Source organism: Ahaetulla prasina, chromosome 13, assembly GCF_028640845.1.
Source record: "Ahaetulla prasina isolate Xishuangbanna chromosome 13, ASM2864084v1, whole genome shotgun sequence".
Lineage (NCBI taxonomy): Eukaryota > Metazoa > Chordata > Lepidosauria > Squamata > Colubridae > Ahaetulla > Ahaetulla prasina.
The window spans coordinates 14,684,367-14,756,455 of NC_080551.1; the positions used below are offsets into that span (position 1 = coordinate 14,684,367).

Sequence of the window (72,089 nt, forward strand, 5' to 3'; positions counted from 1 at the left end):
CTAAATAAAAATAGATTAGCCAGAATATCAATTGGACGTCTAAGGGAAAGTGGAGCTTTGATCAGAATTGCATCATTTTTCATGGGATAAGAGTAGGATTTTACATTTTTTGCCAATGTCGCAGTGACAGGTTCACCCGCGAACATTAAATGAGAAAGCTTCCTATGACAGGTGCACATTTTTCAAGGAATGGATGTAGAAACAGCTGCTACGTTCCAGGTAATGAAACAATCGGGGGTGGGGGGGGAACTTGGAGAATATGCTTGCATTTGCAATAAGCGAGAAATGTTATGCTCCTTAAATTCAAAACACTGTGCCAACATACAACAACAATCACCCGCCCTCCATGGTATTGTACCATTCGGATTTAAAACCACAAAAATAGGGACGGGAGAGTCAAGAGAAAGGATTTGAAAGAAACATGCGCATTTATCCTCAAAACAGTAAGCCACCGTAATGGTAAATATATCAAATAAATATCTATTCTGGATTAGACTTCAGCTCATGAACAGGGCAAAAAGCACCGATCTGAATCGGCAAATGTTGTAAATTAATTGGAACACATTTTTCCACCAGATGAGAATGGAGTAACATCGTCAACAGGCAGCAAGCGTGAAACGCAACAGCTCCTCCCAGTAATGAACAACATGTGTGACCTTTATTGTGGGTATTCAATACCAGTCGCTCATCTGCCTCAGTGGTACCATTTGACAAAATGCTTTACCGAAATCAGCTTGCAGATTCTTTGACGTTTTCCCCCCGCCCTACAAAGTCCTTTTGATTGTGGAGGGTGGGGATTTCTTTCCAATTTCACTCACTGGAGTTTTATTTTTTTTATTTTTTTTATTTATTTGTTCGATTTTTATACTGCCCTTCTCCCGAAGGACTCAGGGCGGTGTACAGCCAAATAAAAACAACAATAAAATATCCAGTTAAAATATGAATTAAAAAACTTATTACACAATTGGTCTAAGACTTTAAAACATATAAAACTAAAAACCCATTAAAATTCATAATAGAAGTTTAAAAACCAAGAGGAATTTAAGCCAGCCCCGCGCGAATAAATAGATGTGTTTTCAATTCGCGGTGGAAGGTCCGAAGGTCAGATATTTGGCGTAAACCAGGGGGAAGTTCGTTCCAGAGGGTAGGAGCCCCCACAAAGAAGGACCTTCCCCTGGGGGCCGCCAGCCGACATTGTTTGGCGGATGGCACCCTGAGAAGTTCCTCTCTGTGTGAGCGTACGGGTTGGTGGGAGGCATGAGGTAACAGTAGGCGGTCCCGTAAGTACCCAGGCCCTAAACCATGGAGTTCTTGGAGTCGGTTTTCTACAAGTGTCCTTCTGCTGATCTTTTCCTCTTTTCATCCAATAATTTCTTTGAAACTGCAGAGGGACTGCTACATTCCTTAGAATGAAACTTTTTGATCCCACCATGTCCCTTCTGCATCAAAGCAATCCTGTCCCATTTCAAATGCAGAGGGAATTATTTCCATGACTTCTGCAGGTGAGCAGAGAGGTCAATCTGGCAAGAATATTGTCCATGGTTAGAGAAGTTCATGGTTTCTCTCGCCATGTACATGCATACTTCCGATACTAGACTGTGTTGTTTCTCTGTGTCATATAATATATGTGGGTATATCCATATGCATATTTATTTATTTATTTATTTATTTATTTATTTATTTATTTATTTATTTATTTATTTATTTATTTATATTGTCATGTTTATGTAGTCTATATTAGAGGGGGAGACCGAGTGGTGTGGTGGCCTAGAGGTGGAGCTCTTGTCTCACAATCCGGAGGCTGTGAATTCGATCCTAGGTATAGGTAGATATTTCTCTCTCAGGGCGCATGGAGAATATATGTGCTGAACAAAAGTCCACATTGGCGTCAGGAAGGGCATCTGGCCAGTAAACACTCCGCTAGCTCCATTCAGTTGCCCAGACTCCACCCAGTGGTAGTATTCAGCCAGTTCTAGCCTGTTCAGGCGAACCGGTAGCGGTGGCTGTGGGAGGCTCCGCCCACCAACCCGGACGTCTTCACGTCCCATTTTTGACGCTCTGCGCATGTGCATAGGTGGCACGTACATGCTCACATTTGTGAACTGGTAGCGAAGGTAAGTGAATACCTCCCCTGACTCCACCTCACAAAGGATTATGGGATTGTTAAATGATGATGATGATTAAAGGTGGAGACCCTTTGAGAGCTGTCTGCAATGAAATTTCATTTTAATGTATATCGATTAGTGTACATTCAAAGCAACAGTAACATTATTAGTCTAAATCTAAGTCTAAAGGCATTTTCATCCACCCAAATTACTTAAGTCACCAGGCTAGAATGTGGGAGATCGTGAGTTCAAGTCCCATCTTCTCTATGAAAGCCAGCTGGGTGACCTTGGGATAGTCACTCTCTCTCAGCCCAACCCTCCTGACAGGGTGGTTGCTATGGAGGAAAAAATAGGAGGAGGAAGGTGTGTTGGATATGTTCACTACCTTGAATTATTTGTAAAAAAATAATGAAGGCAGGAGACAAATAAATAATGAAGGCAGGAGACAAATAAATAAATAAAATGTAGAACAGTTATGCAAATTGCTCAGGGAAGGATATAAAAGAATTGGAAAGAAGATTAGATTCTGTTCCGTAAGAGAAATTGCAAGACTTTCCTATTTATATTTCATATTGGATGACTTTATTGGTAACAATAAATGCATAAGTAAGTAAGTCAGCCTTTCTAGAAATCTCCAGACTGCTTTGGTTAACCGTAACGAGGAAAGATTGTCTGTTGTTCTAGAATAAGCAAAACTCTGATGTAGGAAATACGATTTCCATTACTGACCACATTGTTGGATGTTTTTCAGAAGGCCACTTAGCTCATAACCTTACAATTTTCTTAAAATTTTTTTTAGCAGTTCTAAAAGCTACGCTGAGCAGAAAACGCTAGAATTAAAATTATTGTGTGTTGGAGGGAATCTTCTGATCCAATTACACTGAGATAACATTTCTTCCAGTCGGGAACACTCTGGGAATAGGGCTTGCTTGATCATGAGAAGTTCCTGGCTGTACTGCAAGGTAATATGGAGATTCAGCAAAATATAACGTTGCAAGTGTTTGACTTTTAGAATGTGAAATATTGACCTCTTTCAGTTTTCTGCTCTCCTTTACCCTGGGTATTAGAATGGTCTGTGCCACTGGTGAAATCTAAATTTTTTTCCTACTGGTTCTGTGGTCGTGGCTTGGTGGTCGTGGCTTGGTGCGGGAGTCATGTGACTGGGTGGGTGTGGCTATGTGATTGGGGTGGGAGTCAAAAGACAGACTAACAACAACTCACTAACAATGTCCTGCTGGAGCAGGGTTGAAGTAGATGACCTCCAGGTCCCTTCCAGCCCTGGATTATCCTCTGAAGCTGCGTCTAGTGCCAGGTTTGTAGTCCTTCCTTCCTCTCCTTTTTCCTCCCTCCCTTCCTTCCTTCCTTTCTCTCTCTCTCTCTCTCTCTCTCTCAAACAAACCAATCCCCCACTCACCCCCATTTTTTGCCTAGCAGGCTTCAGCTTTTTTACCTTTTAAAAAAATGCTTTTAGGTACATGAAGGGCATTGAGTCGTTCATACCTAGAGCAAGAGGCGGCATCAGATAGAAAACGCGATCAAGCAATAATGGCAGGACCTGATTCTGGAACACAACAAATAAGTTCTTATTGTTGGACCTTCCTTGTTGTATTGCTGCCTGTGAGTTGCAGAAGCAGATGCAGTTCAGTAAATCATGAAAAATGACTATATTTGCCTTAATATCAATCAATCCATGAGTATCAATCTAGGATTGAAAACTGTCCAAATTTCTGATGTGTATTATTAATTAAAGAGACCCTCTCAATCTATATTGCCCCAAAATAAATGCTTTTAAAAGTAAAAAAAAGGGGGGGGGCTCTGATGATTGCGTGGCTCAGCTGGGCATGGGGGGTGGGTGGGCAGGGATTTTTGCTACTGTTTCTCGGAACTGCCCACCACTATTGCTGCCGGATCAACTTCCTGGGAGGAGCGGGGTGGGCGGGGCCATCCAGGAGTGGGATATGGGGGTTCTCTGAACTGCACAGAATCTTAGCTAGAGGTTCTCCCGAACCCCTGCAAATCTCCCAGCAGCCTACCCGCACTTGGTTCCCAGGAGAAAGAATTTTATTTTGGATACAAATCCCCAGCTATCTCTACTCCCCCCCACTCCTTTTCCCACAGCTCCAACCAGCGTAGCTGTGGCAGCCCTGAAGAGGCTTCAAAATGGCTTCAGGGTTGAGAGTCTGCTTCGTTGCTGCTCTTCATACTTCGGAAGAATGGAGCGCTTGCAGAAAAAGTTAGATTTGTTCGTTTTGAAGCATGAGGAGTTCTAAGCTGTACTTTTCCACACCGGGCCACCCCAATGAAGCTATCGAAGTGCTGTCCCAGTGTTTGGAAGCCGTACGGGTCTGGATGGGGAGAAACAGGCTCAAGCTCAATCCTTCCAAGACAGAGTGGCTGTGGATGCCGGCATCCCGGTACAGTCAGCTGAGTCCTCGGCTGACTGTTGGGGGCGAGTCACTGGCCCCGATGGAGAGGGTGCGCAATTTGGGCGTTCTCCTGGATGAACGGCTGTCTTTTGAAGACCATTTGACGGCCGTCTCCAGGAGAGCTTTCCACCAGGTTCGCCTGGTGCGCCAGTTGCACCCCTTTCTAGACTGGGATGCCTTATGCACGGTCACTCACGCCCTCGTGACGTCTCGCCTGGATTACTGCAATGCTCTCTACATGGGGCTCCCCTTGAGGGGCATCCGGAGGCTTCAGTTAGTCCAGAATGCGGCTGCGCGGGTGATAGAGGGAGCCCCTCGTGGCTCCCGTGTGACACCTATCCTGCGCAGACTGCACTGGCTACCTGTGGCCTTCCAGGTGCGCTTCAAGGTGTTGGTGACAATCTTTAAAGCGCTCCATGGCATAGGGCCGGGCTATTTACGGGACCGCCTACTGCTACCAAATACCTCTCACCGACCCGTGCGCTCTCACAGAGAGGGACTCCTCAGGGTGCCGTCAGCTAGGCAGTGCCGTCTGGCGACACCCAGGGGAAGGGCCTTCTCTGTGGGGGCTCCCACCCTCTGGAACGAACTCCCTCCAGGACTTCGTCAACTTCCGGACCTCCGAACCTTTCGTCGCGAGCTTAAAACACACTTATTCATCTGCGCGGGACTGGATTAGATTTTAAAGTTACTGGTTTTAAGGGGTTTTTTACTATTTATACTGTTTTTAATAATTTGGCTATAGAATAAGTTTTTTAATCGTCGTTTTTAATCTGTATTTATATGTATTTTAACTGCCTGTGAACCGCCCTGAGTCCTTAGGGAGATAGGGCGGTATATAAATATGAAAAATAAATTAAATAAATAAATAAATAACTTGGGTCTGAAGCTTCCATTAAAATCAGTTGTGAGGAACCTGTACTGTAGTCTTCTCCAAATGAATTGCAATTTTATTATCTTTCCTGGAATCCAGTGACAAATTTCCCACTGCCATTTTGTTTATTGGAGTGCTACACTATCAAAGGCATTCATAGCTGAATCAGACACCAATTAAAAAAATAGACGCAGTAAAAAAAATATAATAATAACTGGCAAATATGGTCACATCCAGGCAGGCAGATAAACCAAACTGAGGAAACTGAGCTACTGAAAAGAGAAACTAAAGGTATGCAGCCCAAGAGATGGTAAACAGGATGTAACGGAGATTGATGAGACAGAGTGTACAGAGTCAGTAGATAATGACCGTAGGAGCCGTTCCAGCAGTTATAACAGGAAAGGTACTAGTAGCTTGTGTAGCGATGAGAGCAGGAACCGAAGCTGGAGGCAAGGCCATAATGTATAGTGACCAGACGTCCCGCTTTTGGCGGGACAGTCCTGCTTTTTAATATTTTGTCCAATTCCAAAAAGTCCCGATTTTTGTTTTGTTTCACTCCCATTCTGAAAATGGGAAGCGGCAATTCAAGAGGAGGAGGCGGAGAAGGGGGAGTGGCGGAGAAGGGGGCGAGAGAGGGAGGAGAGACACCGCTTGACTTCACCCAAGAGGAAGAGAAGAGCAGAGAGGAGAGCCGAGGAGAGCCGAGCCTGCCTGGAAGAGCCGAGAGGAGAGCCGAGCCTGCCTGGAAGAGCGGAGAAGCAGCAGCCGCTCCTCCTCCTTCAGGCAGGTGGCAAGACTCAGCACGCATGCGCAGCCCCCTCCCCCGCCCCCCCATCATGTCCTGCTTTGCCATGGCTGAAATCTGGTCACTTTACCATAATGGAAACAGAGAGCATCGTGAATATGGTAAAACATTCAGCTGTTCAACTTTAAATGGGAGGAGTGTCAAGGTAATGATGATTTAAAGCTGACCATCCCTTTAAGACTAAGGATGAGTCGGCAGGGTTACTGCCCTTTAAGAAGCTGCCTATATAAGGGAGGCCATATTGTGACCTAGGCCCAAGTAGTTATTGCCAGACACAATCAGTCCTAAGCAAACATATTTTATTAGAACAGCTGAGAATTACTTCATTCTCAGCTTAGTCCAAATTGATTCCAAAACGAAGTCCTTCAGAAAAAGTCCTTCGGGCTTATCTCAAACCTTTGTGTTCTTTGGCACCCTGCCAAAGGCCTTTCTTGGCAAGTACCCCACGAAATTCAGAAACAAGAGATGCCGACTCATTCAACAGATGTAGCAACATTGCTTTCCTACAAAGAGCCCAAGAGCTGTTGCTGCTTTTTTAAGCCTTATGGGAGGGGCCAATCATCTCCTGGCCTTACTCCCGAGTTATCCTTTTTGCTTTAGCTGCTCTTGCCTTCTGGCAGCTCTTTGCATGCGTGCACTAGGAACAGGCTCCTCCTGTTCCTCTGCCTCTCTGCTGTCTGCCTCTGGAGGCTCCGGAATCCACGCATAGCTCCCAGATGGCTCTTGCCCCATCTCTGCCTCTGACACAGAGCCCTCATCTGAGCCTTCCCCTGACTCCAGGACTGACCCATTGTCCTCCCCAGCCTCCTCACTGTCCAACTTCACTGTATGTGTGTGTGTGTAGAGATAGATAGATAGATAGATAGATAGAGATAGATAGATAGATATAGATATAGATATAGATATAGATATAGATATAGATATAGATATAGATATAGATATAGATATAGATATAGATATAGATATAGATGTGACTTATAGATAAGTCATTGTTAGTAATGACAAAACCTCTGTGTCCTGTATTTTGTTCATGGGTGGTCTCAAAATAGTAGTCACGCTGGGTACACTCTGACATCTTCTTTGATACAGCGGACATTTTTATAACTAAAACCTAAAAAAGAAAATGTTTTTCATTTGCTGAGGAGAAATACCACCGTCCTCGGACTTGTTTCAATTCTGCTTTATCAAGGCTAATTGAGCTAAAGACATGACTTCTGCTGAAGTTTGAACAGTTGCCGACAAAATGTCAAATGTTCATAAGCAAAGCGTGAGGTAGGGAATTGGGTCAACTAAGTTGGAAATGCTTCCCTCATTACAGTTTGAAACGAGGGCATAAAATCAGCTTTTGCTCCTATGTGTGTCCATCTAGGCGCCTCCTCACACTAAATGTCCTTCTATCCCTTTCTCTACAAGGTGTTATTAAATTTTGTGAAGTTTCTTTTGCGCTTATGATTTTCATCTAAGCTTGTATAATGCATCCATTGTACTAGAGAACTTGTCAACTATCTGTCCATCTTGTTTAGACGTTGCAGGATTATTTAATCAATAGCAGCCACCAGTCAAGGGATTGTTCTGATTTTTTTTTTTAAAAAAATTACATTACAGGCAGGCCCACACATAATTCCTAAGCAGAGGTAGACAACTTTTCTTGACCCATGACTGCACTCTAAAAAGTAGAGACGACTTGAAGGCAAGAGTGAGGCCAAAATAAAAGCTATCTTTCATTTGAGTTATATTTACACTTCATAACAATTAAGTACATAGACCTAAAATGAGTATTCCCAATATATTTAATGCATTTCTGCTTGATATATGTGATAACACATTGATTCAACTATTGAGATGTTGGGCTTATTGGCTGGAAAGCCACAGCCCAGGTTCGAGACCCAAGTGCCATGCAATGGGTGAGCTCACCGTCCTCACCCCAGCTCCGCCAAACAAAGCAGTCTAAACCTCTAGCTAAGATTCTGTGAAGTTCAGAGAACCCCCAAGTCCCACTCCTGGCTGGCCCCACTCACCCCACCCCTCCCTTCTGGCCCATTTTGGATGCAGGTAAGTTCAGAGTGCGCGCAGAAGCTCGGGGACAGTGAACAACAGGCCTACCGGAAGTTTGGGAAGGCCAGAAACAGGCCCGTTACCGGCCTCCAGAGGGCCTCCAGAGCCTGGGGAGGCCGTTTTTGCCCACCCTGAGGCTCAAGAAAAGCCCCCGGAGTCCAGGGAGGGCAAAAACGCCTCCCCCCCCGCCATGGTGCAGGAGGTCAGCTAGCCCATGCCCACCATGGCCACACCTACCCAGCAATCAGGCAGAGAACCCATAGCTAAAATTTTTGAACAACCCCCCCCCCCCACCGAATTCAGCTCCTCCTTCCTGGGAATTCAGGCTCTATTCCACCACAGTTTCGCCATCTACCAAGGAGATTTGAAACAGGCGTACAGGAATAAATAAAAGAAGACTGAAGGAACGAAGGCATTGCAGCAGTAGTGGATTTCAAATTTGTTTTACTACCGGTTCTGTGGGCGTAGCTTGGTGGGCGTGGCATGGCTTGGTGGGTGTGGCAGGGGAAGGATACTGCAAAATCTCCATTCCCACCCCACTCCAGGGGAAGGATACTGCAAAATCCCCACGCCCTCCCAATCAGCTGGGACTCGGGAGGCAGAGCATAGATGGGGGCGGGGCCAGTCAGAGGTAGTATTTACCGGTTCTCCGAACTACTCAAAATTTCCACTACCAGTTCTCCAGAACTGGTCAGAACCTGCTGAAACCCACCTCTGCATTGCAGCCCTGGTTTTTTTCTCCCTGTATCCACAAGGCCAGTAATTAAAGCCAAGCAGCCCATATGCAGACTCAGGCATTTGCCGTTTGTCAAAAACAAAAAAACAAAAAAGCTTGTGAGCCAACCAAGGTTCTGCAGAACTGTTATGACTGATGAGCCTGTTGTAATTGAATTAGTTGAGAGGCATTGACCTTTCTGATGTATCACGCCCTGGAAAGCAAACAACAAACCCAAAATAATGTTTTTATGAATGTGTTGGGTAACATGGTCATCAATTGGCTCCTGATAAATAAGACAGAAGACATTTGCAAGAAACAAAGCAGAGCACAGAGGGGCACAGACTTTGGGGACCAAAAAGAAAATCAGCCACAGCCCATTTGATTTGGAAGAATGGATATTTTCTTTCTTTCTTTTTTTTTTTTTAAAATAGTTTTTATTAAGCTTTTGACTTTTAAAAACAGAATAAAGAAAAACACGACAAAGACAAAAACACATCATTAAAAAACCTAACAAACCTAACATTACATTATATATTACTTTACAGCTTTCTGTATCGGCATAAATATATACGTGCTAGTCGTTGCCGACTCTAGGCGGTGCTCATCTCCATTTCAAAGCCGAAGAGCCAGTGCTGTCCGAAGATGTCTCTGTGGTCATGTGGCCGGCATGACTCAACGCCAAAGGTGCACGGAGCGCTGTTACCTTCCCACCAAAGGTGGTCCCTATCTTTTCTACTTGCATTTTTACGTGCTTTCAAAATTGCTAGGTTGGCAGAAGCTGGGACAAGTAACGGGAGTTCACCCCGTTACACGTTATATGTTCTCTATTTTTGTTCAATTATTCATCTAAGTACTTATATTTACATTGTATCTATTCACACAACCATCACCGTCAGGCAGTGGTGGGATTCAAGTAATTTAACAACCGGTTCTCTGCCCTAATGATTTCTTCCAACAACCAGTTTGCCAAACTGCTCAGAAAATTAACAACTGGTTCTACCGAAGTGGTGCAAACTGGCTGAATCCCACCACTGCCGTCTGGGTAACAATATTCTGTAATTTACACTTCCTAATTTTAACCCAATTAATTTAACATTAATTAACCATTTAAGAATGGATATTTTCAGTTGTTTGTGTTTTTTTTAACAATGTAGTGGTGCTGGATTGGACCAAAAATCTAGTGTGTCTGTGCCTCTGATGATGTTCTACTGCTTGCTCGCCATCACAACATTTCAGTTTTTAAAAAACTACTTAAATTCTATTCACATGTGGTTGTTAGTTGCGAAGTCATGTCCGACCCATCGCGACCCTATGGACAACGTTCCTCCAGGCCTTCCTGTCCTCTACCATCCTCTGGAGTCCATTTAAGCTCACGCCGACTGCTTCAGTGACTCCATCCAGCCACCTCGTTCTCTGTCGTTCCCTTCTTCTTTTGCCCTCAATCTTTCCCAGAATTAGGCTTTTCTCCAGTGAGTCCTTCCTTCTCATTAGGTGGCCAAAGTATTTGAGTTTTGTCTTCAGGACCTGGCCTTCTAAAGAGCAGTCAGGGTTGATCTCCTCTAGGACTGACTCCATTCTCATAATGACACCATTTTTCTTTTTTACTTTTAAACATTTTAAAGATATTACCTAGTTGGGTAATGAAATTCCTGCCAGAAAACAACCAAGCTCAGAGAGCACTAGGCCAGAAATCCGGGATGGGCTGCTGGGAGTTCTCAGAGGTTCGGGAGAACCTCTAGCTAAGATTCTGGGCAGTTTGGAGAACCCCCAAATCTCACTCTTAGCTGGCCCTTCCCAGCCCACCCCAACCCTCCCAGGAGTCCCCACGTGGCCCATTTTGGATGCAGGTAAGTGCAGAGTGCGCGCAGAAGCTCGGGGACAGCGAACAACAGGCCTACCAGAAGTTTGGGAAGGCCAGAAACGGGCCCATTACCAGAGGGCCTCCAGAGTCTGGGGAGGCTGTTTTCACCCTCCAGGAGGCTCGAGGAAAGCCTCCAGAGGCCGGGGAGGGCAAAAATGCCCCCCCCATCGTGGTGCAAGAGGCCAACTAGGCCACGCCCACCATGGCCACACCCACCCAGCAACCGGGCAGAGAACCCCTTGCTAAAATTTTTGAAGATCACCCCTGCCAGAAATTATTCATCTATCTGGCAAGATTGTCATGAATGGGGTTGAATCTGCAGGAAAACAGGTCTCCGCTAAATATTGGAAGATTTATCTGAACTTTACAAGCTGTTTGATAGTAAACAACTATCAAAGCAGAAAGTAATTGCCAGGACTGTTATTATTACCAGATTTATGCACTGGGTCCAGGATTGGAATTCAATGTCTCCCAAGACTTTCCAAGTTTGAAAATTCTAGGATATTTCTTTTCCCCCCCCCAATATCTGAAAAAAGAATGTGCTTTCTTTCTGCATGCTAGGCTACTCTGCAGTCAAAAGGCAGAATCAAGTTAAATAAATGGATACACAATTTTTCCTTGCAGATCCTCACTTTTTTTATTTATTTTTATTTATTTTTATTTATTTATTTTATTTGTCACAACATTATATATAAGCATAAGCATTAAATAACTATACAATATATAAGCATATATATAACCATAAGTATGTAATAACTATATGAAATTGTATACAATCAAAGGGAACTTTAGGACAGGAACGGTCTTATGTACGCCCCTTACAGACCTCTTAGGAATGGGGTGAGGTCAATTGCAGATAGTCTTTTATTAAAGCTTTGTGGATTTTGGGAAGAGACAACAGAGTCTGGTAGTGCATTCCAGGCATTAACAACTCTGTTTCTGAAGTCATATTTTCTGCAATCAAGATTGGAGAATCATTTACTCCCTCACACAGTTTTTCTTTTTTTCTTTTTTTTCTTTTTGGCTTCTTGGCCTGAACTCAGTGATCAATGCAGCTCACTAAAGAAACTTGACAGTTCACGAGAAAGTAAGCGTCCAGAAATCAGCATTAATCATTTTTTTTCCATGATGGCCTGGCCATATGCTACATTACTTGAGGAATCAGTGAGCTTGCCTTCATTGGCTCAAGTAGCTTTCTTTGTGGGAAAGAAAGTGTACGTTTATTTATTTATTTATTTATTTATTTCGATTTTTATACCGCCCTTCTCCCGAAGGACTCAGAGCGGTGTACAGCCAAGTAAAAATTCACTATATACACATTAAAAGAGATTAAAAAGAACATATTATAATATGGCCGAAAATTTAAAACAATTTAAAACCTTACATCAATAGGTGCTGCCTCTGCAGGCAACATACAAATTATAATTAGAGGGAGATGTAATTAAAGCAAATGACAATGGTCTAGTTGTTATTGTTGTCTCCAATTTGGTTGCTTGGCAGCCAGGGGAAATCATTTCTGCTTTGTCATGAGCTTAGAAAAGAATTGCTGCGACATGCTGTAAGACTTGTATGCCCCTCTTCCTCTTAAGCCAATAGCCAGCTTTGCTGAATGGGATCCATTATCTGATCATTCTCTAGATCCCAAAGGTGCTTTCCCCACCCCCCCTAAAAGACAACTGGACTTTGTTTTTCCTTGAAGACGTTTCGCTTCTCATCCAAGAAGCTTCTTCAGCCCTGAGCTCCTCCCCACTATCCCGTCAGAGCTGAAGAAGCTTCTTGGATGAGAAGCGAAACGTTTTCAAAAGAAAAGAAAAAAAACCAAGAAAGTCTGGTTTGCCTCCTGAAAAAGCACCTTTGGGATGAGATGCAAGTAGTTGTTTTAGTTTAGCAAGATTTCCATCTATAGGTGTGGAACAATAAAGTCACTTGTCTGAAATAGATTTAAACTCAACGTTAACCGCTTTAATCTAGATTGCAGAAAATATGACTTCTGTAACAGAATCATCAGTGCTTGGAATACTTTACCTGACTCTGTGGTCTCTTCCCATAATCCCAAAAGCTTTAACCAAAAACTTTCTACTATTGACCTCACCCCATTCCTAAGAGGACCATAAGGGGCGTGCATAAGAGCACCAACGTGCCTACTGTTCCTGTCCTATTGTTTCTCTTTTTTTCTTCATATATATATATATATATATATATATTTGTTTTCTGAGGTTTTCACGGGTGTTTGTATGTAGGTCTTTGGTTGTTCGGGTTTATATATATATATATATATATATATATATATATATATATATATATATATATATATATATATATATATATATATACATACATACATACATACATACATACATACATACATACATACATATATATATATATATATATATATATATATATATATATATATGTAGGTCTTTGGTTATTCGGGTTTTCTCCTGCGTAAAATTGGAAGTGTCTTGGCGACGTTTCGACGAAGTCTCATTCGTCATCTTCAGGCTTCAGCGGGAGGTATCATCTCGTTTGTTCATGCTGTGTGGCCTACCAGTGGTGGCCTACCAGCCATTTGGAAACCCGCCCTTATTGACAAACGAGTCCCTAACACGAGGAATGACACCAGACCCACACTCACGAGGTCCACACAGGATGTCACCACCGCACATCCACCCAGAAAGCAGACCCAAACCCACACTGATCATGAAGCACGACCAAGGACCAGAAGCCAGACCGCAGCTGCAACATTAGCCATTTCAAACCCCTCCAATCCATACATGCAGCAGACTGACACCCACTATGAAGATGTAGCACCACCACAAAGCCAAACAACAGCTATGCAGCTCACCAGCTCAAATCCCCCTGCAACACAGACTAAATTGAGCACAACCAAGCCCCCACCCAAACAGGACACACCCCCATCCAATCAGAGCACAAAAAAACCTCCATCCAATCAGAGCACAGCCAAGCTCCCACCCAATCAGTTCAAACCCCCACTAGCAGTTAAAAGGAAGAAACAGCTGCGATCACACATTGCTCCCAGAAGCACGAAGCTGAAGCCTGAAGATGACGAATGAGACTTCGTCGAAACGTTGCCAAGACATTTCCAATTTTACACGGGAGAAAACCCGAACAACCAAAGACCTACATACAAACACCCATGAAAACCTCAGAAAACAAATATATATATATATATATAGTTTCAATTTCTATACCGCCCTTCTCCCAAAGGACTCAGGGCGGTTTACAGCCAAAGTAAAGACAGTTAGTAAAATTTTTAGGACCAGTTTAAAAGGAAAATTTAGAGTTGGTTGAAGAACTTAAAACCAATAAAACCCCTTATTAAAACCCCACTAGGCCAGTCCTGCATGGTGAAACAAAAATGTTTTCAGCTCGCGTCGAAAGGTCCAAAGATCAGGGAGTTGACGGATACCTGGTGGTAACTTGTTCCAGATGGTTGGTGCCCCCACAGAGAAGGCCCTCCCCCTGGGCGCCGCCAGCCGACATTGACTGGCCGACGGCACCCTGAGGAGAACCTCCCTATGGGAGCGCACTGGTCGATGGGAGGTCGCCGGTAGCAGCAGGTGGTATATATATATATATATGGGAAACATGGGCTCCTTTAATACTTGGAATAGGTTTAAAAGTAAGAAGTACAGTAGACAAGAATTCTAAGGTGATTCCAGGAAATGGCTATTTTCATAAATAATTTAGAAGGACTTTAGGTATTTAAGAGGTTTCAGATATTTCTTGTCGACCACCAAGCTTTTTAGAACTACTTAGCTCCATTACAGGGTAGGTTATTATTAAGAGAGAGAAAGAGAGAGAGAGATCACAAAGAGGGGAAGTTGAATTACGGTTGGATCTCTGGTATATTTGTGCATATATTAAATCAAATAGAATGTTTGTACATTTCTGTCAATAGTATTAGCCCCAGTCTCACAAATGGGCAGGAGAATGGCATGACATTATATCATGATTTTATCAAAGGCAGTTTGTAGACTGTATTTCTTGCTGTGATACATGTGCTGTTTAGATGGTATGGACCAGTGGTGGGATTCATTTTTTTTTACTACCGGTTCTGTGGGCGTAGCTTGATGGGCGTGGCATGGCTTGGTGGGCGTGGCTTGGTTTGATGGGCGTAACTTGGTGGGCATGGCAGGGGAAGGATAGTGTAAAATCTCCATTCCCTCCCTACTCCAGGGGAAGGTTACTGCAAAATCCCCATTTCCTCCTGAACAGCTGGGACTTGGGAGACAGAGAATAGATAGGGGCGGGGCCAGTCAGAATTTTTACTAACAGTTCTCCGAACTACTCAAAATTTCCACTACTGGTTCTCCAGAACCTGCTGAAACCAACCTCTGGTATGGACCTGTTCTGACTTCCCAAAATGCTGTGTACCAATACAGGGGTGAAATCCAAAACCTCTCCCTACCAGTTCTGTGGGCATGGCTTGGTGGGCATGACAGGGGAAGGATACTGCAAAATCTCCATTCCCACCCCACTCTGGGACCAGCCAGAGGTGGTATTTGCCAGTTCTCCAAACTACTCAAAATTTCCGCTACCGGTTCTCCAGAACCTGTTAGAACCTGCTGGATTTCACCCCGTACCAAAAGTACTGTGCTATATGGGTGAGTTTCTGTCAATTTCTTTTTTTTTTTTAGTGCCTTGTTTTTAATTCAGATTCAGTTCCTCAAACTTGAGAATATTTTTTATTTAAAAATGCACTAAAATACATGCACGTTGGGTGCCTATGTCTCCAAACCTATGAACGTTTGATTTGCAATTTGGCCTAATCTACATGCTCTTCACAATCTTTTTCTTTAAGAGTGCATTTGCATGCCTACTGAATAACTTAAGACTTCAATCTTGAAGTCTTCATTCTTGAAGAGGGGGGAAGAGGGAGAGGGGAGTGGGGGAGGTTCCTTTTAAATATAAGCTGCACGACATGTTTCTCCCACATTTACTTGGTGCAGGGATCATAGATAACCTGTCTGGACAAAGCTGTACCAGGGGCATCATTGGAAACTAATTCATATTCATACCAAGCTCATTCATATATATATATTGGTACTCTAGAGTGGAATTAGAATGGCTTTTTCCAGATGTGTTGGAACTGCAGAATTTCCAGTTAACTTTGGGAAAGTGTCTTGAGAACCTTCAAGCAATGGAAAAGCTTAACAGCAAATCAGATCACATAAGATCAGGGGTGAGCTTCAAAAATTTTAGCAAGGGGTTCTCTGCCTAGTTACTGGGTGGGCGTGGCCATGGTGGGTGTGGCCTAGTCAGTCTCCTGCACCACAGTGCGGGGGGGGGGGGGGCTTCCCTGGGCTCCGGAGGCTTTTCTCGAGCCTCTGGGAGGTCGAAAATGGCCTCACCAGGCTCCGGAGGCTCTCTCCCCAGCCTTCCCGAACTTCATGTAGGCCCGTTTTTCACTCTCCATGACCCTCCGTGCACGCCCTGCACTTACCTGAGTCCAAAACAGGCTGCACAGGGACTCCTGGGAGGGGCGAGCCGGGGTGGCCAGGGTAGGGCCAGCCAGGAGTGGGATTTGGGGGTTCTCCAAACTGTGCAGAATCTTAGCTAGAGGTTCTCCCGAACCCTTGCGAACCCCTAGCAGCCCATCCCTGCATAAGATACAGGGCACACAGATTCAATATTCATGGCTAGTATAATATAATATAAAAAAATAATACAATGTAGTATAATAGGGAACTGGAGGCTAAAACATATGAAGAATGGATGCAGGCATTGGGTAGGTCTAGTTTAATGACAGGAAGGACTGGGGGGTGATATGACAGCAGTGTTCCAATATTTGAGGGGCTGCCGCAAAGAAGAAGGAGTCAAGCTATTTTCCAAGACACCAGAAGGCAAGGCAAGAAGCAATGGGTGGAAACTAATCAAGGAGAGAAGCAACCTAGACCTAAGGAGAAATTTCCTAGCAGTGAGAACAATTAACCAGTGGAACTGCTTGCCTCCAGAGGTTGTGGGTGCTCCATCACTGGAGGCTTTGGAGAAGAGACTGGACAGCCTTTTGTCTGAAATGGTAAAGGACCATCTTGGGGGTTGGACTAGAGGACCTCCAAGGTCCCTCCCAACTTTGTTATTCTATTATCCCTCTTCTGGGCTGCACTAAGAAGCAAGCACAAAACCTGGGCTGAGAAAAGCACACGCAAACCACAAAGCACAACCCAACCTTCTCAGGAGACTGAGCTGGTTTCCTTCTTCCCCATGTTACCTGCTCCAGGAGAGGCTCTTGGCTCCCCCATTTATTCATAAATCAAGCTCAGAAGTCTCATTTGTTTCAGCCTGGCTCTGGCATCTTCTCTGATACCTTTCATTAATTTGGTATATTTTTTTCATCAGCGCATCTGTTAAGGATGGATTGATTTCTCCCAGGCAGCCTCGGTGCCAAAAAGCCTTTAGCTGAACAAGAATTTGTGCCTGTCATCAGTCATTTGCTGCTCGCCACCGCCAGCTCGCGGACCGCAGCGTTGTAGGCACCAGACTTGTGTACCCTGGCTGCGAGCGAGCAAGGAAAGAAGCAAATAAATTACTTAATTATATTGATATGCAAGAGGGGAAGTTTTTTTTTTCAAAAAAAAAAAAAAGAAATGGGCAGAGAACAAGAAGAGGAGCTGACTGAAGGATAAGATAACTGCATCCAATCTCCTTTACCTAGTCTTTTTATTGTTCAGTGAGTTTGCTCTGCTCGGTCTACCCTACCTTGATCGTTGCTTGGCAAAGAGGTGGCATAGAAGGGTCTAAGACAGGGGAAGTCAACCTTTTTATACCTGCCACCCACTTTTGTATCTCTGTTAGTAGTAAAATTTTCTAACCGCCCACCGGTTCTCACCAATACACAGTAATGTACCGTGTATCGTAGTCTGCGCATACCTCTCACGAATCGTGGATTGGGTTTGGGGGGACCCCGGCTACCAGCTCTGCTTGTCTGTTACAGCTGGGTGGTGTGGGGGGAGATGCGCGAGCTATTTATTTTTTTATTTATTTTTTTATTTTTGTCACAACAATATACACAAGCATCACACAAAATGATTATATAGTATATAAACATATATATGAGGAAATATAAGGAAGTATAAGCATATATATATATAAGAAAAAACAATAGGACAGGAACGGTAGGCATGTTTGTGCTCTTATGCACGCCCCTTACAGACCTCTTAGGAATGAGGTGAGGTCAATGGTAGATAGTTTTTGGTTGAAGCTTTGGGGATTTTGGGAAGAGACCACAGAGTCAGGTAGTGTATTCCAAGCATTAACAACTCTGTTACAGAACTCATATTTTCTGCAATCAAGATTGGAGCAGTTAACATCAAGCTTAAATCTATTGGTTGCTCTTGTATTATTGCAATTGAAGCTGAAGTAGTCTTTAACTGGAAGGACATTGCAATAGATGATGCTATAAGTTAAACTTAGGTTTTGTCGAAGGCAGCGGAGTTCTAAGTTTTCTAAACCTAGGATTTCAAGTCTGGTGGGGTAAGGTATTTTGTTGTTTTCAGAGGAGTGGAGAACCCTTCTTGTACAATATTTCTGGACACGTTCAATTGTACTGATGTCAGAAATGTGGTGTGGGTTCCAGACAGGCGAGCTGTATTCAAGAATTGGCCTAGCAAATATTTTATATGCTCTGGTTAGTAGTGTAGTGTTTTTGGAAAAGAAGCTATTCTGAGACGAGGCTCTTTTGTTTGTGGTCGCCATTTAGTTTCACTTATGTAATGTGAACTAAACTTACGTGCGGGCGATACCAATAGTATATTTTCAGAAATTTAAATTGTCACAGGGAATTTTATGAAAACCTAATGAAAATGTTTTTAAATAATGCTATGAAATTTTTTTTTAAAGTCAATTAAATTAAAAAAAAAGAAAGTGCTTCAGTATTGGACAAAACCTCTACTGCCCACCATGAAAGCTGGAACGCCCACTAGTGGGCGGTAGGGACCAGGTTGACTACCACTGGTCTAAGACTATTCGCCATGGTCACTCACCATGGCAAGCTCACCACAGCCAATTTGGCATGGACAACTCACCGCGGAAGAATTCACCACGACCAACTCACCCTGGGACAAAAGTTACGTAATATCGAAGAAATGGAGGAACCAAATCATTAAAGAATAAAAAAGGAGGGAGAGACAAAATGAAATAAAATGTGAATGACACAAATTATGATATTTTAAAATATTTTAAATAAAATTGTTGAATTGCCCAGCAGTGAATTGTCCCATAGGAAATTGGCCATGGCAGATTATCCTGCAGTGAGTTGGCCATGGCGAATTGGACGTGGTGGATTGTCCCCTCCTGGCATTAGAAATTCACAATAAATGTCAAGAACATGACCTGAGGCCCCAAATGGAAATCCTTTGTCAATAGTTTCTCTCTTCTGCTCCGTACAGTACCTCCCACATTTGTGAATTATGGTGCTATGTTGATCTAAATGTTGTGCTAAAGCATGGTTTGTTTGAATAAAGGTTGATTGCACCTGGATCACCCCTATTATCAAGCACATAAACAAAAGTTGCAGAACATCATGGACAAACATGCTTTGTTCAAACCTACCATGCCTTTGTAGGATATGCAAATTAGTGTGAACTGTGTCATCTCTGTTAGCAACAGCCAATAGTGTGGGGATCAGGCCCTAAACCAAGAATGGCACACAATGATTCTCCCAAACTGAGATCTCTATTGTTTCGCACCTATAGACAAAATCTTGCCAGATTGAGGGCTCTGCTAGGTGCATTTACAATATATTCTGTAAGCTATTAGGGAGGGGCTGCCCTCACCCTCATTCTCCCGCACATAATATCCAAACTGAGTTGCCTCTTAATTCCCCTGAAATACACCCACTCCCTCCTAAGAAACGACTTCCTCACTACATTCCATTACAGTGAGCCAGGGATGGTAAACGCATGTTGAAATCAGAATATTCTGAAGTTGCTCCTTCCTTTCTTAGCCACGAAAATCCACTGGCCAATTTGGAGCTAGTCCCTCAGACACATACATTCTGAGATAGCTTTCTGCAAAGTGGTTCACTCCAACTGCCATAATTTCCAGGTTACCTTCTCCTACAAATCCTCAAATCCTCCAGATAGTAGAGATAACAAGACTGGGTTCACAAGTCACACTAAATCAATACAATCCAACATGTCTGGATTTGCAAAACCCATTAAAATAAAAAAAACAAACAAACATACAAGGTGGCTTAACGTGTTCCATGAAAGAAGTTCAGCTTTTCACATCAGCTACCAACTTGTTGCCCTACTGGTTGGGGATTATGGGCAGGGTAACCCAGCAGATATAGTGGATGATGAGCTACTGGGGCAGTCTGTTCTTAACTGAAATTTCACTTTTGCCAGTTGATTTGGACGTGGTATCTCTCTGATGTACCAACGGAAGGTCTGTGCATCGTGGAAGAGATAGATCTTCTTTGAGGAAGACACATTGAAGCAATGCTTGTTTTGCATTCTGTGCTATATTTCCTGCCAGTTGGGAACTGGAAGAAGGGAGCTATTGGTTGCTCCAAAACCCACTGAAGAATGTAAATAAATTTATTTTATTTTATTTATTTATTTTATTTACTTATTTGTCAATAGAATAGAATAGAATTTTATTGGCCAAGTGTGATTGGACACACAAGGAATTTGTCTTGGTGCATATGCTCTCAGTGTACATAAAAGAAAAGATACCTTCATCAAGGTACAACATTTACAACACAATTGATGATCAATATATCAATATAAATCATAAGGATTGCCAGCAACAAGTTATAGTCATACAGTCATAAGTGGAAAGAGATTGGTGATGGGAACTATGAAACGATTAATAGTAGTGCAGATTCAGTAAATAGTCTGACAGTGTTGAGGGAATTATTTGTTTAGCAGAGTGATGGCCTTCGGGAAAAAACTGTTCTTGTGTCTAGTAGTTCAATCATATATAAGATAATAGGCAAAAGTATAAACTTAATTTGTATACATGAAAAGAGTAATAGAATAGAACAGAATTTTTTATTGGCCAAGTGTGATTGGACACACAAAGAATTTTTCTTTGGTGCATACGCTCTCAGTGTACATAAAAGAAAAGATACCTTCATCAAGGTGCAACACTTACAACACTTAATGATAGTCATAGGCTACAATTAACCAATCAGGAAACAATCAATTACAGTATAAATTGTAAAAAAAAAGCATAAAAAGAATAAGTAAAAAAGGAATATTAGGACAGGGATATTAGGCACGCAGGTGCACTTATGCACGCCCCTTACAGACCTCTTAGGAATGGGGTGAGGTCAACAGTAGACAGTTTAAGCTTAAAGTTTTGGGGGTTTGGGGAAGAAACTACAGAGTCAGCTAGTGCATTCCAGGCATTGACCACTCTGTTGCTGAAGTCATATTTTCTGCAATAAATACAATAGGGAGAATCACAGTGATACACTCTAGAATAGAATAGAATAGAATAGAATAGAATAGAATAGAATAGAATAGAATAGAATAGAATAGAATTGTTATTGGCCAAGTGTGATTGGACACACAAGGAATTTGTCTTGGTGCATATGCTCTCAGTGTACATAAAAGAAAAGATACGTTCATCAAGGTACAACATTTACAACACAATTGATGGTCAATATATCAATATAAATCATAAGGATTGCCAGCAACAAAGTTACAGTCATACAGTCATAAGCGGAAAGAGATTGGTGATGGAAACTATGAGAAGATTAATAGTAGTGCAGATTCAGTAAATAGTTTGACAGTGTTGATGGAATTATTTGTTTAGCAGAGTGATGGCCTTCGGGAAGAAACTGTCCTTGTGTCTAGTAGTTCTGGTGTGCAGTGCTCTATAGCGTCGTTTTGAGGGTAGGAGTTATGTCCTGGATGTGAGGGATCTGTAAATATTTTCACGGCCCTCTTCTTGATTCGTGCAGTATACAGGTCCTTAATGGAAGGCAGGTTGGTAGCAATTATTTTTTCTGCAGTTCTAATTATCCTCTGAAGTCTGTGTCTTTCTTGTTGGGTTGCAGAACCGAACCAGACAGTTATAGAGGTGCAAATGACAGACTCAATAATTCCTCTGTAGAACTGAATCAGCAGCTCCTTGGGCAGTTTGAGCTTTCTGAGTTGGCGCAGAAAGAACATTCTTTGTTGTCCTTTTTTAATGATGTTTTTGATGTTAGCTGTCCATTTTAGATCTCTACAGATAAGGCTTGCTCATCTGTCCATAATATGAATCTTAAGGCTGAGAAAAAAAAACTTGATCCACCTTTGGTCTCAAGATGGCGCCTCTAAAATCTTGATGAATTAATTTCTCAGCAAATCACGGCTGTTACAAGTTCATTGTGACATTGTGAATATTGAATGCTGCTGCCCCGTGTTATAAATAGAAAAAGGGTTGCATTAGCATTCATTTACTGCACGGGACGATATTAAAAACTGGAGGGTCAGTGCTGAAAAGAGAAGCCTTTTAATCAATTGTCAAATATAATTACAGTGCAGAGAACAACACAAAAGTTAGGATTTACAGTGAAAGGACACTATATCTAATCCTCTCCTTAAAACTGACAATTAATGTATTATTATTATTATTACCTGCGTATTGTTCATTATTATGAAAATATCTATCACGTACTTTGATAGTGTGCATCTTGCAAACATCTCAAGAAGAAGCTAGAACTTCCATATTTCTCTGGGTTTCACGGAGCGAGGCCCACTGGATTTTTGTGAAACAAAAGCAGATTTTGCTCATCTAGCCAGTCAGCCAAACACAATATAACTGGATCCAAGACTTGTGGAAGATTGCAAAATAAAATTCATGGTTTAATGCGCTCTAAATCCCTCGCACTATATGAAGTTCATTCAGTGGTGGGTTTCAAATTTTTTTACTACCGGTTCTGGCATGGTGGGCGTGGCATGGCATGGCTTGGTGGGCATGGCAGGGGAAGGATACTGCAAAATCCCCATTTCCTCCCAATCAGCTGGGACTTGGGAGGCAGAGAATAGATAGGGGTGGGTCCAGTCAGAATTTTTACTACCGGTTCTCCAAACTGCTCAAAATTTCCACTACCGGTTCTCCAGAACTGGTCAGAGCCTGCTGAAACCCACCTCTGAGTTCATTTGATTTGGATTTAATCCATTTTTTAAAAAATGATCTGGACATAAACTGTTTCAACTCTTACCCTCAAAACAACACTATAGAGCACTGCACACCAGAACAACTAGACACAAGGACAGTTTTTTCCCGAACGCCATCACTCTGCTAAACAAATAATTCCCTCAACACTGTCAAACTATTTACTGAATCTGCACTACTATTAATCTTCTCATAGTTCCCATCACCAATCTCTTTCCACTTATGACTGTATGACTGTAACTTGTTGCTGGTAATCCTTATGATTTATATTGATATTGATTGTTCCTGATTGCTTATTTGTACCCTATGATTATCATTAAGTGTTGTATCGTTAAGTGTTAATTTTGTACCCTATGACCATCATTTCTGTTGTAAATGTTGTACCTCGATGAAGGTATCTTTTCTTTTATGTACACTGAGAGCATATGCACCAAGACAAATTCCTTGTGCGTCCAGTCACACTTGGCCAATAAAAATAAAAAAATCTATTTTATTTAGTGCAACCTATGAGTCCAATCAAGGCGATTTGGGAATCGTGATTCATAGCTTGGCCTCTTGCACCTATCTGGCTAAAAGCGGTTTGTTTATGTCAGTCCTCCCTGATAAATAAGACAGGAAACATGTCTAGATGAACTAATCTACTTTATTGTATGGCTACATTAATCAAATCCTGCACATCTGAAGGTTAAAAACTTCCTGCCACCACTTTTGACATCTTTGTCCATGGAATAGCTTGCTTCCAGAAGTTTTGGGTGCTCCATCACTGGAAGTTTCTAAGAAAAAGTTGGACAGCCACTTGTCTGGAATGGTACAGGATCTCCATTTCAAGTCAGACTAGAATAGTTTAGAATAGAATAGAGCTGGAAGGGACCTTAGAGGTCATCTAGTCCAGCCCGCTGCTCAAGCAGGAGAATCTATACCATCTCAGACAAGTGACTGTCCAGTCTCTTCTTAAAAACCTCCAATGATGGAGCGCCTACATCTGGATGCAAGCTGTTCCACTGGTTAATTGTCCTCACTGTTAGGAAGTTTCTCCTTAATTCCAGGTTGCTTCTCTCTTTGATTAGTTTCCAACCATTATTTCTTCTTCTGCCCTCTGGGACTAGAAGACGGTTGTGGTCCGCCAGCAGCCTACAGAGCTGGCAGCAGAGTCTGACAGTGAGGAGGCTGGGGAGGACAATGGGTCAGTCCTGGAGTCAGGGGAAGGCCCGGATGAGGGCTCTGCATCAGAGGCAGAGATGGGGCCAGGGCAGTGGTTGCTACCGGTTCTCCCTGGTTCTTGCGAACTGGTAGTAAACATTTTGAGTAGTTCAGAGAACTGGTAGTAAAAATTCTGCCTGTCCCCGCCCCCAATCTATTGCTGCCTCCCGAGTCCCAGCTGATCGGCTAGAAGGAAAAGATCAGGACTCACTCGACAAAGAAGAGAAAAAAAACTCCAAGACACCGTTGCTTTAAATTGAAAAGCCAAGAAGCCTCCCAACTGATCGGCTAGAATGAAAAAATCAGGACTCACTTCTCAGCCAGGAGATCGTTTGGCAAAGAAGAACTGGAAAAAAAAGAAAGACGCCATCGCTTTAAATTGATGGAGCGGCTGGAAGGAGAAGGCTACTTGCAGAAGCAGCTCATTTCTGGGTCAGCTGAACACAAACTGGATAAGAGGAGGAATTCTTATATGGTTCAATGTTTTTGAAGTTTTGGGGTTTGTGCAACATGGGCTTTGCGTTTCTAAAAAGGTTTGAGCGATTTCCATTGTGAAATATCCTGTCTTGAATGAGTTTTCTGCCTGCTTGTAAATGGAGCTGAACTTCCGGCTTCCACTTTCTATGATCTCTAAGCACTGGTAGCTGTTTCCTGCTTAAAAAGTTTCCTTTATGCAACTGGCAGGAATGTGGAACTCCAGGCAGGTTCCTTGTTAGCAGCTTGATTTTTTCTTGCTTATGTGGGAGCATTTTCTTATGAGTAATATTTTATTTGGGAAATGAAGAAGGGGGAGTTTGATTCCTTCCCAGAAGAGATTAGTGGGGTGGGGAGGGAATGGGGATTTTGAAGTAACCTTCCCCTGGAGTGGGGAGGAAATTGGGATTTTAGGCTTGCTGTCAAATATCAGTCATAATACTAATGACTGTTTTGAACAATATGCAGGTTGTATCACATGAATGGCTATTTTATATGTGAAATTATGACTGAAACCTATATTGGTTCACAGTATCAGGACGTTTCTCCATAATTTTAGGTTGCTTCTGTCTTTGTTCAGTTTCCATCCATTGCTTCTTGTTTTGCCTTCTGGTGCTTTGGAAAACACATTGCCCCCACTTCTTTCTGGCAGCCCCTTAAAAGCCTGTTGCCTATCACACTCTTGGGCAAAGCATGTGAGCCATTTCCTCCTTTCAGTGGTCCATGAAAGTGCATCTATAGCAGAGGTCTCTAACCTTGGCCACTTTAAGACAGCAAAGCTGGCTGAGGAATTCTGGGAATTGGAGTCCTCAAGTCTTAAAGTGGCCAAGGTTGGAGACCCCTGATCTATAGTATGTAGATAATAAAGTTGAAAAAAGGTGAACAACATTTTTGCAGAACTATAGATACGTTGAGGCTGGGTGTGACAAGGAATGGCTGGGAGGGGAGGGGCCAGGCGAAGCACCCCTTGATGTGAGTGACATTGAGCTGGTCACACCTACCCTGTCACGTGACCATCAAGCCACACCCACTGTCACATGACCATCAAGCCATGCCCACAAAATAAGCCACGCCCACAGAACCAGTAGTAAAAAAATTTAGAACCCACCCCTGGGCCAGGGCCATCTGGGACCCATGTGTGGACTCCAGAGCCTCCAGAGGTGAACAGCAGAGAGGCAGAGGAACAGGAGGAGCCTGTTCCTAGTACACACATGTGAAGAGCTGCCAGAAGGCAAGAGCAGCTAAAGCAAAAAGGACGACTTAGGAGTAAGGCCAGGAGATGATTGGCCCCTCCCATAAGGCTTAAAAGAGCAGCAACGGCTCTTGGGTTCTTTGTAGGAAAGCAGCATTGCTACAATTGTTTCTTGTTGGCATCTCCTGTTTCTGAAAGTCATGGGGTTCTTGCCAAGAAAAGCCTTTGGCAGGGTGCCAAAGAAGAAAAAGGTTTGTGATAAAGCCAAAGGACTTTTTCTGAAGGACTTCGTTTTGGACTTAATTTGGACTAAGCTGAGAATGAAGTAAATCTCGGCTGTTCTAATAAAATACGTTTGTTTAGGACTGATTGCGTCTGTGGTATTATTAGCTAGTTTTAGAAAATACACTTTTCCCAAAAGGTTTCCACAATTTTGGCCACTACTGTACATCAGCTAATGAAATGCTCTCTACAAACAGTATGTATACAATCTATCTGGTTCAAACGGACCGGTACCGGCGGCTGTGGGAGGCTCCGCCCACCTGCCGGGATGTAATCACGTCCCATTTATCCACGTTTTTGACACAGGAAGGCCCTGTGCAGGCGCGGAAGGAGCACGCACACTCATAGTTGCGAACTAGTAGCGAAGGTAAGCGACTACCATCCCTTGGTGGAATATAAACACAGTGAAAAAATAGGTGTCAGAACACAGTTCTCTGTATACCTTCAGAAAAAGTCCTGCAGGGGAAGTTGAAGATAATTGGAGATGTTTAGCCCAGAGAAGAAAATACTGTAAATCCTTCAAATCCTTGAAGACTTGTCCCAGGAGACAAGACAAAATAGGAAGACTAAAGGAGAAGAGTTTTGTTTTTCCCTTCCTGTTTAAAAAAAAAAAAGCACAGCTAGGAAAGAAAGAATTTGTAAAGCTGCATAAAATGGACTGAGAATTTTCAAAGCAACATTACGTTAGTAGTGTTGGGATCTTACATGAACGTTGACTTAAAATCCATTATGAAAATCAATAGTCAGTAATTAACAAAAGCAGCCAGTATGATAAAAAAACAAAACAAAACATCAGGCAGAATAAATTAGAAGTTTCTGTGAGAAAGTCTAGCCTTACGATGACAAATCAAACAAATATTTGTCAGAATATTCATATTTTAAAGTCTATGTCAAAAGGAACCTGAGTTTAGATGTGGTTTAAATCAATGTGCAGGATTATAATCCATAAAATTTGTTTCCAAGTTATATTACAGTATCAGACATACCGATACTCAGTGGCTAAGATGCTCAGTAGCTAAGATGCTGAGCTTCTCGATCAAAAGGTCGGCAGTTCAGTGGTTCGAATCCCTACTGCCGGGAAATGGTGAGCTCCCGTTGCTTATCCCAGCTTCTGCCAACCTAGCAGTTTGAAAGCATGTAAAAAATGCAAGTAGAAAAACGGGGACCATTTTGGTGGGAATGTAACAGTGTTCCGTATGTTCATGCCAGCTACATGACCACGGAGACGTCTCTGGACAGCGCTGGCTCTTCGGCTTAGAAACGGAGATGAGCACCGCCCCCTAGAGTCGGGAATGACTAGCACGCATGTGCAGGGGAACCTTTACTTTATCAGACTGATGCGAGCTTATTGCTGATATGGATCCAAACTCTCATAGCACAGTCATTCTTCTCAAGAAAGAATGATGCGTAATTTCAGTAATCTTAACATGTTCTAGCAGCTGTTATCATATACCGGTCTGATTCAGTTTTGTTAAGATTTAATAAACAAGCTAAAAGAACTGGCAAGAAAGGAAAGCATATCTTTACATTTTATTCATCCTCTTTTAATGACCCCATAATCCCTTGTGGGTGGAGTCTGGGTAACTGAATGGAGCTGAGTGTTTACTGGCCGGATGCCCTTCCTGTTGTCAATGCAGAGTTTTTTTCAGCAGATATATTATCAGATTGTCCAGAGAGAGAAATATCTGCCTCTACCTAGGATCGAACTCACAGCCTCCTGATTGTGAGGCGAGAGCTCCACCGCTAAGCCACCGCACCACTCATTTACATTTTATTTTATTCTGTGATGAATAATCTTCCGGAATTGTTGAGCTTTATAACACTGCCATCCAGTGTGGATAATCCAACCTGATTATTGAATTCCCAACGATTTCTTGAATATGAATTATCTAGTTTGGCAAAACTAAGGATAACCTGTGAGATCTTTTACAAATGGAACTGCTTGGGTTCATGTGTGTGCTAACTGAGCATGTGCTTTGTTTGACTTTGACTAAACATGATGCCTGAACCAGTGGTGAAATCCAATTTTTTTTACTGCCGGTTCTGTGGGTGTGGCTTGGTGGGCGTGGTATGTTTGGTGGGCGTGGCAGGGGAAGGATACTGCAAAATCCCCATTCCCTCCCCACTCCTGGGGGAAGGATATTGCAAAATCTCCATTCCCACCCCACTCTGGGACCAGCTAGAGGTGGTATTGGCCGGTTCTCCGAACAAAATTTCCGCTACCGGTTCTTCAGAACCTGTCAGAACCTGCTGGATTTCACCCCTGGACTGAACCCAGAAACTGAATTGCCAATCATGAGCATGTTATATCAGCCCACACAATTGTGGCTTCATCAAGGAAGCATGGTTTGGCAAGGTGTATGAACCTAATCTGTGAACCCAGAGCCCTGGTGGAGCAGTGGTTAGAATGCAGTATTAGAGGCTAATTCTGCCCACAGTCTGGAGTTCGATTCCGACGGGCTCAAGGCTGACTCAGCCTTCCATCCTTTGGAGGTTAGTAAAATGAGATTTTTGGGGGCAATATACTGACTCTGTAAACCGCTTAGAGAGGGCTGTAAAGCACTACGAAGTGGTAAATAAGTCTAAGTCCTATTGCTATTGCAGGCTAACCCTGCCTACTGCCAGCAGTTCAATTCTGACCGGCTCAAGGTTGACTCAGCCTTCCATCCTTCTGACGGGAGTAAAATGAGGATCCAGATTGTTGGGGGCAATAGGCTGACTCTGTAAACCGCTTAGAGAGGGCTGGAAAGCATTGTGAAGCAGCATATAAATCTAAGTGCTATTGCTATCCATGAACTTATAAGTTGTCCTCAAGTTACAGTCACAACTGGGACCAGAATTTCCATTGCTAAGCAAGGCAGCCCAGTTTTACAATCTTTTATGCCACGGCTGTTAAGCGAATCACTGCACCTGTTCGTGGAATCATGTGGTTGTTAAGCAAAAGGTGATCATGTGATCCCAGATCCCACTGCAACTGTTGTGAATACATACCAGTTGCCAAGTGGCTGAATTTTGATCAAATGACCATGGGGCCTACAACGCTGATCATTAGTGCACAGATCAGTCTTAAGTCACATTTTTCAGTGCTGTTGTAACTTTGAACGGTCACTAAATGAATGGTTGCGATTTAAGGACTATCTGTACAGTATTTTTTAAAAAAAAACATGGTCTGTTATTTCTGCTTGCTTTTCTTCCTCATCTTTGAATCAGAATCTTTGAATCAGACTAGAGCTGGAAGGGACTTTCGAGGTCTTCTAGTCCAACCCCCTGCTCAAGCTCAAGTACAGACCCTAGACTGTCCATCTTCTGTCCCTTCCCATCTTCACGTATGGATCATGGTCTGGGGTGGGTTCTACTTATCTTTAGTACCGGTTTGCAATGGGGCCGCGTGTGTGCTTCTGCACATGCGCAGAAGCTTCCTGATGATGTCCTGGTTCAGTGGGCAGAGCCTCCCGCCAGTTTTACTACCAAACCGGGGGCCACCCACCACTGATTATGGTTTTCATGCAGGTAGAGCACCACTTTTTAATCTTCCTGCCTCCCACCCTCTCCCCACTTCTACAAAGAGCTAGAAGCATATACGAGATGGCTCAGAGGCTAAGGCGCTGAGCTTGTTGATTGAAAGGTCAGCAGTTCGAATCCCTAGTGTGGCATAATGGGGTGAGCTCCCGACCCAGCTTCTGCCAGCCTAGCAGTTCGAAAGCCCCTAGAAAAATAGGGACCACCTTTGTTGGGAAGGTAACAGCATTTTGTGCACATGACCACGGAGACATCTTCAGACAAGGGCCTCTGTGGCTCAGATTGCTAAAACAGTCTGTTATTAACACAGCTGCTTGCAATTACTGCAGGTTCTAGTCCCACCAGGCCCAAGGTTGACTCAGCCTTCCATCCTTTATTAAGGTAGGTAAAATGAGGACCCAGATTGTTGGGGGCAATATTTGTATATAAATATACAAATAGGATGAAGACTATTGCTAACATAGTGTAAGCCGCCCTGAGTCTTCGGAGAAGGGCAGGATATAAATGCAAATAAAAAAAGACAACGCTGGCTCTTCGGCTTTGAAACGGAGGGGAATAAATGTGCGAAGGAAACCTTTACCTTTACCTTAGAAGCATATATTTGGAGCATTTTTTTCCCCCACCTTCATAATATGGTCCGTTCAATCCTTACCGGAAGCCTACAAGAGAAGCTGCTGTTAAATGCAAATTCTCCCACCTTGGAGATTTGGAAGAGGGAGGGGTGTGTGTGCGTGTGTGTGTCTGAGAGAGAGAGGGAGAGAGAGGCAGGCGCCAAGATTAAAGGAAAGGCGTGAAATCAAGTCAAAACGAATTCTTCCTATCTGCGCTGGTTTAGGATTGAACAAGAATCCCTACCTTGTAGTTGGGAGGGGAGGAGAAAAAGAAGCACCGAAACGCTGGACTTCAATCCGTTAAAATTCATTCGCGGCGCTTCCCACTTGTGCGGCTTTAGGATCGCATCCCTACCCCCCAAGCAGGCTGTTTCTTAGCCTCTCCTTGCAAACTGGAGAAAAGCGGAAGCAAAGGAGGCGCCGAGAAGGGAGAATCCTTAAGACCCTCCAGAAGGAATCGGCCATTCTGCGGTTTCCCCCCTTGCTGGGTTTCTTTTAGGATCGAAAATATATAAAACCAGGCTCCCCATCCCGGTCGGCTTTGATCTTGCTCTTTCTCTCGCTCTCTCTCTCCCCTCCCCGACGCCAAGCTGGGCCAATGATGGACTAGCAGGCGCTTCGGAGGGGAGAGGGAGAGGGAGAGGGGAAGGGGGCCCTCGGCCGCGAGAACGCGCGCCGCCGCCGTGCGCGCGCTCCCCGGGAGCTTGGCGAATGTTTGCTTCCGAGCCTGGGCAGAGGAGCGTCCCCGGCTCACCCATCGCCTCGCCCGAGGACGGTCCGGAGCTGAGCTGCTGACGTCTTCGTAGCCCTCGCCTCCCCCCTCCCAGGGATGCTCCCGAAGGAAGGCGAGGGGCTGAGCGGTTGGATCGGCGCAAACCATCCCCAGCGACCTCCGCAGTGTGCTGGGTTGGCGGATTTGGGCATCCCGTTTGCATCTGGGTTTTTTCCCGGTGGCTTTTTTCTCCCGCCGTTTTTTTCTTCTTCCTCTTTTTCCTCTTCCTCTTCTTCTTCTTCCTCCTCCTCCTCCTCCTCCTCCTCCCTTTTTCTTGCAAATCAAATCTTGGCGCCATGGGGAAAAGGTACTGGGAGATCTTCTGCTTTCTCTTCTTCCTGCTGGCAAAGTCCCGGCTGCAGGATAAGGAGCGGCGGGAGAAGAGCCTGACGTGAGGGTCAAGAGGAAGCCGAAAGAAGCCCAAAAAAACGGGGCGGGGGGGATAAAAAAAAAACACACCAACCCCCTCCCAACAACAACAACCCACCGACCGCCAGATCTGCAGGCGCTCTTCGTTTCCTCCCTGCTCTTTTCAAAGGAAAGTTGGAGGTAAGAGAGGGACTGGGCGGGATGGGTTTAGGATCGGGGGGGGGGGGCGCGATCCGCGTTGGCTTCTCCACCAAAGGCCGTTTTGGGACTCTTATGTTCCTCTCCCGGACAATCTTAGAGAAGAAAGAGAAAAGAAAGCCAGCCCGGGGGGGGGGCGGTGGAAGAGTCCTCGTCTCTTCTAGGAAAACCCAAGTTAAGTAGTTGGGAGAATTTGGCCAGGTCGGTGGGGGATGCTGTGTGGGAAGGAAGCTGCCCAGGTTTGTCCTAGCAAAGTATGGATTCTGATGGTCGTGGGTTTTTGTTTTTTTTTAAATCCTCCAGCCTAGCTACTCTTTGGGTTTCCAAAGCGTAGTCAGATCTCTGGGCAACAGCATGGTGCAGGACAGTCGCCTGAGGAGCCAGCCTGATTTTATATGAATGAAACGGGAAGTGGAGGACCATAAGGCATAGCTGTAAATCATGGTGTGTGTGTGTTTGTATGTGTGTGTGTGAGAGAGAGAGAGAGGAAGAGAGGGAGGGAGGGAGAAGGAAGGGGAGTCAGTCCTATCTTGCCACCAGCCCCCTCCCCTGGATTTCTTACTGCCCAGTAGCACTGAATTTGGCTTCCACCTTTTTTCCCTTGTTTCCTTAAGGAGAGGGGAGGGAGGGGAGGGAGAGAGGGAGAGATTGACTGGATAGAACAAATTGATTGCAATGAAGAGAGGTTTGGGTCTGCTTGTACTCTCTAAGCCCCCATGGGGACGAGTGATAAATTGATGGCACAGAGGGGGAAAACTGCTTATAGCCTGCTGTTGCTTTGGTTTAGTTGTTTTGTTTTTAGGACAATAGATAGAGAGGTGTGTGTGTGTTGGTGTTGGTGTGTATGTAGCTCCTCAGAATTTGGAAAAAGACAGAAGCGGAGAGACAATCTTTCAAAAGAAACTGTGCGGAATAAAATTCACAATTCCTCAGGACAAAGTCCTTGGGTTTTTTTCCCACCCCCGCCCCACCCCCCTCCCTGTGAAGCAGACCCATAGCAGCAGGCACCTCAGAGGGAGAAGCAATCTTAGGCACCCTTAGCCCGAAGGGCTCTGGAGTTCTTTTGCATTTGTTCCCTGCTAAAGGTCCTCCATTTTTATTAACCACAAGGTGGGCATGTTTCAATAGCTGGAACTGCAAACCGTTCTGTTGTGAAGCTGTGTTTGGGGTTTTGTTTTTTTTTCCTCCTCCTTCTGCCAGTGATCTTGGATGGATAGTTGCAAGCATGTGTGCTGCAGTCATAAATCTGGATGCTTCTCTCGCTTCCTCTCTCTTTTTGTTGGCCCTTATAATTTTGGGTTCCTTCTTCCCAGTCAATATTTTTCCTTTCTTCGCCCCCTACTTACCTGATGCATAATAATGATTACCCAAGGTGTTCCATAAAAGTGGTGATTTGCAAGGGGAAGCGTTATGATGGCCAACCATGAATGTCTTTCAAACTTGGCTGAAACTCAACAGTGAGCCAATATGGTCTAGCTGGAAAGCAGCCTAGACCCAAGTTGGATAGCCTAGATGTGTGCAAGCTAGTATGTGGCCAGGCCTGTCAACCTGGCCTAATCTTCTCCTTCTGGAAAGTTAGGTCTAGATTAAGTTTGTTAGCCACACATTCTAAACTTAAAGAAGCAATTTCCTTCCCCAAACCCCATGATGAATCAACCTTTGGATTTGGGCTGTTGCTTGAGAGAAAGACATGATGCTTGTGCCCAGTGGTGGGATTCAAATAATTTAACAACCGGTTCCCTGCCCTAATGACCAGCTGGGTAGGCATGGCTCGGTGGTCATGTGACTGTGTAGGCGTGGCCAACTCAACATCACTCACATCAATGGGCGCTTCGCCTTAGCTGTTACAATGTAATAAGGGTTAAGCCGAGAGGCAGTTTCTGTAAGCAGGGCAATGAAGATTAGGCTAGAAACAACACCAGAATGTTTCCTTCCTGCCTTCCTTACAGGATTAGCCCTGGAAAGTGGAAAAAAAACAAAGTAAGATTTCTTCCAACAACTGGTTCTCCAAACTGCTTAGAAAGTTAACAACCGGTTCTCCCGAATAGGTGCGAACTGGCTGAATCCCACCACTGCTTGTGCCAAGATCGCTTCCTAAGGGTTCTTCCCGGGCCCCTCCCGCCCCCCAAATGCAGGGAATTGCAGGCTTGCAGTAAATGCCATACTTGAGCTGATGAGTAAGCCCCTAGCAAATTATGTTGGGCCCCCTCCTTTCTGTTTCCCCAATGGCTTGAACAGAGTGAATAAAAATCACATGAAGACCGCTGCCAGCAGAAGATCTTATACCTGCCCTGGGATTTACAGAAATGCAGAGATTCAAAAAAGAAAAAAAAGAAAGAAAGAAAGAAAAACCCAACAACCAAGTATTTGTGTCTTTGTGAAACACACCGCTAGGAACCAAAACTCCAGTTTCTCTCCCCTCCTACCCTGTTAAGATCAGAAGGAGGAAGAAGAGGAGGGGTCCTTCGAAAAACCAGTTTGGGTACCGTACAACACTCCCCTCCCCCACCAAGAAAATGTCTGTTTTCTGGTTGATCTACATTTTAACCTGAATTGTACACACACACACATATGTGTATGTGTGTGTATACTCTTTTTCCTTCCTCTATCTCTAGACAAGCAAAGCAAAGCATGTTTATCTCAGAACGGGCTTTCAGCCCCATTCTAAGAATGAGCTTGTTCATATCAGTTTTCAGGGAACAGTTTTGAGCCAGGAAACGTATAAACTGTTTTCATTGCCTTAGGAAGGATGGCGGAAGGACAGAGGGGTATTTCTTGTTATTACGGTACTTAAAAGGCTAATATGACTCCTGTACGTGTGTGGTGACAGCCACGGAGCGTTCAGTATAGTTAGCGAAAAGATCTACGTTGGATGCAGTGGTAAGGAGGGGAATGTAAACAGTGAGGCAGAATGGTACAGTTAGAATGGCTGAGTCTTCCTTACTGCTTTATATTGGTGGGGTTTTTTTCCCTGCGTACCTGTATATATGTGTTTCTAGCAGGAGACCACTTACGGATGGGGCATAGCATGGGATGGCCCACAAAAGGATTCACATTTAGCTTGCTCAGTTGAATTCTGTGTACCTTTGGTGTGTGTGTGTCTGTGTGTGTGTGCTATGAGCATTGCTTCTTAGCAAACGTGTTGAAAACTGCAGCACTAATCTTTGCCTTGTTGTAACCCCAGCCATGACAACAAATACAGTTTCAATCATGTCAAATAAGGACGGATAGCAAGCTATTCTTCTTCCCTACCCTGTACCCCTACCTGGGGAATAAAAAAAACAACAACCTTAGTCCAAAATATAGAATTGAATTTATAACATTGAATTACAGAGCATGGAGCTCAAGTGTTTGAAAGCATAAGGTGCTGAATTCTAGCATTGGTAGTAGTAAGACTGATAGTAAAATACGTGTCGTGTCCCACTCCTCCGCTGACAGCTGGGTCCGGGAAATCCGAATCAGGCTTGCCTCTGCAGCTCTGCCCAAAGTCCTAGCAAAGTCCTCAGAGCAGGCAGGAGACCAGTAAGTGACTTCAGCAAGATAAGTTTGACTTTTGCCTGACTCAGAGACTGCCAGAAAGTAGCTCCTTTATATAGGCCATGGAGTGTGGCTCCATGACTCAGCACTCATTAAGGCCTGCCCCTCCCTTCCTTCTGTTGCCTCCGCCTCTCCAATCTTCTGATGCGAGGGTCACTCCAATCAGCTGTTCTTGGGAGTAAACCCTCCTCAGGCTCACCTGCTGTGGAGGAGGGGGAGGGGTCTAGCTGCTCCGTTTGCCTGGGCATGGAGTCAGGGCTGGGGCAGGGAGATGCTCCTTCTTCTGCAGTTTGTGGGGGCATGGAGCCAGGACTTGGGCCGGAAGGCATACATTCCTCAGTGTTGGGGAGCAGGTAAGAAGGCCCTGGCTGCTCTGAGGGCGGGCAAGACACAACAATACGTAAATTACGAATCTAGGAAAACCAAGACTCCTCCTTTGACAAACTCGGTAGCGAAAACCTGGTGGTTTTGTTTACATATGGTAAAGTTACTTTTTCACATATATGTCAGCAGGCAATTTTATAGAAGAAGTAAGGCTTGCTCTCAGAGAGTGGGGAATGGGTAAGCTTATGAGAACAGGTTTGAAACATGATTGTCCCAAGTTTGGATCAAATTAATAACAAATGTTTATAGGAGCTGCTTCTCCGTTCTGTGTCCTTATTTTATACTTTGCAATTCTGCAATTGTTTCAATTAATCTTTCATTCTGTAATTGGAACGCATTACGTATGTTGACCAAATATTGCTTGGTCTATTTTGGAAAGGGAGGTTAGAGTTTTGTTTTTTGTTTCTTTTCTCTTTCAAAGGGTAACTGCAAGCAAATTAATTTTGTTGTAAATATGAAGCTTGCAAAGTAAAATGGGATTAATGCTGAACTCTAAGGTAGGGTTCTACCCTAAGGTAGAACCATATCCAGGCTGACTAAATTGAGATGGCTACTAGGTGGCAGCAAAGAGCTGGCTTTCTATGTCTCTTGCCTACCATCTAGTGGTCTGAATTTTTGCAGCCCTCTTACAATAGCAAAGTTGCTTTATTTATTATTTCCTGGTGGGGAATCTGGGACATAATCAACAGGACATATTCAGAGGTTGAAATAATGAATTTACATAAATTTGTAGCCTGGCCCAATAAGAGGATTAGGAGTCATTTGAGAGGGGGAAAAAACACTCTCACAAAATGGCTACCATAATAGATTGTGTCTGTTAACAAAAGACCGATTTGTCAGAAGGCAGATCCTTAAATTGAGCTCTACCCCTTGGAAAGGGTTGTCCAATAAGATGAGCTTGAGTGAAGAAGACACCTAGCTCTGGCCTTGCTAACAGCCATGCTCAAAGAATCGTTTAAATAATTTTTTTTAAAAGAAAAATGACGGTAGCCTTTTGAAAAGCTAGCTTTGTGATCTGTGTGTACAGGGATACATTCTGGGAGATGATAGAAGGATAGATGAGTGGATGGATGGAGGGATGGATGGATGATGGAGAGACAGACAGATAGAGATGGAGGGAGGGAGCTATAGATATTACTCTAAACTCTTCAGAAGAGACATAGAACATGTTAAATTCTATTCTGATTTGTTTGCCTAATCATCTTTCATAGAATAGAATAGAATAGAATAGAATAGAATAGAATAGAATAGAATAGAATAGAATTTTTTATCGGCCAAGTGTGATTAGACACACAAGGAATTTGTCTTGGTGCATATGCTCTTAGTGTACATAAAAGAAAAGGTACATCCATCAAGAATCATAAGGCACAACACTTAATGATAGTCATAGGGTACAAATAAGCAATCAAGAAACAATCAATATCAATTTAAATTGTAAGGATACAAGCAACAAAGTTGCAGTCATACAGTCATAAGTGGAAGGAGATGGGTAATGGGAACGATGAAAAGATTAATAGTAGATATAGTAAATAGTTTGACAGTGTTGAGGGAAATATTTGTTCAGCAGAGTGATGGTATTTGGGAAAAAACTGTTCTTGTGTCTAGTTGTTCTGGTGTGCAGTGCTCTGTAGTGTCATTTTGAGGGTAGGAGTTGAAACAGTTTATGTCCAGGATGTGAGGGGTCTGTAAATATTTTCACAGCCCTCTTTTTGACTCGTGCAGTATACAGGTCTTCAATTGAAGGCAGGTTCAGAGCCCCTTTGTGCTAAAAGAGAAACTTTGAACAGCTTGGAAGAGATAGTTTTCCTACAGTACCTGCAATGCCCTCTCTTCGCCTGCCACTAGTAGATCATTGAGATGCAATGGCTCGTGATAACTACGTTTTTCTTTTTTCTTTTGTTTTATAAATCAGTATAGAACCGGAGCAAAACATTCCAAGAGAACCGCAGCACTTCCTACCTACCATGGAGGCCCATCAGGAATCTTCTGTGTTCCTGGTGAACATCTTGGAGGAACTGGACACTAAGCAGAACTCCGTTTCCTATCAGGACCTTTGCAAATCATTATGTGCTCGATTTGACTTGTCCCAGCTGGCCAAGCTGAGGAGCGTGCTTTTCTATACGGCCTGCCTGGATCCCAATTTCCCAGCCACTTTGTTCAAAGACAAAATGAGGTGCAACGTCAACAACCAGCAGTCAAAGAAGATCATGGTTGCAGCTGATATTGTGACGATCTTCAACCTCATACAGATGAATGGGGGCATGGCTAAGGAGAAGCTGCCCACCACCCGGGAGAAAGTGAGAAAAAAAGAGTCGCTGGACTCCTGCCGATCAGACAACGAAGTGTGTAATATGGTGGACTGTGTGGTGAACTGTGAATTGCAAGACGGAGAATTCAGCAGGGGCTATTCCAGCAAGCGGGCCTCCAAATGTAGAAAGGGGGATTGCAAAGACTGCCCTCCATTCGTACCCACTTCGGAAATGAACATTTTGCTGGGGGTGGATAAAGATGTCAAAGGCCGAACAGATTCTCTTGATCGGTTACAAGCTTTGGCAACCTACACCATTGCCAGTTCTCCCCCCTGTGAAATGCAGAGCACTTACTTCCCCATGAACATTGAAACTGACTCCATCTCAGACCAGGAATCTCTGCCTCCCAGTTCGAGCATGAAGGAATCCTTCATTCCAAGCGACGAGCCCTTTTTGATGCAGTCATGCATGCAGAAGCGCAACATCTTCAAGGAAGACTTCCATAACCTCATCACCATTTCGCCCAGCTTGATGTCACCGCCGGGCAAATTGGATGATGAGCTTGGGGAACCGCCGAGCCAAAAGGAAACCTCCAAGCAGACATTCTTCAACCACAGCTTTGAAATACCTTACAGTAACCAGTATTTGAACCCAATTTATTCTCCTGTTCCAGAGAAGAGACGTGCCAAGCATGAAAGCTTAGATGATCTCCAAGCTTCTACGTATTTTGGCCCAACAACTATTCTTGGACCTCAAGAGACCAAACGATGGTTGGGAAAGCCAAGCAAATCAACTCCCTGGCCGGTCAAGAGTTGGAGTTTGAACACAGAGGAAGTACCTGATTTTGAAAGATCTTTTTTCAACAGGAAACAGCCAGAAGAGAAGATGCAATATCAAAGTTCAAAGAGCCAGCCGGCCAATTTTTCTGCTTCTGAGAGGCATCAGCAATATCTCAGCTCTAAAGAACAGCAATCCATGATGCAGCCCAATTATGGGGTCAAATCAAATGGGCATAAATCCAAGGACATCCCCTCCATCTTAGAAGTCGACAAGCACGAGCCCATCAAAAAATTTAAAGACAAAAGTATTAACTGCACTGCCGTTCAGCTTCAAAGCGTTGATAAAACCAGTAGCGTTGGGACACAGACAGATCGGCACGGACTGGAGCACAAAAAATTCAAGGAGATGGCCCACCCGAACCAAAGCAAGTATGGCGAGAGACACTCCTTGAAGCAATCAGATGATGACTCTGAAATCGTCAGCGACGACATTAGTGATATTTTCAGATTTCTGGATGACATGAGCGTCTCAGGGTCTACAGGGGTGATCCAATCTTCTTGTTATAACAGCACTGGCTCCCTTTCTCAGATCCACAAATCTGACTGCGATAGCTCCCCCGAACACCATTTAGCTAAAATTTCCAATGGAAACGCCGGCAGCAACCTAGACAAAGCGTCTCGGTTGGAGATTGGCAGCATAGACGACGAGCTGAAAACCAGCGTCTGCAAACTAGTCCTAAGGATTGGGGAAATCGAAAAGAAACTGGAATCTCTCTCTGGAGTCAGGGATGAAATTTCTCAGGTCCTGGGGAAGCTAAACAAATTGGACCAGAAGATCCAGCAGCCAGAGAATGCGAGTGTCCAGCTTGATCTTAATTCCTTGACCAGTGAGATCCCATCAGAAGACAGCACCTCCCCTAGGATTTTCTCATGTCACAATTCGTCGCATGGGGGCAAACTGGAGAATAACCCAGACTGGTGCTGCTCTGATGCCAGTGGCAGTAACAGCGAGAGCCTTCGTGTCAAAGCCTTGAAAAAGAGCTTGTTCACCAGGCGATCCTCGCGATCTTTAACCGAGGAAAATAGCGCCACCGAATCTAAGATTGCAAGCATTTCCAACTCCCCGAGAGACTGGCGTGCAATCACCTATACCAACCAAGCTGGCATCACAGAGGAAGAGATGAAAGACCGAAGTGGGAATGAAAACAAAGACTGGCACCGGAAATCCAAAGAGGTAAATTCCTTTCCCCCCCCCACTTCCAGTTTCAATCAGTAATATATTCACATTTTTGGATAGAAGTACAGTTGAGATGTTCTCATAAGCTCCTAATAGTAAAACTCCTATGTCTGAAGCAGAGGTGGTATTCAGCAGGTTCTGACCAGTTCTGGAAAACCGGTAGCGGAAATTTTGAGTAGTTCGGAGAACTGGAAAATACCACTTCTGACTGGTCCCACCCCCATCTATTCTCTGCCTCCCAAGTCGCAGCTGATCAAGAGGGAATGGGGATTTTGCAGTAACCTTCCCTAGGAGTGGGGAGCGAATGGAGATTGTACGGTATCCTTCCCCTGCCATGCCCACCAAGCCATGCCCACAGAACCGGTATTAAAAAAATTTGAATCCCACCACTGGTCTGAAGCACTAAAAAGATGAAAGGATTTGTCATTGATATCACCAATGCCCAACTGGGGGCTCCTTTCACATCTCCACAAAGGTGCCCACCAAACTGGCGCCCATTTATCTACTGGTGGTTGCCCACTTTCAAACTGTTGGCTTGGTAGGAGCCGGAGTGTGTGGCGGGAGCTCACTCCACCCCGTAACAGGTCTCGAACGCTTTTCTAGATAATGAGGTTACTCCTATGATGATGATGATGTCTGTTTAATGAAGCAGATATTTAAAACAATGAAAGGTTGGGTATAATGTTTATGTATGTTTGCCAGTCTTGACTCCTGGCAGCTAAACGCTGTAGTTTTCTAGGCAAAATTTTGGAAGTGGTTTGCCATTGTTACCTTCCTAGGGCTGAGAAAGCCTGGCCAGCCAGAGTTTTTGCATAAAGGAGAATTAGATCTCGCAGTCTCCTGTTTGTCCTGATGCCTTAACCTCTACTCCAAACTCTTTGGGTATAAAATGGGCACGTTTATAAAATGTGAAAAAGTGTGAACGCGTATGCAAGATCTCCTTTGCACAGCAAACCCTTAGTGCTAAACCCCTTCAGAACCCGCGTATGTGCATGTTTTCCATTGTTGTCTGATCCGAATCCACTTTGGGCCTTCTGAGGATACCCACCCCAACTTTCACACCTTGTTGCAGGCCGATCGGCAGTACGAAATCCCTCAGCCATATCGCCATTCCAAACCACCCAAAGACGGTTTCCTGATAGAGCAAGTCTTTAGCCCACACCCTTATCCGGCATCACTCAAATCCCATATGAAGACCAACCCTCTTTACACAGACATGCGCTTGACAGAGCTGGCGGAAGTGAAACGAGTCCAGCCTTCGTGGACTGTTGAGGAATACACAAGGAATTCGGGAGAGAAAGGGAAGCTGGCTTCTTTGGACTTACAGGTGAGACGTTTCTTTCTTCTTCCTGAGGATCCGCTTCTGCCTAGGATAGCGGTCCCCAACCTTTTGGGCACCAGGGACCGATTCTATGGAGAAAGGGTTTTTTTTCCCATGGACTGGAGGGGCCGTGATTTCATGTGTTGCCTGTGGATGCGGGTGTCAGGGTTCCGAGTAACGCACCCATTGAAAGGAGAATTCCAAGGCGGGTAGATTCCTCAAAGGGCGAGGGGGTTGTTTGTTTGCATGGACAGGTATTTGGCATGCCGCGCACCAGTGCCGGTTCACAGACCAGGGGTTGGCGTTAGAGTTAGGGTTAGGGCAGAGGTGGGTTTCATCAGGTTCTGACCAGTTCTGGAGAACCGGTAGCGGAAATTTTGAGCAGTTCAGAGAACCGGTAGTAAAAATTCTGACTCATCTATTCTCTGCCTCCCGAGTCCCAGCTGATCGGGAGGAAATGGGGATTTTGCAGTAACCTTCCCCTGGATTGGGGACGGAATGGAGATTTTACAGTATCCTTCCCCTGCCACACCCACCAAGCCATGCCACACCCACCAAGCCACACCCACAGAACCGGTAGTAAAAAAATTTGAAACCCACCACTAATTGCCATGATATCAAGAAACATCACCCAGTGCCACAGGGCTATCCAAACACAGCAATAGTTCTATTCTAATAATAATAATAATAATAACAACAACAACAACAACAACAACAACAACAACAACAACAACAGAGTTGGAAGGGACCTTGGAGGCCTTCTAGTCCAACCCCCCCTGCCCAGGCAGGAAACCCTACACCATCTCAGTCAGATGGTTATCCAACATTTTCTTAAAAATTTCCAGTGTTGGAGCATTCACAACTTTTTTTTTTTTACATTTATATCCCGCCCTTCTCCGAAGACTCAGGGCGGCTTACATTGTGTAAGGCAATAGTCTCATCCTATTTGTAAATTTATATACAAAGTCAACTTATTGCCCCCCCTACAATCTGGGTCCTCATTTTACCTACCTTATAAAGGATGGAAGGCTGAGTCAACCTTGGGCCTGGTGGGACTAGAACCTGCAGTAATTGCAGGCAGCTGTGTTTTAATAACAGGCTTCTTACAGCCTGAGCCACAGCGCGGCCCACATTAATGAGAACCCGCTTCAGAGCTTCACCCTGCTTTAACAAGGAGTCAACAAACAGAAACAGGTTCAGAGGAGGACAAATGGGAAGATTGCTGGAGTGGAAGCGAAGCCTGATGAAGAGAACCAGAAAGAACAGAAAGTGTTTAGCCTTCAGAAGAGGTGATACAGTGTGACTCTTCAAGCATCAAAAGAGGGTCATGCAGAGAGACGTCTATGGCCTCTTCTATCGTCCTAGAAGAATAGTCTTGTTAGGGTTGCTCTGAAAAGGCCATTTCCAACTAGAAAGAATAAAAGCAGATAAAACCATAGAACCAATATTAAACAGAAGTGACAGATTCTCTTTCTTAGCGTGTATTCAAAAGAAGAGTCAGAGGAAGAGTCTTTTTTTTTTGATAGGGGTGGATGCTTCGATTTGGACGTCTCCACTGAGCACAGAATTCGACTGCATAGCCTTGATGGCCCCTTCCAGCTCTGATCTTATGGAAGAACTCTATCTTGCTTATTAAATAGGACACATGTTTATTTCTTGGCTTTTTTTGGGGGGGGGGAGCCATGGTAGTACAGTGGTTAAAATGTAGTATTGCAAGCTAACTCTGCCCACTGCCGGGAGTTCGATCTTGACCGGCTCAAGGTTGACTCAGCCTTCCATCCTTCCGAAGTCAGTAAAATGAGGACCCAGATTTCTTGGGGGGCAATAGGCTGACTCTGTAAACCGCTTAGAGAGGGCTGTAAAAGCATATAAGTCTATGTGCTATTGCTATTCTGGTTTTGCATCTTGTGTGAATTTAGTCTATTGGGTTTAATGCATCCTGCAAACCGGATCAAAGGTTAATTTAATAATTAGGAAGCATGTTGGTCATGAAGTGTGGGAGACGGTGTAACATGGGGGTTAAAGTGTTCTATTGGAATTGGAGATCCATGTTTAGGTTTCAAGAAACTTGGTGGCCCAGTGGTTAGAGTGCCATACTGCAGGCTACTTCTGCTGACTGCCAGTTGCCTACAATTTGGCTGTTCGAATCTCACCAGGCTCAAGGTTGACTCAGCCTTCCATCCTTCCGAGGTCAGTAAAATGAGGACCCAGCTTGTTGGGGGCAATAAGACCAAAGAGGTCTGTAAGGGGCATGCATAAGAGCACCAGCGTGCCTACCGTCCCTGTCCTAATGTTCCCTTTAATTGTATTCATTTTATGTATTCAATTCATGCTTATACTTATATATATTATTTAATATGTATTCGACGAAATAAATAAAAAAAATAAAAATAAATAGGCTGATTCTCTCAACCGTTTAAAGAGGGCTGAAAAGGATTAGGAAGCAGTATGTAAGTCTTAAGGTCTACTGCGATTGTTGTTTTAATAAATTTGTGCCATCCCTATTCGTTTTTTAAAGCCCAAATTTGGTCCATGTTTTGATTTGGGCTCTTGGTGAATAACCCTGAGAAGAGGCTTCGGATGTCAGGATGCAGAGTCTTGATGGGCCCTGGTGATGGTAGAATCAGTACTGGCCCTAATATACTTTTCCCGCAATCAATGTAGCTTTTCTCTTGGATTTGTGGGGATTTAAAATGGCTACTCCTAGCCACCTGGCCTCTGGAGGCTACCTAAGCTTTCATGGACCGACGGTGGGCCTTGCAACCACCTAAAGCTGATGAACTGGATTGCATTTGGTGACCTGCCAGGTGTACACGTTTGCTGTCTTCCTAAATTCCAGAGTGGATTATTTTTTTATTTTTATTTTTTGAAACTGCAGTTATCTTCTTTTTGATCTCCCTATAGACAAGATACTTCTCGCAGCTTCTGTTGCTCAGGTGTCAAGATTCAGAATTAATCAGCCCCTTGGAGCCCCAGCAGACTTGAGCGGTGGAAAGGTTCAGTCACAAGGTGTTGCTCTGATTTGACTCGAGGGCATCTTGTCAGCCGTTTTTAGCAAGGCTGCCGAATTAAAAGCAAAAGTAGCCTTGCAACAGAAGGGAGTGTGAGATTGCAGCTTCAGAAAGAGCCAAGCTGCTCACCTTGGTAAATTGGGGGGGGGGGACAGGAGAGTCGAGGGAATGGTCATGGTAGAGCTACCTACCTCTGCGCTGCCAGAGCCAGCCTGAGTTTTTCTTTTGAATAAATCAGAAAGCTTTCAAATATAATCCTTCTCCTTTCCATCCCGTTAACAGTCATTCTTCCCTCGGGACTGGCCTAAGGTGCTACTATCAATATTACAATAGTATAATAATAGCCTTCAGATCCATGGTGGACCATCCACTCCAGAGGTGGGTTTTAGCAGGTTCTCACCAGTTCTGGAGAACTGGTAGCGGAAATTTTGAGTAGTTTGGAGAACCGGTAAATACCACCTCTGACTGTCCTCTCTCCCATCTATTCTCTGCCTCCCGAGTCCCCCAGTTGATCAGGAGGAAATGGGGATTTTGCAGTATCCTTCCCCTGGAGTGGGGAGGGAATGGAGATTTTACAGTATCCTTCCCCTGCCACGCCCACCAAGCCACGCCCACAAGCCATGACATGCCCACCAAGCCATGACACGCCCACAGAACCGGTAGTAAAACTTTTGAAACCCACCACTGATCCACTCCTTTAGATTTTCCCAGAGTTCTGTCCATTTGGGTTGAAAATTAAACAATACAGGGACGTTATGCCTCTTATAGATGTATCTTAAAAGGAAAAGCAAAGCAACGTTTAATATTTAAAGTGAGAATTGCACTGAATGTTTGCAATTGGGGACAAATACAATAAGATCATGCTGCCTACGGTTGTAAATCAGATTTAATTATAACTGAATTTTATTTTATTAGAAGTCTATGCTGGGAATCTCTGGAAATAGGGGACAATAAGATAGATCTTCATTCCCTCTGATGTTTTGTTTTTTTTTAAATCAGTCTTTTGATTACCCAAACACAACAACTTTGTGCAGAATAAATTATTTTCACTTTTGTAAGGGGTCTTTGAAGTCCTATTTTCTCCCAGGCACTGAGCCAGGATGCTACCTGAACTACATCTGCACTTCCGGAGTTAATTATCTCTGGTGCTCTGTGTTTTTATTGATACCTTATTTTGCAATTTGATACTTTTAACCCTAGTTGGCTAGAATTGCTTGGAAAATGGGTGGCTTTAAAAACTGAATGAATGAATGAATGAATGAATGAATAAATAAATAAATAAATAAATAAATAATCCTATTTCTCTCTCTCGTCCCGTTCTCCCCCCCCCCACATCTCATTGCATTGGGTGAAAATGAATGTTTTTATATTTCTTTCAGTAAAGAGGAATTTTGGAGACTGTGATATCTTTCCACTTATTTAGTGCCAAGGAGACCAAAGTGAAATGGAAAAATCTGGTCTTTTACAAATGCTGTTTATTTAATTCATGTATAGGCTACCTCAACTGCCAAACAATTCTAGATGGATGACATGCAATACATTAATAAGAAAAGAAAAGAAACAATAACATTTTAATAACAAAAGAAAAAGAAAACCAACAAAAACCAGTAAAAAAAGAACACAAGAGAATATTTGTAGCTTAGGGTTGAACTATGGTGTCCTTTGTGCTCTCTGAGTGTGGTTGCTTTTGTGCAGATGTTTCATTATCCAACTAGGTAACATCATCAGCAAACATCCCTGTCAACTTTACACTTACTTGTGTGCTTCACTACCATGAGGTGACAGTCTGTCCTGAACTCTGGGGAGGGGGAGGGGAAAATGCTTGGGGAAAGCGAAAGTAGTAACTGTTGTATCTCCCTGAGATGCTGCTTCAAGGTCACCCGACTGGGAGAAGAATGCAGCTGCACACATACTATGTTTGAGATGACCGTTCTGAAAACGTCTTGCTTGAACCTGGTTGGTCATGGGGGGAATCAGTGACTGGAGGCAGTTAAAGGAGGGAAAAGTTGAACTTAGGGGTTTTGCTGCATGATTCTTAGTTCTGGCTATGCATTCTAATAAAATTATACTTTCTCAATATGGAGCCAAGGATCGTTTCTATTTAGTGACAGCAGTGATAGAATAACAGAATTGGAAGGGACCTTGGAGGTCTTCTAGTCCAACTCTCTGCTCAGGCAAGAAACCCCATACCATTTCAGACAAATGTTGTCCTTAAAAACTTCCAGTGTTGGAGCATTCACGACTTCTGGAGGCAAGTTGTTCCACTGATTAGTTGTTCTAACTGTCAGGAAATGATGATGTTACCTAGTTGGGTAATGAAAAAAGAAACAGAAAGAAAAAGAAACAACCAAGCTCAGAGAGCACCAAGGACCACGCAAACTATATTTTAGCCTAGCATGCTGGATCAGATCTACCCAGATTGTGAAGTTAGCATATTTTGCTCAGCCAGCTAATGATGTATGCAGTGAATGATTTATGGAGAGACGGGAGGAAATCTAACAGATGGAGAAACGGTCTTTTTAATGCTCCTCCCCTTTTTGTTTGTTTTTACTTTCAGACTCAAGAATCTTTGAACCCCAACAATTTAGAATATTGGATGGAGGATATCTATACACCAGGATATGATTCGTTAATAAAGCGTAAGGAGGCCGAATTCCGAAGAGCGAAAGTTTGTAAAATATCTGCTCTAATTGCAGCAGCTGCCTGTACAGTTATTTTGGTCATTGTGGTTCCAATATGTACTATGAAATCGTGAATCCCATGGTGGTCGAATCGACACTTGCCTTGTACAGAACTTTGCTTTGGATACCCCGTTGATGTTTAAGCTACCACCGTATGGCAAAAAACAAAAAATGTTCCCACTAGTTGGGAAGGATACGTCGGACGATCCCAACAAGCAAGCATGCGAAGAATTTTAGGTGTTTTTTATTTTAAAAATGTATTTATTTTAAAGGGGGAAAAAAGTACAACGTCCTTTTAAACCAGCAAACACGCCTAGCAGACTTAAAGGCACCTCAGTTTAAATTTTTACAAGTGGATTTTCTCCTCTCCCTGTAACTGGAAATGGATGAAGAGCAAAAAGTGGTAGTTTTCCCCCCCACCCCCACTTCCTGTACTTTTATATTGAATTATATATAGATGACTATTAATTCCTGTACAATATGCATTTACCAAGCAGAGAGCGACCCTTAGCGTTTCCCAAAATGTAAACTATCTGAATGTATTGTGTATCCCATTTTTGTTACACGTTCCTTATGGGTTTAGGTTTTGAAAACAGATCGTGTGACCTTGGAGAAGATTGTGTGTTCCTACCCTTGGAATTAATAAGGGCTGTTTGTAATCTGGTCTCGCCCTACAAGTTCCTTTGAGATCATCCCAGGGTATGGAGGTCAAGTGCCATCTGCTGTAGACCAAAAAAAAAAGGTTGTGTTGAACAAGCCCTTTCTGAAAGGAGACATTTGCATAAATGTCACATTTCCAAAAAGAACCTGGCATGTGCTCCGCAGTCCTTTGACTTTTCTTTTTTGGTCACCTCCACAAATGGTACCTAAATGTCTTCCTTTCATCCTGCTTTGGCCATCTGAAATTGAATGACTTCCAAGAAGTGGTGTGTGTTTTTTTGGGGGGGGGGTTGTTTTTGTGGTTGTGATGCATTCTTGGAACTATAAGCAGGAAAGTGAAACTGCCACAAAAATCCACCCCTCGCTCCTTTTACGTGTCGAAAGAGGCTGTTTAAAGTAGCACCATCGTGAAGGCGAATATAAGGTTGCAGGATCAATTTGGGTCAGTCACCGGGACCAGAGGTTTTGTCTTCTGAGTCGGACTCATTTTTGTGACCCTGGCCCAAGTTGGTAGTAATAAACTGAGTCCATGGAAAAGCAAACAAACTTTATTCGAGCAGCTGGGAATTACTTCATTCCCAGTGTCATTCAACTCAAAGTAAAACAAATGCCTCCCAACACAACTTCCTCAGTTCTCTCGCAAACCTTGGTCCAATTAGGCAAACTGCCAAAGGCCCTTCCTGGTAAATGTCCAGAAGCCACAAAAACAAAGACATAGGCGAAGCAGAAGACGCAGATACCAACACTGTTTTCCAGCAAAGCTCAAACACCAGTGCTGGTCTGTTTTAAGCCTTATGGGAAAGGCCAATCAACTCTTGGCCCTATTCCCAAGTTGTCCTCTCTGCTTGAGCTGCTCTTGCCTTTTGGCAGCTCTTCTCATGCGTGCATTAGGAATAGGCTCCTCCTGTTCCCCTTGCCTCACTACTATCAGGCTCTGGAGGCTCTGGAGTCTGCACCTCATTCCCCAATGGCCCTGGCCTCACCTCAGCCTCATCACTGTCCGACTCCGTTGCCAGCTCCGTAGGCTGCTGACGGACCACAACACTCGTGCTGGAGCTCATCCTTGGGGAACTTCTCTCTAGCAGAGAGACCAGCGCACTCCAGCATGCGTCCAAAAGTTTGGAAGACAAAACCTCTCGTCCCGATGACTGACCAAGATTGGCTCCTGTAGCATCATTGTGGATGTACACAATGGAAACAAACAGTCATAATTCGCACATTAGTACAGAGGAGCAGGTCATCTGTCATAAGAGTCCTTCTATACGAAGCTTATTTTGGACCGTTGTTGGCAATATGTATATTCAGCCCTGGTTCAGATATGTATATAACACCTGGCTATGCATAGGTTGGCAAGGTATAATTATGCAGCTGGGCATAAAGTGGTGCTTCTCCCATGCATTTTTTGAACATGTTCATTTGAATCCCTCTTCTGTAAGAAACATCTTGTGCCTTTCGAAATGTGAACCAATAGGATTGCAGTGGTGTCTGTGTGCATTTGGCCACCAGGTTTTCATTTAAAAATATATATATATACATCAAGACTTGGGTATTGACACAACATAGCAAACCAAGTTCACCTTGACCAAACTGGCTAAGGTACTGCATCAGTACCCAAAATGGATTAAACCAGTCACCAGGTTAAGCATGTTAGGCAAATGCAGGCCAGGATCAGATTAGCAATACGAACCCCTTGAGAGCCAACTAGCATATTTTGTATTCTTTATACATATCTCTTAGAAGAATTTGATTTTTTTTTTTAAAAATGTGCACCTTAGTAGACAATTTACTTTGGGAAGATGAATCTGCAAAGAGATGCGTGTTAGAATAGAATAGAATAGAATAGAATAGAATAGAATAGAATAGAATAGAATAGAATAGAATAGAATAGAATTTTTATTGGCCAAGTGTGATTGGACACACAAGGAATTTGTTTTGGTGCATATGCTCTCAGTGTGCATAAAAGAAAAGATACCTTCATCAAGGTACAACATTTACAACACAATTGATGGTCAATATATCAATATAAATCATAAGGATTGCCAGCAACAAGTTACAGTCATACAGTTATAAGTGGAAAGAGATTGGTGATGGGAACTATGAAAAAATTAATAGTAGTGCAGATTCAGTAAATAGTCTGACAGTGTTGATGGAATTATTTGTTTAGCAGAGTGATGGCCTTTGCAAAAAAAATTTTTGTTGATTGTAAACTTGATGGCCAACCGGGATTAATTCCAAAACAATTTGTGAAGTGACTGTCAGTTCAGCCTACTTAGTTATGGATCAACGGCAATCTGGCCAATGCAACTGCTATCTTCAGGGTGTTAACAGAAGGAGTTCAACAGAACAGAGTTTCCTGCCTGGGCAGGGGGTTGGACTAGAAGACCTCCAAGGTCCCTTCCAACTCTGTTATTATGTTATGTTATATGTTGTATGAATAAGAACTAGCTCACTCCCTAGTTCTCAACTTTTCTTTGCTGCACCCCAGCTAAGTTAGGAACGAGAATTTCGATTGTTTCGATTAGGGTTTGAGGCAAGGCTAGCTTTTCGCTCACTCTGAAACCCTGAACCAGGTTCAGAGTGGAGCAACACAAACCATAGCCTGCTGGTTGTGCAGATTGTTCCGGTTGCACGGAGGTGTGATAGAAACCATAAAAAAGACATGGTGTGCATTATGGAGGTCATCAACCAACTACGCAAATTATGTCATTTGTGTTAGCCACATCCATTATGCAAAAGGCCTACTTCGCACTATACTACATATAGTGTCATCTGCTACCTCTTCTTAGGGGATGCCCATGGAAATGATAACCAAAGGGAATAAAGTGAATTAGAATGCATGTCAATATCCAATTCACGGTTCATGTATTCCAGCCTCAAGCTGCAGTCCCAAAATTCCTTTATTCCAGTGCAACCACTATTGGAAAAACAGGTGTCCCATTCCTTTATTCCAGTATAACCACCGTCTGAGATCTTTTATATCCATGTGAACCATTAATGATCAAAGCACCATATGTGAGGGCAGACTAAATTCCAAGACTGACCTGCTTATTGGCAGTGTTCACACCATACATTTGACCAAGTCAAAACACTTGATGGATAGTATAGTTTTTGCAACAATCACAGTAACTGGATTCAAAATCCATCATCTGGGAATAGAGTCATTTTCTCCAGGAACTACCCAGTATTCAGTTAGCCCTGGCTATTGGCCAGGCCAAGACCACCAGATCTAGCTGCAAAAATCCAGACGAACTCTAAATCACAACAGATTGTGATTTGTCCACAGAAATGGATGTTGTCACCTAGACATTTTCTTGATGCTGGTGTCCAGTATTTTTAACACTTAGGAAAGGCATAGGAATATGACCTCCCTCAGTGGAAGCAGTAGAGGTAACTTCAATCTATAGCTGTTGTGATGGAATCTATGTTCTCTGCTAGCTGGCAGTGAAATTTGTAATGGACGGCTTGGCAGTTGTGCAGAAGAAGGCTTGGAACAGGGGCACATTTTTTTCGCAGGATCTCCAAAGAGAATTTTTGTCTGAAATATTAGGAAATTTCTGCCAAGCGATATATTTTTGTTGTTGTTCATATGGTTCCTTGCCAAAATACCCTGTTTCCCTGAAAATAAGCCCTCCCCTAAAATAAGCCCCTCTAAAAAAAATAAGCTGTCCCTGAAAATAAGCCCCCCCTAAAATAAGCCCCCCCCTTTAAATAAACCCTTGAAAATAAGCCCTCCCTGAAAATATTTAACCGCACGCACAGCCGGTCGCCACCATTTCCTCTGGTTAGGGTTAGGGAGACAGAGCTGGAAATCAGGTAAGACGGCAAGAGGAGCCCCATCTTGCTCCACATGCCCCAAAATAATAAGACCTCCCCGAAAATAAGGCCAAGCGCTATTATTTCAGGGTTCAAAAAAATATAAGACAGGGTCTTATTTTCAGGGAAACACGATATTGAAAGCCTGATTCCAGAGGCCACTGTATATTTGTTCAAGGACTATGTATAATAAACCAAAAACAAACCAACCAAAAACTCCATGGACCTCAATGGTATCCAAATACCATGTTCTCCAAGGCTGTTCCTAAATGAACTCAAATCGGTGGGCCAGTTTTTACCATCTTGGTTATTCATCATTTATTTTGTTTTGATTGCACCGGTGTGCAGTACCCATGTTTTCATTTGGTTGCAGATTCCAAGCATGCTTGAGGGCACCGATGAGAACAGCTGTGATGACATCAAAGGGGCAACCAGGTACACGTGTTGTCATCCCCACCTCCCATGTGAATGCCCATGAGTCAGAACCAGGATTGGGGCTGGTGCACCATGTTTCTTAATTGAAAATTTCCCTTTATTTCTTTGAATCCTGATTCTTCAAAGTCCGGCTGAAATATTTAAAGCATGCTGTAGTTGCCATCAAGTTCTTCTTATGTGCAGTGTATCCCTTTCCACTTATGGCCGAGTTTCTCTGATATGGGAAGCACATTTGTTTACTTTGGCCTTAGAGTCTTGTGCAGACTGGAGGTGGCTCAGAAACCATGATTCACAGCTTAGTGTTCTGGGGAGATGTCAACTAGCTATAATTCATTCAATATCCATCAATCAGTATAGAGCTGGAAGGAGCCTTGGTGTTCTTCTAGTTCAATCCGCTGCTCAAGCAGGAGAAACTACACCATACCAGACAAGTGGCTCCCCAATCTCTTCTTAAAAGCCTCCAGTGATAGAACACCCACAACTTCTGGTGGCAAGTCGTTCCACTGGTTAATTGTCCTCATTGTTAGGAAATTTCTCCTTAATTCCAGGTTGCTTCTCACCTTGTTTAGTTTCCATCCATTGTTTCTTGCCTTGCCTTCTGGTGCTTTGGAAAGTCATTGTTAGCAAACTAGGTTTGAGTTGTAGCATGGAAAAGTTTGCGCATTTGGATTTAACGTATTACATTTCCCGGGTACAGCTATACCAGAAAACAACATAACCTGCAGTCTAACTATCAATTTTTTGGTTCCGTTCTAGCTTTAGCTTGAGTCATTGAATCAATGTAGGGACTGGGATGTCTTACAGCCATAACTATGCACAGCAGAGAAAGGGTCACAAGGCTCTAGAAATAGAATAGAATAAAATAACAGAGTTGGAAGGGACCTTGGAGATCTTCTAGTCCAACCCCCTGCTTAGGCAGGAAACCCTACACCACTTCAGACAAATGGTTATCCAACATCCTCTTAAAAACTTCCAGTGTTGGAGCATTCACAACCTCTGGAGGCAAGTTGTTCCACTGATTAACTGTTAACTGCCAGGAAATTTCTTCTTAGTTCTAGGTTTCTTCTCTCCTTGATTAGTTTCCATCCATTGCTTCTTGTCCTGCCCTCAGGTGTTTTGGAGAATAGTTTGACTCGCTCTCTTTGTGGCAGCCCCTGAGATACTGGAACACTGCTATCATGTCACCCCAAGTCCTTCTTTTCATCGGACTAGACATACCCAGTTCCAGCAACCGTTCTTTACATGTTTTAGCCTCATCCCCTAATCATCTTTGTTGCTCTTCTCTGCACTCTTTCTAGAGTCTTTTCTTTAGTCTCATCCCCTAATCTTTTCTTTAGCCTTGTCCCCTAATCATCTTTGTTGCTCTTCTCTCCACTGTTTCTAGAGTCTCCACATCTTTTTTACATCGTGGCGACCAAAACTGAATGCAGTATTCCAAGTGTGGCCTTACCAAGGCCTTATAAAGTGGTATTAACACTTCACGTGATCTTGATTCTATCCCACTGTTTATGCAGCCCAGAACTGCGTTGGCTTTTTTGGCAGCTGCTGCACACTGCTGGCTCATATTTAAGTCATTGTCCACTAGGATTCCAAGATCCCTCTCACAGTTACTACTATTGAACAAAGTACCACATATACTAGAAAGCTGAAGAGGTTAACGAGGAAGGAGAGATTTGTTTTCAAGGAGATTTGCTATTATTCCACCGTTGTTGCACACACAGCCTGCTCATTCTGCTAAGTGTTTTTATTTCTGCTGTGTTCCCAAAGAAATGCATAAGTTGCTGGGTGCTTATATTAACGAGCCAGGTTTCCAGCACAAATGGGAAATGTTGATATTCATGCGGTACACACTTCATTAGGAATTAATGCCGCGCAGGAAAGATCTGCATGTTATTAGTCCTCGCCAAGTGTTGCTTTTTTTAAAAGAGTTATTGTCCTTTGCCTCTTCTAAAGAGAAGAAAACATTGTCACCTGCGAATTCCTAATGCTTTTATCAAAATGACCAAAGCACCAGGGCATTGTCATACCATAAACCGTACCATGCCTGTTTGGGAGGTGTGCCATGTCGTGACATCTAAAAAAGAGGGTACCACTCAGTGGTGGGATTCAGCCAGTTTGCACCTATTAGGGAGAACCGGTTGTTAACTTTCTAAGCAGTTCAGAAAACCGGTTGTTGGAAGAAATCTTTTTTTCTCTCCACTTTACAGGGCTAATCCTGTAAGGAAGGCGGGAAGGAAACATTCTAGTGTTATTTCTAGCCTAATCTTTATTGCCCTGCTTACAGAAACTGCCTCTTTGCTTAACCTTTATTACATTATAACAGCTAAGGTGAAGCGCTCATCGATGTTAGTTGAGATGACCACGCCCACACAGTCACATGACCACCAAGCCACACCTACCTAGCTGGTCATTAGGGCAGAGAACCGGTTGTTAAATTATTTGAATCCCACAACTCTTGTGGGGATACTTTCCGATTGACCTGATTACTTTCAGGTTTCCCACAATTCCCAGCAAAACGTAATCCATACTCTTGTCACCTCAACAACTTTTAAGAAACGTTCTCAGTTTGGAGAGGCTGTCCCACTTGGTCCCTGCTACTCAGTCGATGTATCTTTGGACAATTCAATCTAAAATGATGACCTTGCGTTGGGCCACATCCAGACACAAAAGAGTTCATAGGGAATGTCTACCTACAGCTTATTTAAGGTCGGAATGCCGTGGGCCTAGGCTGAACATTCTTGCTGGATCAAGGTGGAAACATACCATAGGAGGAGGTATGAAAATTCACCTTTCCACCATGATTTGAAATTTAGGAAAGGTGGACCTGATTTTTTTTTTTAATTTGATTTTTGCATAGTAAAAGTATCTGGCAACAATAGCTTGCCTTTCATACATTGTGTTTAGTATTGTGTACCATTTGTGAGATATATATATATATATATATATATATGTAGGTCTTTGGTTATTCGGGTTTTCTCCTGCATAAAATTGGAAGTGTCTTGGCGACGTTTCGACGAAGTCTCAACGTATTGTGTACCATTTGTGAGATATATATATATATATATATATATATATATATATATATATATATATATATATATATAAAATATTAGATATAAAGTTTATATATATATATATATATATATATATATATATATATATATATATATAAAATATTAAATATAATGTTTATATGTATATATATACATACATTATAATATGTATATATACATTATAACATAATGTGTGTGTGTGTGTGTGTGTGTGTGTGTGTGTATGCAGGTTTTGGTATGTTCGGGTCTTTTCCCGTGTAAGGTTGAAAGTATTTAGGCAATGTTTTGATGAGGTCTCACTTGTCATCTTCAGGCTGGAGTTTTTGGCTTTGTGCTTATGAGAGCAAAAGTGATAAGCACAAAGCCAAAAACTCCAGCCTAAAGATGACAAGTGAGACCTCGTCGAAACGTTGCCTAAATACTTTCAACCTTACACGGGAAAAGACCCAAACATACCAAAACCTGCATACATATACCCGTGAAAATCTATGAAAACATACACACACACACATACACATTATAATATAATGTATTATAATATATATATATCATTTCTATAAATAGATTTTTGTATGGCTTGAATAACAATATCAGTAACAACAGTAATAATACAGCTATAAATACTTTATAATCCATAGTGTAATTGAAAAAAATGTAGTAGACAATATTACTCAAGACAATAATGCCAAGCATATTAATATTTTTTTCCTTTTTTTGTATATATGCCTTGTGAATAAAACACAGAATAAAAGGGTAACATGAAATGTTAATCAAGTCATATCGAAAAATTGGGACCATCGCCACTTCTGGAACTATGTGTTATTGACATGGAGAGGACTTACTTCTGAGTAAATCGATATAGCAGCCTTTTCTAACCAGATGACCTCCAAATATGGTGGATGCCCATTATCTCAGTTGGCATAACTTCCTTCAGTGACTGGGCATTGTGGAATTTGAAGTCCAAACGGTGAAAGACTGACATACTGCATACGATCCTCCTTTTTGGTCAGAGTTCGCAATTAATGCATGTAATCCCAGGGAAGTTCAATGGAAAACCCATTGTGTTCACCTCTGTTTATTTCTTTCAATGGGACAATTGCACCGAAGTCTCGCTAGATCCATTTGTTCACTTTGCTTGGGAGAGCCAGGAAACAGGAATACATTGATTCTCCCCCTCTCCAACCCCAGTTTGAGATTATTTTATTTCTTTGCTTGTTTGTTTGTTGGACTGGGGCATTTGGTTACTTGTCAGATGCAACGATGCCTTTGTTTTATAAAGCTACTGTACAACGTGGCCTTTTAGTTCATGAAAAATACGGTATCAAATAAACTTGAAGAATTGTATGGGTCCTTTGAAGTCCGCCTAATGAAACAGAAAAATTCATTTATCACCCCATCGCCTGATAATGCTTCCAGGGGCATCAAGACACAAAGCTGCAGGTGTGAACGGTAGGGAAGGTTGGATAAAGGCACATTCTGTCTTGACTTGGCAGGATTTTTTTTTTTTAATGGGACTTGCGTCAAGGAGATAATCAGAAAGCTGAAGCTGATGGAAGATGGATTTATAATAATAGGTGCTTGCACGGGACTCAGAGCTCCTGGAGAGGCCGCCGAACAGAACAGCATGAGAATATTTCAGTAGACCGATTATTTTAAGACTGCTTGGTTTCAAGGAATCTCTTTGTCTAAATATAAATGGATAGGCCAAAAGAAATCATTCTCAAATAGATCAAATGCATGACATTAAAAACTAACACAACGGCCCTCTTTCTTTAATGTTTTAAGTTACCTCAACTCTTCATTTGAACATGCTTCTCTGGTTAATTCATGGGATCCGGAATCAGTAGTTCTTCCAGTAGATGTTGAACTAGGTTTCCTTCAGATATGCTAGACTACAGCTCCTCAGTTAATCAGATAGGGATTGTCCAGAAGAAAGAAGGTCATTCTGGTAAATTGCAGCATAAATGGTTTATTGAAGTCTATATACAAGAATTTGGTCAACTAATGTTGTTGTTGTTGTTAGTTGCGAAGTCGTGTCCGACCCATCGCGGCCCCATGGACAACGTTCCTCCAAGCCTTCCTGTCCTCTACCATCCTCTGGAGTCCATTTAAGCTCAGGCCGACTGCTTCAGTGACTCCATCCAGCCACCTCATTCTCTGTCGTCCCCTTCATCTTTTGCCCTCAGTCTTTCCCAGCATTAGGCTCTTCTCCAGTGAGTCCTTCCTTCTCGTTAGGTGGCCAAAGTATTTGAGTTTCATCTTCAGGATCTGGCCTTCTAAAGAGCAGTCAGGGTTGATCTCCTCTAGGACTGACCGATTGGATCGCCTTGCAGTCCAAGGGACTCGCAGGAGTCTTCTCCAGCACCAGAGTTCAAAGGCCTCAATTCTTTGGCACTCAGCCTTCCTTATGGTCCAACTTTCAGGTCAACTAATATCCAGCACTAAATTGGCACTATGTAAAAGACAATGGAATTCAAAAAGGTCTGGACTTTGATTTATTGCGGCAATGGAAAAATTCTAAACTGATGTCATGTCTAACTCCACCCCTCCAGCTCCGTCTGCTTGTCTCCTACAGGGATTACTGGAATTGGAGCCTCCACAGCATAGTGCAAGGTATCAGGCTGGAGAAAGTTGGTCCATAGGGACATCAAAGACTGGATGCAATTTGAAGGATATGAGATTTGCCCATGTGATTATCTCAGTTGTAGTAAATAAATCAGTTGAATGTTAGAGTAACGCTTCATGAATTAACCATGAGGGTGATCTACGCTAGCTATTGAGGAATCGCTCAATATTTACACTCGCCAACGTGCAGTCCTCCTACATTGAAAAGGTCTTATGGGAGCTCCATTCAGCATAGATGATTACCTGTCTTCAGCCATTACCTCTAAATGGATAAAATCAACTCAGCCATATATCATCATCATCCACTTATGAGACTAAGTGCAACCCTGGACACCTGCACTCACAGTGACTCCCATTGTCAAGTTCTGAAAATGGGCGTATTATTGGTTAGTTTTGTAATCTCATTTTAGGAAACCCAAAGGCATTTGGAATTATTTATTTCAACACTGATTTACTCATTGCAAAGGAACTGGTGCACCCCTCCTAGTGTATGTTGAATCTTTGTCTCATATACAGCATAGAAAAAGGTAATGATTTTCCCTATCCAGTTGTGTCTGAATTAAGGGGCCGGTGCTCACCTCTGCTTCTTAGCCAAGGGAGCCAACATCGGCCGAAGACATTTCTGTGGTCATGTGGCCAGCATAATATCATACCACAGGACAGAGCATGCAGCAAAACACAGAACGCTGTTACTTTCCCACCGAAGTACCTATTTATCTACTTACATGCACATGTTTCAAACTATTTAAAGAAGATGGTCTCACCCCATCATATAGTGCTTCTTTTTTTTTTTTTAGAATAGAATTTTTTATTGGCCAAGTGTGATTGGACACAGAAGGAAATTGTCTTGGTGCATATGCTCTTTGTATACATAAAAGAAAAGATACGTTCATCAAGAATCATATGATAGTCATAGGGTACAAATAAGCAATCAGGAAACAATCAGGAATAGAATAGAATAGAATAGAGTAGAGTAGAATAGAATAGAATAGAATAGAATAGAATAGAACAGAACAGAACAGAACAGAACAGAATAGAATAGAATAGAATAGAATAGAATAGAATAGAATAGAATAGAATAGAATAGAATTTTTTATTGGCCAAGTGTGATTGGACACAGAAGGAATTTGTCTTGGTGCATATGCTCTCAGTGTACTGAGTCTTGGGTCTCAAACCCATCTTCTTAAAGGTTGAGCCATTGTGCCCCCACTCATACATAAACATACAAAACTCTCCTTCTCAGTCACCTAGATTCCAGGGTTTGAATACTTTCCACAGCTCACAGGTGTGGATACAAACCACAGCTCAGCATTGACATAATAAATTTTGAGGGCTCATAATCATTTCTGATGGAATGGTCCCCACTGAGCTAACCAAGGACTGAGCTTCAATCGTACGCCTTTATGCAGGTGTTTCCAATTAATATCCAGGTTCTTGACATTATAGAAACTGCTTTGTCTTTTGCTTTGCTCAGCTGTTTATTGCATGGAAGGAACAACTTGAATGGTTCTCTTTTCTCTCCTTCCTTCCTTCCTTCCTTCCTTCCTTCCTTCCTTCCTTCCTTCCTTTCTTCCTTCTTGCATGCTCTTCTTTTTTACTTCAGCAAATAGGTCTGTGAATATGTTATCACGGTGACATGATTTGATTCACAGGAAATAAAAACTAGAAATAGATGGACATATAAATATAAAACATTTTCCTAGAAGAAAGATTGCACTGTGCTTAAGATTCAGTGTCTATTCTTTCTCTCTGTCTCTTTCAAAAAAAAAAAGACGTTTCAATAGATTTTGTGGCCATGGAATTATCTCTATTTCTGACAAATAGTTAAATAGTTATTCCTTCTTTCTAAAGGATGGAAAATGTGACATCCAAGAAGTAATGATTGAACAAGGATGTTTCAAGATTTCCCACAAACTAATTTTCAGAATGATTTAGCTGCATAGTGTCAGTTAGAAGAATGCAAGAGAAAGAAAGAGAGAGAAAGAGGGAGGGAGGGAGGGAGGGAAACAGAAAAAGAGAGAGACAGAGAGAGAGAGAAAAAAGAGACAGAGACAGAGAGAGACAGAGAGAAAGGGAAAGAGAGAGAGAGAGAAAGAGAGAGAGACAAAAAGACACACACACAGAGAGACAGAGGCAGAGACAGAGAGGCAGAGAGAGACAGTGACAGAGAGAAAGAAAGAGAGAGACAGAGACAGAGAGAGAGAGAGAGAGAAAGAGACAAAGAGAGACAGAGACAGAGAGAAAGAAAGAAAGAGAGAGAGTAAGAGACACACATACAGAGAGAGAGACAGAGAGACAGAGACAGAGAGAGAGATTTTCTGTGTTACAAAACTTTATCTGGATTGATTTGGAAATAGTTTTAGAATTTCCTCCAAAATTATTCTGCATTAAAGTGAAGGCTAACAAAAATAGCGCAAGATTACATTACTATAATAAACAATGTATGTAGCTCAGGATCAAGAACTTTTGGGTTCTTGTTTCTCTGTGCTTTGTTGTTTTCTTGCAGATGTTTTCTGACCAGATCAGATGAAATTCTCAATGCCTTAACTATGCCCTGCTAGGAAAGATCTCTGTAAGGTATATCCTGACAACCTTTGCCAAGAAAAATTTTCTTTTGACTGGGTTTGGCCTTAGGCCAAAGACACTTACACACCCTTATACTAACACAACCCCACCAATTAACAAATGAGCTATTATCTTCTAGCTGTTTCAAAGAGCCTGCCAAGTCCATCTCAAAATGATAGACAGGTATCTTTGCTGTTAGTGTACTGGGTGTAATTAAAAAATAGGAGACAGTGGGCTGTGGAAATTATCCCACTGATCTTTTGTTCTGCATAATGGAATAATTCATGGCTAGCATTTCTAGTTGCTATGCTACTGGAATTGTCTTTCTTTCTTTCTTTTTTTCTTTATTAAAAAATAGCCCTGTGCATGAAATGTCAAAGGAGTGCAAACTGGGGGGTATTACTATTAGATGGATTGCAAAAATCTGGAATACAATTGAGGCCAACAAAATAATTCCATTCTGTTTGATCAGGTGCTGAAAAGGATAAATCATCTCATTATATTAAAACATTTCCACCAAGCTGCTAATGGGTTCTCTGAAAGAAAATAAAACATATAGTTCTAAAATGTTGTCCCAACGTGGTGGCGCAGGGTTTAGAATGCAGTATTGCAGGCTAATTCTGCCGACTGCCAGCAGTTCGATCCTGACAGGCTCATGGTTGACTCAGCTTTCCACCCTTTCAAGCAGAGGTGGGTTTCAGCAGGTTCTGACCACTTCTGGAGAACTGGTAGTGGAAATTTTGAGTAGTTTGGAGAATCGGTAGTAAAAATTCTGACTGGCCCCGCCCCCATCTCTTCTCTGCCTCCCAAGTCCCAGCTGATTGGGAGGAAATGAGGATTTTGCAGTATCCTTCCCCTGGATTGGGGAGGGAATGGAGATTTTACAGTATCTTTCCCTTGCCATGCTCAAGCCACGCCCACCAAGCCATGCCACGCCCACCAAGCCATGCCACGCCCACCAAACCACACCCACAGAACCGTTAGTAAAAAAATTTGAAACCCACTACTGCTTCCAAAATGAGGACCCCAAATTGTTGGGGGCAATATGTTGACCTCTTAAAGAGGACTGTAAAACACTATGAAGTGGTATGTAAGGGTAATTGCTATTGTTATTCCTAATGTATTCAAGAGATCCCACGCTAAAACAACTTGGATTGGATCATGTCTTCCCAGGATGGCAGCAATAATCTATATGTTATCAAATGTTCATGCATATGTTCAGAAGTTACTCATCCTTGAAGTTCTTCAAGGATGACTTTTGAAGATGCAGAGACACTCTGAACAAATGGAGCTATCTGGTTGCTTCTGCTCTTTGCGATTGTGGTTACATGCAGGCAACAACACATAAGTATACTTGCCCTTTGTGCCCAGATCAGTGTATATTTGAGTACCTCATGGAAGCACAAAAGGACACAATTAATGTTCGTTTCTGGGCAAGGTCTGTTTAATTTGCACGTATTTTAATCTTGTATTTTGTATTTTAAATTTTATGTCACATAGTGTGGCTTATTTTAATGGTGTTGGTTCTGTTATGAATAAACAAATATCAGCCCCATCAACATTATTTTTATGTTTATTTTGGTCTGTCTACTGGGGAAGCCAGAAGTGTTTAATTATGAAGATTTATACCTTGCATTTCCTCCAGGGGAATTGTTTGGGGAATATATATAAACAATAGGTAGGTAGGTAGGTAGGTAGGTAGGTAGGTAGGTAGGTAGGTAGGTAGGTGGATGGATGGACAGACGGACAGACAGACAGACAGACAGATACACAGACGATAAATAGATAGATAGATAGATAGATAGATAGATAGATAGATAGATAGATAGATAGATAGATAGACAGAAAGACATATACACAGATGATCGATCGATCGATCGATTGATCGATAATGATGGATGGATAGACAGACAGACAGACAGACAGACAGATAGATACACAGATGATAGATAGATAGATAGATAGATACACAGACGATAGATAGATAGATAGATAGATAGACAGATAGATAGATAGATAGATAGATAGATAGATAGATAGATAGATAGATAGATAGATAGATAGATAGATAGATAGATAGATAGATAGATAGTTAGTTAGACAGACAGACAGATAGACAGACAGACAGACAGACAGAAGATAGATAGATAGATAAGTGGGGCAAGAAGCTGGCCAATTCCAAGAGTGGGATCCCTAGATGCATTGTTGTCTTAGGAGCACAACATTGCCTAGCCTTGTTTTAGACCTTATTTAAGGACTTGGCTGCAATTAGACTATTGTTGAAGTCATAGCCATCTTTCCTGGGAAATTATACTGGGAACTGTCCAAAGTACTGCTTAAGCCCATTCTCGCTGATCTGACGTGACACACTTGCTAATTGCTTGTAGCATCTTCCCACCAGTCTCTCACCTTCTGGCTTGCTCAGCAGGAGCTCACAGTTTTGCTGGACACACATACCCACCCACACACAAACCAAAAAAAAGAGAGACTAAAATAAGCTGACTTGCCTAGGAAACGTAACAGTTCTCATTTGCAGTCCATTAATAAAGATTTCCCTCCCAGGGTCTTGGTATTAATATTAATATTGTATATGGTAACATTTGGATCGCTTATTTAATCTCTCTGGTTACTATTTTCATGTGTCTCCTCTGGATTTCATTTTGCATTTTTATTGTGCTGTATGAAAAAGTCATAACATGAATTCCTATTAATTGCTTGAACCTATTATTTTTTAATTACGACGAGACAACCTGTGCCCTGTGAGTCATCATTTCAGAGATATTTTCTTACCAGATTCCTCAGTGCCTTTAACTATGACAGAGGCTTCTAATGTATTGCTTTCACTGGAAAAGGAAATTATCTGCCTTGAAAATAGCCCGTGCTGAACTGTGTAACACAGTCAAACATCAGCAGAGGAAATAGTTTGTGGCATTTCTATCTAGATGGGAGGAGTGGTGTGGTGGCCTAGAGGTGGAGCTCTCACCTCGCAGGCTATGAGTTCGATCCTAGGTAGAGGCAGATATTTCTCTCTCTGGGCACACTGAGAATGTATCTGCTGAAAAAAAACTCCACATTGGCAACAGGAAGGGTATCCGGCCAGTAAACACTCTGCTAGTTCCATTCAGTTGCCCAGACTCCACCCTGCAAGGCATTGTGGGGTTGTTCAAAGAAGATGATGATAGATATCTAGATGGAATGCAGGTGGAGCTTGGGTTGCACCTGTTATGCACATCACCAGTTTCCAAGAGCCATTCATGTCGATCCAATGTTTGAGCTCACATGGGTTGAGATCTCTGACCTTTGAGCTCCAGATCTTGCTTGGTCCCGATGCATTCCATTGTAGACCTTGTGAATGATCTTTGATTGTTGCCCCTCAATTGTAAGGTGTCCTTTTTTTTTAATGTTGTTGTGACCCAGGCCCAAGTAGGTAGTAGTAAACGCAATCAGTTCAAAAACAGACTTTATTAGAACAGCTGAGAATTAACTCATTCTAAGCGCCGTCCAAACTAAATCAAAGCAAATTTTTCATAATACAACTCTTCAGTCTTATCACAAACCTCGGTCTAATTAGGCAAACTGCCAAAGGCTTTTCTTGGCAAAAGTTCAAAAGCAGAAGACGCTGACAAGAAATAAATGCAGCAAGACAAGGAGCAAGGCTATCAACATTGTTTTCCGGCAAAGAGCCCAAACGCCGTTGCTGGTTTTTTAAGCCTTGTGGGAGGGGCCAATCATCTCTTGGCCCTACTCCTGAGTCGTCCTCTTTGCTTTAGCTGCTCTTGCCTTCTGGCAGCTCTTCTCATGCGTGCATTAGGAACAGGCTCCTCCTGTTCCTCTGCCTCACTACTGTCAGCCTCTGGAGGCTCCAGAGTCTGCACATCACTCCCCGATGGCCCTGGCCCCATCTCTGCCTCCAACGCAGAGCCTTCACCTGGGCCTTCCCCAGCCTCCAGGACTGGCCCATGTTCTTCCTCAGCCTCATTGCTGTCCGACTCCGTTGCCAGCTCCGCAGGCTGCTGGAGGATCACAACAAATGTGCTCCATGGGCATCCCTAGAGTAGGGCCCTATTTTTTGGTTCTTGCTTTGTTTTGTGAAGAAAGGGAGAAACCAAGAGGACATATTGTGGACTCTTCAAAATTCTTGATCTTGGATGAGAAGATAGGAACTCACCTCCTTCTCAGATGGGCATGAGAGCCTCTACATGAATCTGCACCTGTTACATGATTGAAGGCTGAAGACCTAAGCGTGCCATCTAAGGAACATTTGGTGTATCTCACGTCTTAGTTGCGACAGACACAGAGCTCGGGATGATGTGATAGCTGATGCTCTGTCAGTAACATTGACAAACACATCTAAATTCATTTGCTGATCCTTCAGCTTGTTTCCATGAAGCCTTCATTCACCAAAGGCTTTACTAAGTAACGCCTTTTGCTAATACACTTTCTTGGCAGCCCAACAAAATGTCAGCAGGCAAAACGATTCTTGCTTCTGCCTCTTGCTTTTGCAATCAGCACCTACTCCAGTATGAAATAATCCCATTTTCCCGACAGTGCACAGCTCTTCTACTGCCAAAAGTTGATCTTTCAATTCCACTTTTTAGGATTATTCAGTTGACATTTTGATGCCCTTAGATTTTTTTACCTTTCGCTTGGCGATTGCTCTGCTGAAAGCCACATGGAAGTGATATTAAGTTCATAAATACCATGTTTTTCCGAAAATAAGACCCAGTCTTATTTTTATTTATTTATTTATTTATTGCCACCTAAAAAGGCACCAGGTCTTATTTTGGAGGGACGTCTTCCACTAACTCACCTCACAATGGCGGTGTCAGGCCTGGAAACCATACTAGACTTTAGGGTTCCAGACGCTGCCACATTTTTCCCCTGAGGGAAAGAAGGGGGGTTGAGGGGTATGGTAACATTCTTCAAGCGGTCAAGGTCGGATGGTGTTCACATCTGTAGGAGGAGTGGCGAGAAGATATTCGAATGAACTGGGAGAACGTGGGACCATGTGACCAGCAAAGGGGTTAGGGGGGTGGGACTCTTGGGGTTTGTATAACTGGGAAAAGAATCCGGAAGTTCAGTTTTGGAATTTCACTCATCGTGTGCCAGTTTCCTCATGCTAGTAAAGAACTCTGAAAGACAATGGCTTCTGAGTTTTTTTTATGCAGAAGAGGTTTTTCTGGAACCTTGACAGGCAGCACCAACAGCCCTGCGCAGCAAGAGCTTACTGCTGGCCCACTTCTTCTATGGTTGCTTGTCACTGCTTACACGCATCACCCCCGGCCTCTGTTTTGCCATCAGAGGCCTTCAAGAAATTTCCAGCCCAGCAGATATAATGCTTAGTATACCCTGTCAGAGGGATGCAGTGGCTCCGTGGCTAAGACACTGAGCTTGTCAATCAGAAGGTCAACACTTCAGCGGTTCGAATCCCTTGTGCTGCGTAATGGAGTGAGCTCCCGTTACTTGTCCCAGCTTCTGCCAACCTAGCAGTTCGAAAGCACATAAAAAAATGCAAGTAGAAAAATAGGGACCACCTTTGATGGGAAGGTAACAGCGTTCTGTGCGCCTTTGGCATTGAATCATAACCTTGGAGACATCTTCAGACAGCACTGGCTCTTCGGCTTTGCAACGGAGATGAGCATCGCCCCCTAGAGTCAGGAATGACTAGCACATATGTGCAAGGGGAACCTTTACCTTTACCTATGGAAAGGGAATATTTCTCCCTTCTACTGGTTCTTCCTACTTAAGACGAATTTCTCTTAAGCAGCCTTTCCAAAATAGTGAGGGTAGCAAAATGTTTGGTTCAGTGAACGCATCAGAAACGTGGAGCGCGTGTGGCGAAAGCTCTCGCTGAACAGCTGCCATGGTAGGGAGCTTATCTATACATCAGTATCTGCCACAATGGCCACAGCCGGTCACAGAATGCTTGACAAAAAGCCAAAGGCCGTGCGGGAAATTTGTGTGCCACCATCCCTTGGAGCTCCCTAGGTGGCTTTGTACCTCATCTGTGCAGGATGGCTGCTCCAAGGGAAAACTCCGGGCTCTGATCATCTGCCCTTTTATGATAGAAGAATACTGATGTGAGTTACATAAGCATGTTTGGAATTAAAAAAAAAAAAAACAGTGCAAGGAGCCAGGACTCAGCTTTTCATGTCAACTTCCTTTTTGCCCTCTTCAATTAAGATCACTTTAAATGTGGTTAATGACTTAAAAGCAATGTTAGCTGGATCAGGGACTTACAAAGTAAGTATGGTGGCAGCTCTTGAAACAGAATGCTTTTTGGAGATCTGATTTCTGCAAAGCAGGCAGAAGAAGCAGCACCTCATGGAACTTCAAGCTCTGCTCCCCAAGGCATTTAGCCCTTTTAACTATTTCCCCATCTCCTCCTCCTCCTCCTCCTCCTCCTCCTCCTCCTCCCCACCCCCCGACCCTGTCCTTATCCTAATCCTTATCCTTCTTCTCCACTGTTGAGGAAATACAAAGTTCTGGTTCTTGCTCTTCCAGCAGCCTGAATCAGTGATAGGATTCAACCGGTTCTGTCCAGTTTGGGCGAACCGGTAGCAGCAACTGCGGTAGGCTCCGCTCACCCACCCGGACATAATGATGTCCTATTTAGCAATGTTTTTGAGGCCAGTGCACCTGCGTGGAAGGCGCACACGGGAACAAAAAGCATGAGCTGAAGGTGGCGAACTCCCATTTGCGAACCGGTAAGGAAGGTAACCCACCTCTGGCCTGAACCATTGTTATTTGATGCTGTTGTACTGTGTCTTTCATGTTGTCTAGTGGCCCAAGTGTGGCATGGTCTTGTGCTGCCAGACCATTACAATAGATGTGAAGGCCACCCTGGGTCACCTTGAAATGGCCCTGGCTTCATCAAGGTACAACACTTACAACACTTAATGATAGTCATAGGGTACAATTAAGCAATTAGGAAACAATCAATATCAGTATAAATCGGAAGGATACCAGCAACAAAGTTGCAGTCATACAGTCATAAGTGGAAGAAGATGGGAACGATGAGAAGATTTATAGTAGTGAGGGCTTAGTGAATAGTTTGACAATGTTGAGGGAATTATTTGTTTAGCAGAGTGATGGCGTTCGGGGAAAAAACTGTTCTTGTGTCTAGTTGTGCTGGTGTACAGTGCTTTATAGTGTCGTTTTGAGGGTAGGAGTTGAAACTCCTATTGTTGTGACCCAGGTTCCTGGACCCGGACTCCTGGACTCGGATGATTCAGAAAGTGAGGGAGAAGACCTGGCAAGCCCTGCTTCTCTTGAGCCCTTTCCCTCCCTGGCACCCACTCAAAGGGAGGAGGAGGGGCCGGCAAGACCTGATTCCCTGGAGCCTTCTTCTGATTTGGCAATGCCCCAAGAACAGTTTTGGAGTGATGCAAGGGGAACCTTTACCTTTACCTATGGAAAGGAATATTTCTCCTTCTACTGGTTCTTCCTACTTAAGACAATTCTCTTAAGCAGCCTTTCCAAAATAGTGAGGGTAGCAAAATGTTTGGTTCAGTGAACGCATCAGAAACGTGGAACGTGGCGAGCTCTCGCTGAACAGCTGCCATGGTAGGGAGCTTATCTATACATCAGTATCTGCCATAATGGCCACAGCCGGTCACAGAACGCTTGACAAAAAGCCAAAGGCTGTGCGGAAAATTTGTGTGCCACCATCCCTTGGAGCTCCCTAGGTGGCTTTGTACCTCATCTGTGCAGGATGGCTGCTCCAAGGGAAAACTCCGGGCTCTGATCATCTGCCCTTTTATGATAGAAGAATACTGATGTGAGTTACATAAGCATTAAAAAAAAAAAAACAGTGCAAGGAGCCAGGACTCAGCTTTTCATGTCAACTTCCTTTTTGCCCTCTTCAATTAAGATCACTTTAAATGTGGTTAATGACTTAAAAGCAATGTTAGCTGGATCAGGGACTTACAAAGTAAGTATGGTGGCAGCTCTTGAAACAGAATGCTTTTTGGAGATCTGATTTCTGCAAAGCAGGCAGAAGAAGCAGCACCTCATGGAACTTCAAGCTCTGCTCCCCAAGGCATTTAGCCCTTTTAACTATTTCCCCATCTCCTCCTCCTCCTCCTCCTCCTCCTCCTCCCCACCCCCCGACCCTGTCCTTATCCTAATCCTTATCCTTCTTCTCCACTGTTGAGGAAATACAAAGTTCTGGTTCTTGCTCTTCCAGCAGCCTGAATCAGTGATAGGATTCAACCGGTTCTGTCCAGTTTGGGCGAACCGGTAGCAGCAACTGCGGTAGGCTCCGCTCACCCACCCGGACATAATGATGTCCTATTTAGCAATGTTTTTGAGGCCAGTGCACCTGCGTGGAAGGCACACACGGGAACAAAAAGCATGAGCTGAAGGTGGCGAACTCCCATTTGCGAACCGGTAAGGAAGGTAACCCACCTCTGGCCTGAACCATTGTTATTTGATGCTGTTGTACTGTGTCTTTCATGTTGTCTAGTGGCCCAAGTGTGGCATGGTCTTGTGCTGCCAGACCATTACAATAGATGTGAAGGCCACCCTGGGTCACCTTGAAATGGCCCTGGCTTCATCAAGGTACAACACTTACAACACTTAATGATAGTCATAGGGTACAATTAAGCAATTAGGAAACAATCAATATCAGTATAAATCGTAAGGATACCAGCAACAAAGTTGCAGTCATACAGTCATAAGTGGAAGAAGATGGGAACGATGAGAAGATTTATAGTAGTGAGGGCTTAGTGAATAGTTTGACAATGTTGAGGGAATTATTTGTTTAGCAGAGTGATGGCGTTCGGGGGAAAAACTGTTCTTGTGTCTAGTTGTGCTGGTGTACAGTGCTTTATAGTGTCGTTTTGAGGGTAGGAGTTGAAACTCCTATTGTTGTGACCCAGGTTCCTGGACCCGGACTCCTGGACTCGGATGATTCAGAAAGTGAGGGAGAAGACCTGGCAAGCCCTGCTTCTCTTGAGCCCTTTCCCTCCCTGGCACCCACTCAAAGGGAGGAGGAGGGGCCGGCAAGACCTGATTCCCTGGAGCCTTCTTCTGATTTGGCAACGCCCCAAGAACAGTTTTGGAGTGATGCAAGGCTGCGCAGGCATGACCAGCGTGCGCAGCAGAAGCAGTGTTGGGGGAAAGCCAAGTCATAATTGTCATGCAGTGACATCTGCAGAGACTATAAATAGGAGGCGGGACTTCCTGGTTTTTTGTCTTGGACAAAGCAATGAATTGGCGCAGGCAAACTGTCTCAATGGAGGGAAGAATATATTCGTGAGTAATTCTGGCCTTATCTATAATTTCCTCGTTATCTCCAGAAACTTGGCAGGCCCGTGGGTAGACGTGGCCAGGACATATATCTATATAAAAGGAGAAAAGAAGGCCTCTGACTGACTCTTTGCTGGGAGTATTGGGGGGAGGGAAACAGAACACCTATATTGAAGTTGAAGTATTGAAGTATTCCTTGAAACTTCCTGTATTCCTACAGGAAGAAAAAAAAAGATGTAAACAGTTCAACCATCCCTAATTTTTTTTTTTTTTTAAATTAAATCTGGAGCTGCTATTTAGTAGATCAGTCTGATCCCAGGTTCTTCTTGGATCTTTAAGAACAGCCTGGTCTAAGCATTTCTTCATAATAGCCTTCTGTTGTTGTTTTTTCTCCATTTATTATTATTTTTTTACCTTCCCGTGGGTTTGTGCATGCCTTTCTCCCTTTTCTTCTGTTGCATCAATTCATCTGCCATTCGCATTCTGCCTTCTTGCCCTGCAAAATATGGTTTTTGCAAGCGCACAGAAGGCGGTCAAGGTGACAGGCTGTTTTTTAGGAAAGGAACAGCTGAGTTTTGGCAAGATGGGGACCTCAAAGTAGCCAACAGGCTGTCACTCAACTCCGACTGCTGAAGCATGTTTGCATAAGCTTACTGAGAGGAAGGGTTTATTTGGCCGCTGAACCAGTGGACTCCTGAGCAAACATAGCCAATAAAAAGACCCCCTCCCCTTTTCTCTGCCAATAATAGAGAATTCTAAGATACGATTTCTGAATAAAGCTCTCCATGTTACAAAGCCTAAATATGGAGAGACTCGATTTGGAAGCCATTCGATCAAATCTTGTCTAGTCTCTGACTTGGACCCATGATTTGGTTCAAATTATTGAATTGCATACTCCTGAATCAATGTGAGGATTCAGAACAGCTGTGTGTGTGTGTGTGTGTGTGCGCGCGCGCGTGCTCTCTCTCACGTAAATCAACTTCCAAAATTGAGTCACTTCTATCATTTCAATTGAAGCCTCTGATTGATGCTCCAAACCAACAATTCAGATGAGAGGTTATTCATGCACCCTTATTAAATATACACTAGGACAGGATGATTCCTACACATTTCTCAGTTGGGCTTTTTATGTAGTGAGAGAGCAAACCGGCTGCATTCCCTAAAAATACCATATTTTTCAGAGTATGAGACATGCCGGAGTATAACCTTAGTTTTTGGGGAGAAATATAGGAAAAAAAATTCTGCCTTCCAGGTATTCATCTGGCTAGCGTCCTTAGCCTGGTCAGCTTCAGCATATTAGTTTGCTCGCTGGTTTTGAGGTTGGGGCTGGTTGGGGTTAAACAGATTCTAAAGGACAGCTGATCATCGGAGGAAGCAGCAATCAGAAAAGCAGGCAAAGCACGGAAGATTGCTTCTCTCACGTTGGGGCTGAAAAACAGCTTCAAAAGAGCTCCAGTAACTAAAGCAGGCAAAGAGCGGAAGGGGTAAGAGAAGGCAGCCGCTGTTCTGGGTAGCCATTTTGGGCACTGCTCACAGGGTTCACTCGGAATATAAGATGCACCCAAATTTTCAGCCTCTTTTAGGAGGGAAAAAAGTGTGTCTTATATTCCGAAAAATATGGTAATTCAGTTGCTTCATTGAGGATTCCATTTTGGGTTTTTCTCTTCCTCTGATTCCTTCCTTCAGTAGATTAATACGCTTGTCCATTTACATTGTTTTATTCTTGGTTTGCTACCATTAAGCATTTGAGGAATCTGAAATCACCTTGTTCATTTAGAATAGAGAATAGAATAGAATTTTTTATTGGCCAAGTGTGATTGGACACACAAAGAATTTTTCTTTGGTGCATACGCTCTCAGTGTACATAAAAGAAAAGATACCTTCATCAAGGTACAACACTTACAACACTTAATGATAGTCATAGGGTACAAATGTATACATTTATACAAATTTATGTATAAAAAGTGCCCCATTCCACTTCTCATTATGGAAAAGCCCCAAAGCAATTTTCTGTAACCATCGTCTTTCTCCAGGTGAAAACAGAGTAAAAAATGACCCATTAAAGTAGAATTATTTTTTTTTAAAAAAAAGAGCATTAATAGCTAGGGAAGGGCAGCATGGAAAAAAAAACCAAGAAAAAGAAAAAAGCAGATTTTAAAGAGTGGTTTGAAATACTGCCCTCTAACCTTGAAGCATCTGCAGATTTATCAGAAAACCGGATTCCTTGTCCATTTTCGGCCAGTAAACAAACTTCAGGGTGTTTTTTTTTTTATCTCGCTCATCTGTACTTTCTGTCTTTTGTTCCAATATCCTTTAAGGCCTCTGACTTTCTCAAAGCTTTTATCACCTCCCAAATTTCCTGTCCCAGAAATATAGAGAACACGATTTCTATTTTTTTGTTTTTTTTAAGAAGACTCTTTAATAAGTCAAAATCCCAAAATCCCCAAAGCTTTAACCAAAGACTATCTACTGTTGACCTCAACCCATTCCTAAGAGGTCTGTAAGAGGCGTGCATAAGAGCACCAGTGTGCCTACCGTCCCTGTCCTAATGTTCCCTTTGGTTGTATCCAATTCGAGGGATTCGAACCGCTGAACTGCTGAGCTTTCAATCGACAAGCTCAGCGTCTTACCCACTAAGCCACCGCGTCCCTTTCGTATATGTATAATAGGCAAGAAATTAAAACACAAAATGGCTCTTTCATGCACAGAGAATAGCCGATGCCTCGACAGCTATAAATATATAAATAAATAAAAGTATTCATCAAAGATAAACAGGGGTGGGCTTCCAAAATTTTAGCAAGGGGTTCTCTGCCCGATTGCTGGGTGGGCGTGGCCATGGTGGGCGTGGCCATGGTGGGCTTGTCTTAGTCGGCCTCCTGCACCAC

The 72,089-nt window shown here is 43.1% G+C and overlaps 1 protein-coding gene across 1 annotated transcript; it reads left to right on the forward strand.

Moving 5' to 3' along the window:
* Positions 1–37,487: 37,487 nt before the first annotated feature.
* MINAR1 (membrane integral NOTCH2 associated receptor 1) lies at positions 37,488–46,875 on the forward strand. Its single transcript, XM_058156397.1, has 3 exons — positions 37,488–39,785; positions 40,861–41,115; positions 46,678–46,875. Exons 1-3 carry the CDS (start codon positions 37,488–37,490, stop codon positions 46,873–46,875), a joined length of 2,751 nt encoding a protein of 916 aa, XP_058012380.1.
* The last annotated feature ends 25,214 nt before the right edge of the window (positions 46,876–72,089 follow it).

What these genes read in the sequence shown, in the direction of transcription:
- MINAR1 (XM_058156397.1), top strand. Translation starts at nt 37,488, where the DNA reads ATGGAGGCCCATCAGGAATCTTCTGTGTTCCTGGTGAACATCTTGGAG. An exon ending in GGCACCGGAAATCCAAAGAG is followed by an intron (nt 39,786 to 40,860) that starts GTAAATTCCTTT and finishes ACCTTGTTGCAG; the next exon opens with GCCGATCGGCAGTACGAAAT. An exon ending in TGGCTTCTTTGGACTTACAG is followed by an intron (nt 41,116 to 46,677) that starts GTGAGACGTTTC and finishes TTTTACTTTCAG; the next exon opens with ACTCAAGAATCTTTGAACCC.